The sequence below is a fragment of the Brachionichthys hirsutus genome, chromosome 7 (genome assembly GCF_040956055.1).
Source record: "Brachionichthys hirsutus isolate HB-005 chromosome 7, CSIRO-AGI_Bhir_v1, whole genome shotgun sequence".
NCBI classification, from domain to species: Eukaryota; Metazoa; Chordata; class Actinopteri; order Lophiiformes; family Brachionichthyidae; genus Brachionichthys; species Brachionichthys hirsutus.
The window spans coordinates 8,980,630-9,049,770 of NC_090903.1; the positions used below are offsets into that span (position 1 = coordinate 8,980,630).

General features: G+C 44.2%; 6 protein-coding genes and 1 non-coding gene across 7 annotated transcripts in view; 3 read left to right on the forward strand and 4 right to left on the reverse strand.

The window, feature by feature from the left end:
- The window catches only part of trnad-guc (transfer RNA aspartic acid (anticodon GUC)), a 72-nt gene extending 15 nt beyond the window's left edge, over positions 1-57 (reverse strand). Inside the window, exon 1 of the tRNA in view lies at positions 1-57. This exon is cut by the window's left edge and continues 15 nt beyond it. This is a non-coding gene — a tRNA (tRNA-Asp).
- Positions 58-518: 461 nt separating this feature from the next.
- Positions 519-6,367, forward strand: dnajb12a (DnaJ heat shock protein family (Hsp40) member B12a). Its single transcript, XM_068741101.1, has 9 exons — positions 519-651; positions 1,021-1,198; positions 2,511-2,656; positions 2,728-2,898; positions 4,057-4,136; positions 4,223-4,332; positions 4,427-4,599; positions 4,950-5,092; positions 5,590-6,367. Exons 1-8 carry the CDS (start codon positions 519-521, stop codon positions 5,069-5,071), a joined length of 1,113 nt encoding a protein of 370 aa, XP_068597202.1. The 3' UTR covers positions 5,072-5,092; positions 5,590-6,367.
- Positions 6,368-10,686: 4,319 nt separating this feature from the next.
- Positions 10,687-29,903, forward strand: spock2 (SPARC (osteonectin), cwcv and kazal like domains proteoglycan 2). The gene is made up of 11 exons (XM_068741352.1): positions 10,687-10,878; positions 18,939-18,947; positions 19,409-19,454; positions 23,349-23,463; positions 23,763-23,868; positions 25,037-25,145; positions 25,360-25,491; positions 26,161-26,379; positions 26,735-26,797; positions 27,184-27,315; positions 29,758-29,903. The coding sequence occupies exons 1-11, from the start codon at positions 10,687-10,689 to the stop codon at positions 29,901-29,903; spliced, it is 1,269 nt and encodes a 422-aa protein (XP_068597453.1).
- A 1,899-nt stretch (positions 29,904-31,802) lies between these two features.
- On the reverse strand, positions 31,803-34,063 carry tysnd1 (trypsin like peroxisomal matrix peptidase 1). The gene is made up of 4 exons (XM_068741492.1): positions 32,987-34,063; positions 32,752-32,882; positions 32,437-32,622; positions 31,803-32,245 (listed from the first exon to the last, which is right to left on the reverse strand). The coding sequence occupies exons 1-4, from the start codon at positions 34,003-34,005 to the stop codon at positions 32,043-32,045; spliced, it is 1,539 nt and encodes a 512-aa protein (XP_068597593.1). The 5' UTR covers positions 34,006-34,063; the 3' UTR covers positions 31,803-32,042.
- An 890-nt stretch (positions 34,064-34,953) lies between these two features.
- Positions 34,954-39,603, reverse strand: sar1ab (secretion associated, Ras related GTPase 1Ab). Its single transcript, XM_068741087.1, has 7 exons — positions 39,505-39,603; positions 37,814-37,885; positions 37,084-37,203; positions 36,935-37,000; positions 36,742-36,845; positions 36,530-36,661; positions 34,954-36,031 (listed from the first exon to the last, which is right to left on the reverse strand). Exons 2-7 carry the CDS (start codon positions 37,869-37,871, stop codon positions 35,915-35,917), a joined length of 597 nt encoding a protein of 198 aa, XP_068597188.1. The 5' UTR covers positions 37,872-37,885; positions 39,505-39,603; the 3' UTR covers positions 34,954-35,914.
- A 987-nt stretch (positions 39,604-40,590) lies between these two features.
- On the reverse strand, positions 40,591-44,480 carry ppa1b (inorganic pyrophosphatase 1b). The gene is made up of 11 exons (XM_068741019.1): positions 44,339-44,480; positions 43,455-43,519; positions 43,058-43,111; positions 42,593-42,712; positions 42,390-42,476; positions 42,144-42,270; positions 41,919-42,046; positions 41,646-41,731; positions 41,298-41,373; positions 41,177-41,216; positions 40,591-41,091 (listed from the first exon to the last, which is right to left on the reverse strand). The coding sequence occupies exons 1-11, from the start codon at positions 44,397-44,399 to the stop codon at positions 41,069-41,071; spliced, it is 867 nt and encodes a 288-aa protein (XP_068597120.1). The 5' UTR covers positions 44,400-44,480; the 3' UTR covers positions 40,591-41,068.
- Positions 44,481-44,976: 496 nt separating this feature from the next.
- rps24 (ribosomal protein S24) lies at positions 44,977-51,364 on the forward strand. The gene is made up of 6 exons (XM_068740904.1): positions 44,977-45,183; positions 47,971-48,039; positions 48,701-48,766; positions 48,855-49,064; positions 49,889-50,002; positions 51,287-51,364. Exons 1-6 carry the CDS (start codon positions 45,133-45,135, stop codon positions 51,287-51,289), a joined length of 513 nt encoding a protein of 170 aa, XP_068597005.1. The 5' UTR covers positions 44,977-45,132; the 3' UTR covers positions 51,290-51,364.
- Positions 51,365-69,141: the final 17,777 nt, after the last annotated feature.

The window sequence follows — 69,141 nt, forward strand, 5'->3', positions numbered from 1 at the left end:
TCGAACCCCGGTCTTCCGCGTGACAGGCGGAGATACTGTCCACTATACTAACGAGGAAGACACGAACCCGGACGGGAGACATAAACACGTGAGGTGACGTCGGGTGTCGTCATCCTCCGTTTCCTCCTGTGTTCGTCCTTTTATTCCTCCGCGTTGCCGGACTCGGTCCCGCAGTGCACGGTGATTGGCAGCAGGCGCGTTCTGCCTCCATGTGATTGTGCCTATATGTTTAACAAATCCTGGACTGCTGTATTCAGCTGCGAAATTCAATGTAACTTTTAAATACATCATTTCGCCCTCTCGGGTTCTGTAGATGTCGCCAATCGTCAATAAGAATGTACATTTATAGAATATAAACAAGCGACGTGCGTTGCTCGAAGGCCTTTTCTTTGCCAGGCAGCAGAACGCGCCTGCTCAACATCAGCGTCGAACTGTTTGACGTATGATGTACGGGCCGCGTAGGTTTAAACGTCATCTCTGTGCGTCCCGGGGTAAATAAACATTTCCGCTTTGCCGTCATGGACTCAAACAAGGACGAAGCTGAGCGGTGTATTAAGATAGCTCATAATGCGCTCAGGAACAACCAGGAGGACAAAGCCAGAAAGTTTCTCCAGAAGGCTCAGCGACTTTTCCCGACCGAGCAGGCCAGAAGTAGGTGGAGAATGATCCGTTCGGTCGGTGATCGTTTGTCAGCTGGTGGGCCGTGAAGTCGATTCAGCTAACGTTAGCATTGCCGTTTTATCGTTATACTAACTGCTACTAATCATTAGCCAAGTGTCACTGGTATTTGTAGTTTTTAACCCCCCCCCCCCCCCCCCACACACACACACACACACACACACGGTGACTTAAAGTATTTTTTATTTATTATTATTGTAAATTGATGCTTCCTCGTTCGTATTTCACATTCAGCATTGTCTTTAGCGTCCTTGCTAACAACACTGCTACATGTTAGCTCCTGTGCTAGTGAGGCAATCTACGGACACATTCAAGTAACATCGCTACCCTTTCTTGAAACAGACTTATTGGAGTCTTTAGCACAGAATGGAAAAGCACCAGATGAGAATGGCAGTCCCGTGAATGGAGACGGACCGTCGACGAGGCACCGGAGACACGGGGACGGGGCTGATGCCTCCGCACCGAGGGCCGCAGACTCATCTAAGCCGTTCACCGCTGAGCAGAGCGAGGCGGTCACAAAGTTAGTGCACATGTGGAGCCTTATGTTCCACCTCGTATAAATCAATGTGTTATTTTGACTTGTTTCGGCGTCATATGGAAACGGATATTAATTTTCAGTTAAATTCGATTTATTAGCAATAATTGTTTGTGTGTTAAAAAAAATAACAAGTGTTTATGTCATACTGTTTGAAAATGGAGACTATATTTCCCATAAGAAACAAATGGAAACTTGATTAATCCGTTCCTACACACCAGATAAATATCAATTTACATGCCTACAGTTATATTAATATGTAGAGAGTAAACAACAGTACAGAGAGATGAGATGCAAGGCAAAGGTAGAGGTGGCAAAGGCCAAACGGAGAGCATACAATGACCTGCGTGTCAGGTTACATATTACAGAGGGAGAGAAGGATCTGTACAGGCTGGCCAGACAGAGAGACAGAGACGGAGACGGAGATGGAAGGATGCTCAGCATGTTGTGTGTGAGTGATTAAGGATAGACATGGCAAAGTGTTGACAGAGGCCAGTAGTGTGCTGGGAAGATGGAAGAATTATTTTGACAAAATAATAATGACAAACCTGTGGAAGTGTCTAGGAGAGGTAGCGGTCAAGTTTTCAACGGGGTTGTTGAATACAATCCTAGATGGGAAGAAGATGCCAGAGGAATGGAGGAAAAGTGTGCTGGTGCACATTTTCAAGAAGGACAATATACAGAGTTGCGGAAACTATAGGGGGCTAAAGCTAATAAGTCGTACGATGAAGTTATGGGAAAAGGTGGTTGAGGCTAGACTAAGGACAGAAGTATTTGTGCGTACCAGTATGACTTTATGCCATGGAAGAGTACCACAGATGCAATGTTTGCGTTGAGTTTAGCAATGGAGAAGTACAGGGAAGGACAGAGGGGGCTGCATTGTGTCTTTGTAGATCTAGAGAAAGCCTATGACAGGGTGCCCAGAGAGGAGCCGTGGTACCGCATGGGGAAGTCTGGGGTGGCAGAGAAGTATGTCAGAGTAGTTCAGGACATGTATGATCATGACGGCGCCTTCACCCTCTGCCCTCTCCACATGCTCTGGGGCCCCTATACATGTATACGCATGATGTGTGTGGTTCGAATTCTGAAAATCTGTTCAATATCCGAGGCATTTTTAACTCGTGAACTGGGGTTCTGCTGTAATCGATTGATTATCGTATGGTTTGTTCATACAGCCGTTGGCACTTGCATCATTTCGTCTAGCCATGTTCAATATAACTTTATAGACACAGCTATGTCTTATCTATGTGTTTTTTTTATGTTCTCATAACTTTTTTTTTTTTTTTTTTTTACCTAGGATTAAGAGTTGTAAAGATTATTACCAAATTCTAGGAGTTGAAAAGACGGCCTCTGAAGAAGATCTTAAAAAGGCTTACAGAAAGCTGGCTTTGAAATTCCATCCGGATAAAAATCATGCACCTGGAGCCACAGAAGCATTTAAAGGTAAAAGTGATTTATAGTGCTGTTCTATGGAAGGCATGGAAATGTCATCTTAAGTGTTGTCTGTTTTTCAGCTATTGGTAATTCCTATGCTGTGCTGAGTAATGCTGACAAACGAAGGCAGTATGACCAGTATGGGGAAGAGAGGTCGCACCCAAGCAGACACAGGCAGCATCGGGATTTTGAAGCCGACATCTCACCCGAGGATCTCTTCAATATGTTCTTTGGTGCAGGCTTCCCATCGAGTAAGTGTAGGACGGATGTGCATTGCATGAGTGTGTGGGAAACATTTCGTTATAGCAGCCCAGAAAGAAAATTCGTGGGAAATTTCCTTGTGCATTTTATGTTTTTAGCAGCCAGTCGAGATGCGTAAAAAGGGGCTGTGTGGTGCAGGTTACTTAGCTCAGTGCGGTCTGCAACCCTACTGAGTTTTCAGATGCAGTTGCTGCATTTCAAACAGTCATCAGTTGCATGTCCTAATGATAAGAATGTCAATAAAATCAGCTTACTTGTAATTTGTTTTAGGTACTATGTAATGCATTTTTTTTAAAGGACTGTTTTGCATTCACAGTCTAGTAGACCAAGTCAGCGCCTGATCATTAATGCTTTGTCCTGTGTCACTTTGGCCTGTCTTTTGCTTTATTAGTCTCTCGCAGAGTTGGCGCTTCTCGCCTCTTATCAGTCGTTATCTGCTCTGAGGGTTGTCACAGCCTGGTGCTTTACCAATTACAGATTTAATCAGTCGTAGTTTGAGTTTATTTAAACAGGGACCATACATATTTATGAACGTTTGCACGTAAATATGTAAGATTATAGCCAATGGCTAATTTCCATCTTTAGCCCCTTTTACATCAACAACATAAAACAACAAAATCAATAAAACAGTCATAACAAATAGTTTGCATCAGTCTTAATGGATTGGATTGCAAATTCCGAATGTGTATTTAGGTTTTTCTTCCTTTCCTACAAGTTTTAAACCTTTGACCAACATGTTAATACATAGTGTGTATACTATGTTATGAATATTTCAAATAATATTAAGAATGAGGTGACCTCTGTGTCTGCAATGTAAGCCTACGGGGCAACTCTGATCGTCACCATAATGGGAAAGACTTCTGCAGCAACAGCCTTTTTAACCATTAACACAAGGATTATTGCTCTGAAATTTCACTGCAATGGCGTTTCTGCCTGTGGCGCTCCATCTGGTCTGTCAAAATCATTTTGATAATTAGCAATGACTTGGAAGGCTCCAATCTCCTCGGGGAGACTGGCTCACATTTCCATCACACTGTTAATGTTGAAACTCTTTAGATTTCAGAGTGGGAGAACGGTGCTTTTGATAGGCCTTATTATTATTTTATACTTTGTTCCCTCTGGTTGAATTTTCTTTTTTATCATTTCAGGTAATGTACATGTTTACAGAAATGGACGAATGCATTTTGCTCATCATAATAGACAAGAAAGACGAGAGCAGCAGAGAGATGTAAGTACCGCTAGTCTTTAATACGTACTTAATGTCGTACTGTAACATTCATGTTTTGCTTGATTTTTTTTTTCCCCTCTGGCCAGGGAGGTCTGGCTCTCTTCGTCCAGCTATTGCCCATCTTAATCCTCATCGTTGTTTCTGCTCTGAGCCAGATGATGGTCGTCCAGCCTCCCTACAGCCTTAGCTACCGCCCGTAAGTCACGCACCACTCGGAGAACCTTCTCAATGAGACAAAATGTCTCGACATCTGTTTCACTTTCATTTATTGTGTCTTCTCGATCTATCAGGTCAGCTGGACATGTTCACAAAAGGCACACGGAAAACCTGAAGGTGCTCTTCTACGTGGCAGACCGTTTTGCTGAAGAATATTCTGGGACTAACCTGAAGAACGTCGAGAGAAGTGTAGAAGAAGACTATATATCCAACCTCAGAAATAACTGCTGGAAAGAGAAGCAGCACAGTACGTTTCCAACAACGCTATTCACAATTGTATTTATTTTGCACTTGATTTTATCGAATAAATCAGTTCGGCAGTTATTTTATCAACGCGTCATTTAACAAATGCTTTTTTTCTTAACATCCTAAAATTGACAAATTGTCGTTTATTGATGAATTTTCTAGTGAATAATTAACTTGATGTTGATCCTCGGCTCTACAGCCACATGGGTTTCAGCAGATTTCCTTTTATGTACGGTATATGTCCTTCATTCTTCATATATGTCCACAGCTCCCAGACAATCAATAGCAGGTTCTGTAATTGTACGCTTGGGCCTCGCATCCTGACGACGTTCATTCCTTTTGTGCGTTCAGAGGAAGGCTTGCTGTTTCGTGCTCGTTCCTTTGGGGATTCTCAATTGTACCAGAAGGCCCAGAGAATGGGGACCCCCAGCTGCTCCAGGCTATCCGAGATTCAAATTATGCTGGATAGCTAGAAACCGCTTGCACATGTGCAGGTAAGTCCTTACAAACATCGCAGTCACATGGCACTACAGTAGTACAGTACAAGTACACATAGTGTTGTGCATGTTGTGTCCCACTATCTTCTTTTGCTGTGTTGGCAGCTTTATTTTTGTCTCTCAGCTTGCTGTTGCTGGTTAATGCAGTTGCAAGCAAGGACTGACATCTGATATTATAGTGTCAGCTGTCTTGTCTGCTGCAAGCACGACACCCCAACAAGAACAGTCCTCAAAACAGGGCTCGCTTAAACCGCAGTAGCATATGGTGACAAAACTTTCTCCAGTTAATAATCCTATGTCAGGGATTACATATCATAAGTGCGATTCTCAGTGGAAAATAAAACAAAAAAATCACATAAGATTGTGAAAGAGTAGAATAATCAAGAGTTCCTGTGTGAAAATATTTTTTCTATTTGACCTTGCTGACTGGGACGTTTGAAATGTGCCAGTCTTTCATAATTGTCATTCAATTGGTGGTTCTTTGTTTCTCATAGGTCCGTTGGTACTTGAAGAAGTCGGTCAGAGCCCACTCCAATTGGACCATATTTCTGCAGCAAGCCAAGAGAATCAAAAATGCCTTTTGAGCAGTGGGCAGCAGACCTCACCAGGGAAAGCTCTCTGCAATATGGTGCCGATTGACTTCCTGTAGAACTGTGAGAAGCTTTGAGATATGACTGCTGACATTTTCTTAGTCTAGTGTCTTCAGCATGGATGTACGGTAGAGGAAGTACGTTGCATCCCTAAAGTATTCACAGTACTTCACTTTGAACACATTTTATGTTGCAGCACCATTCCAAAATGAACAAAATTCATTTTACAAATAATTTAGCAAAAACCACACACACACACTTTTTAATTGTATAGAAAAAAAACAAATTTATTACATTTTGGAATGAGGACGTAACATGGAAAAATGAAGCACTGTGGATCCTGTCCAGATACACCGTATGGTTGGAATGATAAAGCAAAGCTGCTAGGTTTTTGTTTCTGTTTATAACATTTGGAGAACCTCCTGGCCTTGTCATAGACAAATGTCTGAGCCACTCGTGAAAGTGTTTAATTTTTATAGTTCTTACTAATGTAAATACTCCTTTTAGTTTGAACTGTTCAGGGTTTATTAGAGATAAAGTCATTAACTATATTGTGTGAATTTGTTCTTAGCCTGTTGGATCAAAATAATAATCGATTGCACAAAGAGAACTAAATACTATTTATTAAATTAACATGTTTAAATTGTGTGAATGACTCATTGAAATAAATTTGTCCAATAGCTGACTGCTGCGTTCATTCAGTCATCTTCTTCGCTTATCCGAAGTTCAGGGTCACAGGTCTGCCGGTACTTCTCCCAACATGGCTATGGCGAGAGTTGGGGTACACCCTGGAAAAGTCGCCAGCACATCACAGGGACAACCATTCACACTTACAACTCTGGACAATTTGGAGCGACCGTTTCACTTAAGTTGCGTGTTTCCAGCGGTGAGGGAAAGCTGCAGAGAACCCATGGAGAACATTCAAACTCCTTCCCAGGTGGAATCGAGCCCGGAACCTTCTTACTTGTGAGGCAACAGCCCTGAATGCCAATTTTTATAATAAAGAGACTTCCTAACTGTGTTATATGCCTAAAATCAATGCTCACCTGGTCAGTCATGCTAGAAGTATTGTTGGAAACTCATGATTAAAGAAGGTGCTTGTTCAGAAACCGAAGTATTGGGCATATTTTAGCTCGATAATGTCCAGAAACGAGGTGTTATAACTCATCCAGAAGCATAGCGGTAAACTTGTGGGTGGCCCTAGAACCTGAGGTTGGCTTAGGCATCTCTGTGTCCAGCATTGTACTCTTAGTGTGGATACAAATACCCATTCTCTTATGTACTCATTAATTGGTCATGAGCTAAAAGAAAACTCTCACTACAAATTAATAAAATAATTGGTTTATTTAAAAAAATTAAAACAGAAAAATCCATACCCATTTAAGCCACTCCTTTAAACATGGAACTTGACAGCCGTAGGAAAGTCGTGTTCATACATGTTTCTCCCATACGTTGGTTCCAGTGAAACCATGACAGAACATGCGGGTACAGGCATGTTGTTTCAGAACCGTCTCATCAGTGCTGTTTGAGGTATGTGTTTAATATATATATATATATATTAAATGGCAATGCCTCCTTTCACAGTAGTTATGATTTCAGTTGTGCAAACAAGAGCTTGGTCAGCAACATTCCTCGATCAGCAACTCCCCTGAGCAGTAAAGTTTCTTCTTAATAGCCCTGAAGCTTCCACTCAACCTCTGAGTGTTTTGGTGGCGAGTAGATGTCACAGGTGTCAAATGTGACTTTCCAACCTTGAAGAGCTTCTGAACTTTTGGCCACACCCCAACAGACTCAAGTCTCAGCACGAGAGTTACTTGGAAAGTTGGGACCAAGGTGACATCCACTACGATTTGGTAAATGGTGGATAGGGAGCCCTGGGTCTGGTCCCCGGTGTCTATGCAGGGGTCAATGAGAGCCCCTCTGAGACCACAGGGCTCACTGAAAGCAAGACGCAGCAGCTCCTGGCTGACGTTTTGCTGGAGACAATCTGGTACAATAACTTTGGAACAGCCCAGAATGTCGGCGGCGTCGCATAGACTATGGTTTTGGCAACCTCTCCAGCCAAGGTCGGGGTTGACCCTGATATATAAATATAGATATAAATATAGGTTTATAAACGTTTTTAACAAACTAAACACTAAAAGGTGAAACCAAATGAGGCTGCTGCTGTGATGCTACAAAACAATAAAACACAACTTTTATTGTATGGATCAAAAGTGTAGAAAAAGAAAGCACGCGCCAGCTTCCTCACGAGAGCCCAGGCCACCACGTAGCGCACGTAGACCTCGTCTCCAGTCACAAAGGATCGGAAATGCGAGCGCTGACGATGACGTTTTGGAGTTTTTTTTAACCAATGCATTTTTATTTTGTAAACATTCTATAGGTGTTCAGAAAGCAAATATCTGGTCCTGATTTAGCAGCAAAAATACCAAATCAAGAAATAATTTTGTAATAAATATCAACACTATCGTTCTCTCTGTAGTCAGTGAATATGAAATATTGCAGATTGTTTAAAAATGTAAAAATGAATGTTCTACCGACTGTCACTCAATTGTAATGGTATTAATAAAAAAGGTTATATGCAATATAATTTTACCTTTGGCACATATCATACAATATATATATATATATATATTTCCAATTATAGCCCATGCATGTCATCTAAATTACTTTTGACGCTGTCCTTGAACTTTGAAAATGTACACTAAATTAAACTGTAATAATTAAACAATGAAATCTTAGTAATCTGTCTATAGTTCAGATTACGTAGTTACCTAGCATTATCTTTATCATTATATAATTATATAGCATTATCTCTATATATATATACATATATATTGTGTAATACATTCTATATGCAGATGATGGCAGTACACTCTCAGTTGTTCGGCACCAGTCCATTAGCTTGTTTGCCTGTTGTTGTTGTTGTTTTCATTCTCATCATGTCTGTGCACCATGCACATGGATGGGAGATCAGATAAATAAACGTATGCTTTTACACTATTATAGAAACCATGTCAAGAAAAATGAATAAGAGGAACTAAAAGCACTGTACAAACAGAAGAACTGATAAATGGCCAGGTGAGCTGAGCCACACTGAATTACAAAGCAAAGGGATTTTAGTAATTTATTTTTGTGTCAAATTAACCAAAAAAAGGTCATGTGGTTCTAATGGAGAGCACAATGTTTCCTCTGAATTTGTTCTATCAATGTTCTTTGGATGTGTTTGTGTTGTTAATTAATTCAAGAGGGGCAAAATGGGTCCCCAGATTCTGTTTGCCAGGCTGTATCTATAGCAACAGCATGCTGTTATGAGCAGAATCTCTCCCACTAAGATAGTTGAAATGATTTATCAAAGTTCAGAAGTAAAAATCTTACTTTCCTCCTGTTTTTAATCATGGCTCATGTAATCATTCCAATTTAAATATCAGCATGTAGCATCTCATTCCTCTATCACTTGAACCCGGTTTTGTTCTGAAACCCTCTGGCTCTGAGTGTAGGGCTGTTTGCTCCTGCGTAACACCAAGAGCACCCATTTTTACTCCTGATTTGTGATAATGACCTTATGTTAAGTACATACTGAACAGACAATTCCGCATTACTCTGTGACACAGTAGCTGATTTTATTTTAATGCAAACTTGCATTAAAAAAAATAAGCATAACAGTGTTTGCTTTTTTTAAAAACTTTCATTCCTTTTAGTTTTTATTTTACTCCAATTGTCAGGCTGAAATGTAATTGTTTCTGAATGTTTTTGGTCATAATCTAAATATAAATGTTTTGACCTGGGGCTTCATGAAAGGTCAGGGCTCACTAAATCTATTTTGAACTAATCTGAGGGAAGGTTAATTCACAAACATCTGCCTGGTTGTTGAAACATGTCAGTACAGACATCGTCCTCCGTAAAGGCTGCATTTGTTTTAAAAAAAATGCATTCAGAAAGACACATTGATTTCCAATTATAGCCCATTTCATCTGAATGATTTTTGATGCTGCATGTCCTTGAACTTTGCAAATGTACAATAAATTAAACTGTAATAATTAAACTATGAACTTTTAGTAATCTGTCTATAGTTCAGATTACGTATTCCCAGCATTATCTTTCTTGTGTTGTTGATGAACATCACCTGATCTCTGCATGCCCCTGCATGCCCTGCAGCCATTGCAGGCATCGTGGTTAGATTACCACTCCTTGCTTCACAATGCATCAGATCTGGGATCTGGGACCTCGCTAGCATGACTGACATGGGACCCCCCCCTCTGGCTGTCTGACTATAGGGTTACTCATTGTCTTTAGCTGACTCTAGTAAATGAGATGAATATTGTTTTATGTTCTAATCTCCTATAACTCTGGACATATGACTGACGCATTATATATCAGTCTGTGGGTCCATGATCCAGCCTGAACTCCATCTGACGTATGCTTGAGAGCACCCACCTTACGCGTCACTGGCACTTTTGTAGGTGGTGCCACTTTTTAATTCCCATCTGTGGACCTGAATTATTTTGTGCAAAATTTTGTGCGTTTTCTAGTATGTTCAGGGGGTCGAATTCATGTTTTAAAGAGCAGAAGAAAGAAAGAAAGAAAGAAAGAAAGGAAGGAAGAAAGAAAGAAAGAAAGAAAGAAAGAAAGGAAGGAAGGAAGGAAGAAAGAAAAGAAAAGAAAAAAGTTATCCGGCTTCCTCCCACAACCCAAAAATGCAAATCAGTGTGTGTGTGTGTGTGTGTGTGGGGGGGGGGGGGGGGGGTCACACGTGATAACTGAAGGCTCAGCATTTAAACACCAACGTTCAACTAAAATGCAAATAAGTCTGTGACGTGTGTCCACACACGCACGCAGCAGCAGGACTTTGCATCCTCCGCATCCTCCGCGCGCATCAGTTGGCGGTTCCAGTCCAGCCTCCTCAGCATCCCCCCCCCCCTCCCTCCCCCGCCCCCCGCCCCCCTCCCTGAAGAGGACAGCCGACTGCTGGTGCGATCGAGCTGCTTTCTGTCCGCGACCATGGTGGAAATGACGGCTATCGTGCGCATCCTCGTCCCGCTGGTGATGCTCTCGGGCTCCACGCTCCAGTCCGACGTGAAGAGCGTGAAGGAGGAGGTTGGGAAAACTGGGAATTTCATGGAAGACGAGCAGTGGCTGTCCACCATTTCACAGTACAGCCGCAAGATCAAGCACTGGAACCGCTTCAGAGACGTAAGTGCGCCGCGTTGATTCAGAGGTGCGCCGCCATGCGCTATAGCGCACGGCCAATCAAACAGAATAAAAAAAAAAAGCTTGCAAAATGTTTTCCATATTTAATGGAGTTTTTTTTTTTTTTACTTCTTCATCAAATCCCTAAATAAGTATTTCATTTTAAACCTTCCAAGCCTTGTAAACACGAACCACACGAACTCCTCTCCTCTTCCCTGTTTCATCTGGTTCATTAGAAGCAACGAATGATCTCATTTGCACAGCAGGAGCGGTACACAGACCCTCTTCATCACAACGCCTTTAATATGGGGTCTCCACACATGTCCCAGGAGATTCCACAAACTAGAGAATCAGGCAATTAGAGCAGAGGGGATTGGTTGATGTGTCTGCAGGGGAAGCACTTTGATATATTGTTGTGTCTCTAAATCCAAGATTGTTTGTTTCCCCTCCAGCTCTTTGAGACGATCCCAACAGGATATGGATAATCGTGCATCAGGATAATGTTGCTTATAACTCCTCTTAAATGGGCTTTAATTGATCCAGGGTGGTCGCTATACATGGTATAGCGACCGTTATTGGATTTGAAAATGAGAGCATTTGGCTTTAGCTTGAGCATCGGCGTAAGATCGATGCTTATGTCTTCTTAGCAATAACCATCCGACATCGGATGCGGTGTCATTATTGATGCACGGCTCCTTAAGTCATGAGTCACGATGAGCATCCTCAAAGAAAATGTTAAAATTGTGCAGCCACCTCTCCCGGGACAGAGAATGTCCTCTGGGACTGTACGAGGCAAGCGATGAAACTGTGGGCATGAAAGATTAAGTGAGAATTATTGTATAGGATTCTAAATCAGTGGACGCTGCTCGATATTTACACATCAGTGATGATGATGATGAATATATTTATTAGAATGTTAAGAGTACAAGTACAGTCACACAGTAGCATGTATTACAGTACAAGTACAGTCAAACATCCTGTCTAAGAGGAGCATTTCAAAAAAAGCCCTTGCGGTCTTGGTTCATTCCAAATGTGCATGAAATCAGCAACTTCATTTCGTTCGGTCCTTTTCAGACGTGCGATAAAAGACAAAAGCGCTGAATATCCGGAGTATCTTCAAACGGGTAGAGGAAAGTGGAATGGTCTTCCTCAGATTGCTAAAGGGGTTACCAGCGAGTACCCAATCTGAAAATGTGACTGGCTTGTTTCCCTTCGTTTCATCATCAAAGCTGCTGTGCAACAGAAACAGCCCCCCCCCCTCTCTCTCTCTGAAGATCATTCCCAGAGGTATTGGTCTTCATGTGCCGGTGTAGGATCCCGGTATGTGTGCACTTGTGCACGATTGTCAGGCTTGTTCTGTTCCGGCTGTTACGTTTGCCCCGAGGGCCAGGAATGGTGTCGGTGTGCCTCATGCTGATGATGACAGGAGGAACATCACGGGAGCGACCCACGAACCTCTCTGGGGATTCGCCCATGGAAACCAGTTTGGGTCACGCTCGCTGCCGTAGCAACGGCAGGCTCCATGTTACTGAGCTGAAAAGAGGGTTTCATGTCTTTATCCCAATCAGCAGTCCTGTTTCGGGGTTCGGGTTTAGAACTGACACTGACACAGTTCACAGTTGTTGTTTTTTCCATTCTCCCAGAGATGCACATAAACTCTGACGCATGTTAACACATACAATATATAATCTACTGATTATATATATAAAACCCTAACCCTAACTCTGGAAATATGGCATATTTGTTATTCTCTCTTGACTTTTAAAAGCAACATCGGAATAAGAAGTTCTTCCACCGCCAATAAAAGTTGCTCCACACAACAATTTAATTTGACTGACAGGAAGACAAGAGGATTAGATTTATCAGTTACAGTCAACACATAATAGAATAGGATCCGTCAATGCACTCAACATTTCATTCCATGAATGCACCAAATCCTGGGAGAAAGGAAGACATTGAAACAGGGAAGGCAGATGACTGAATTCAGGGATGATATTTTAATACAAAGGCCGACAGGCTGTGGCTAATTCTTGTAGGCTGTGGTTACTTTTATTTAAAATCAAAATGCTACAACAGGGAATTGTTCAATCAGAGCGCATGTTGATGTTTCTGACTGAAGAGTGACCAACAAAAGAGTTCTCAATTCCAAGATGGAATTGAACGGTATTTATATTGCATCAATAAATGGATTACATGCACTAGCGACAGTCTGTTTTCATTCCAATATGAAATTAAATGCCTTTTGTGCTTAGTCGATCCAGTTGTGGTTGTCTACAAAAGGTAAACATAGTAAATTAATACTTTTGTTGTTGTTGTTGCTGCTCAAATCAATTTGTAAACATAACAATGTCCATAGAGTTTGGTATAAACATGATTTCTGCTGAAACCCTTTTTGTCTCCATAGCTTAAAATGTCCTTCCCTAAACATAAAACGGCACTGAAATACCCGTTGCAATCCTGCTCGCACCTGGTTTTCATTCATTACATTTTTAGGGAACAGAACACACTCTGTACTGGCACACACGCACCAGAGCCCTTGTCAACGCGAGGCAATTCTACATGCACTATTATCCCTTGTTCTTGCACCCTGGCGAGCTGCAAGGACATTTGACAGAAGGTCTGTTCATGGGCTGCCTGGCTTCTCCTAAACTGGTTACGGTTCAGCAAATCGGTAGCTCCCGTGTTCACGGACGTGCACCCATCAGGGATCCTCTTTATCCTTCCACTGTACAAAACATGGCTGTGGACTGTATCATCTGTAACTCTGGGGCCAAAGACTCCATTAAAAACCATCTCGATGAGCAGCTATCAGCGCCTGCCCTGCGTTCAGTCTGTCTTTCCCATCATTCAGCCGCTCAGACACCCCAAGCTGTCCAAATAGACTGCTACCGGTGCATTAATACGGGGAATGATGATAACAGCTTATCAGAAATCCATTAGTCTACGTGGTCACGCGTCGCGCGCTCCAACATGAGTCATTCCTCGTCATACTCCAGATTCTGCATGACGCTTGCAAACGTCTCGAGGTCTGCTGGCACTGCAGATTAGAAAGTGTCTTGATTGCTTCCAACACTTTGCAGAAGAGATGGCAGAGAAGGTTTCAGGGTCTGGACGAACGTCTGGTGCCCTTTGCTCTCTGGGGAGAAAAAAAAAAGAGCCTTCATGCCCTGCTTGCACGACTACAGCCGCTTACCACGGTAGGACAGCAGCAGCAGATGAAAGGCACAGGTGCCGCAGAGACAGAGAGGAATGTATCATTAGTGGGGGGGGAATACATATAAAGGTTTGAAGCATATGCAGATAAGTGCTTTCAATGCATCTCAGCTCAACAGACAGCTGACAGTAATAGCTGCAGGAACATACACGGGTATTTTAAAGAATCCTTTTGTACAACTTTCTAACAGGAACTCGAAGTCCCTGCACGCCAGTCGTTGCATTTCACATGCATGACCTGCTTCAGTGTCGGCTGCACTTGAGAGTCGGTATGTATGTCAGGTCCCTGCAGAGAACACCGTCCTGTAATGAGGTCTTTCTGGGATACGTCCAATGTCCTCCTGTAGTTTAGAAAACCTGTCAAAAGTCCCACTACAGTCGTGCGGGTGCTGCATCGTAGCGATAATTGAGTTTGCATGAATCCCGATGCAAAACAGGGCCTGATGTTATATTTGTGGTTTGATGAGATTGTAAATAAATATGAAATTGTGTGTGGCCTCTTATGATCAATAAATCACACCTCTAAAAACAACAACTAATGATAACTCTATCTATTTATCTATCTATCTATCTATCTATCTGCACCGCAGAGACTCCCATGTTTTGAATCCCTGTCTGATTGCAGCTGCTCTTTCTATTGCAATATTATTGATTTCCTATTGGTCTATTTTTCCGTTGCTTGTGGTGGTTTCTGTGAGCCGATCGTACCAGATTCTCCTGAGAGCTGCAGACCGTTTCTTATTCCCTGCAGGGCTCTGAAAGGCACAAGGTCTGATGGTTTATTTATAGATGGTGACTACATCAGTACACAGAGACCTTGTGGTCTAAGTGTGATTTGTGTAGCGGTGTCTGTGTGGCTGCATGTTTGTGCATGTTGTGTGTATTTTTTGCAGAAAAGGTGAAGGAAGTTTTAAAGCTCACGACTGATACAAATCCAAATGCAGTGGAACCAGTCGGTGTTTATTCCTCTATCTTTCAGCCAGTATCGAGTGAAATCATCAGACTGCGGAAAGAGCCTTTCTTGGCCGAGGCAGGGATGGTTAGGTATCTATCTGCAAAGTGAAGCTGAAGAAATATATAAATGATTCATTCTGACAGACTTTCGGGAGGGCCAGCACACTTGGCTGTACTTGCTGTTTCGTGTAGCCGGGTGCATGGATTGAAGAAGCACACAATCCAAACTGGATGTGCTCACATTTTAAATCTGATTTTAATAATGCGCTGACACACACCTGACCGCAATCTGATTTTGAATTGTTTTCCACACCCAGCACTGAAGCGGTGCTGCGCTCGTGGAAGATTTAATTATAATAATACCAGAGCACAAGAAGAAAGGCCAAACTTTTTATTCTTGCTTTGAAATTACGCTTTTACAACATAAAAAACAGACAGACATGGGCGATTCCATTTTTAATGAAGTCTGCACTCTGCAGTCAGTCGATGTTCACCAGAACGAATGTGTGACATCTTTGACTGATCTCTTAATTCTTGCCTCTATTAGCATACCGATAACTTCATTGTGAGGTTAAGCAGCCCTTATAGCACCTCAGAGAACGTCCTTAAGAACTTGACATGGATGAGAAAAAGAGTGACCTTAAACAACAGAAATTAATTTTTACAACCCCCGATTTATTCTGCAACCGCTGGCGGGACCATCACTGCTTTATCTTCACCCTTATTTTGTGCATTGATCTATTTCCCAAGAGTACTAAACCCTGCTTCACCTTTTAACCTTACCCGTCTTGTACCCAGGCCTCACAGCTCTGTTGCATAAGCCTGCTCCTGATTTGTGTGAGGGAGGCAGGCCAGGATCTCAACGTTTGATGCTCTACCTCTGTTCTGAAAGGATGTGGTATATCTTATTTGTGGTAGATATTTGTTGAATTTAAGACTGATCCGACGTCGGCTCTTTTTTTCATTACCGGTAAGTTGAAACTAAAGAAGCGCTCGGCAGCAGCATCCTTCCACCCAGGCTGAACCATCGAGAGCTCAAAATCACTGCCCTCAGGGCTCCTGCAATGCTAAAGGAAATGAAAATAAAGTCGTGTATCGATCCCATCATGCAAAGAGAGACTCTAATATTCAACTTGCTATACCAAACAAAGGAAACAAAACTATGCTCACGGAGGTATTAAGATGTTTCCTCCATTTGCTGAGCAGTAATTCATATTTTCCGTATCTGAGAGAAATCCTTCTTGTATGTCGTCGGCTTCTCTGCATCGTTGTCTTTCCGTAACTCGTTTTTGCACCATTTCTTGCATTTTTATGAAGGACGTTTCACTGTCAACAGATGAAAGACAAGAAAGTGGGGCTTGAGCATTAGAAGTGGTCGGCAGAGAGCCTCTTAGCCTCGTTCTGCAAAGCAGGTCACAGTCCCATCAAACCCTGTCCTCTTCATCTCATTCATTGGATGAACACGAGTGTTACCATCAGCTTTCCGTTTAACCCCGACTGCAATCGTTCCACAATGTCTCAATTAAAGCCAAACTGAAATGTTTTCCTCTCCGAGTATTTATATGAAGCCAAATCATGATCTTTCCCTAACCCTTATCAATCGACTACATATTCGACTTCCTCCTTCAATCAAACCTGCATCATGCAGACAAACCGGAGCCGTCTGTAACTGCTGTATTTAATTAGATGCAGCTTAGAGACCTTTTTAACGCGCTCATTTGAAAGGCTCTAACAATTGGAAACACCATCATACATGAAAACTGCCTATGTGGATTGGTGTGGGTGGAAATGATTGCATGAGTTTATTGCCTGCAAGTGTTTTACAGAGTGCCGCGCTGCCTGAACTCTACGGATCCAGTGAAGGCAGATCATTAATTGATAGAAGAGGTCAAGTAGAGCCGTTACTGAGCCCTTTGTTCCTGAAGCGGGATGGCCAACGTGATCAGAGGGGCAGCAGTTACCTAGAAACACGAGTCACAATCACTTATTGTTGGATAAAAGCGCATTTATTTTTCTAATTCAATTCGCCTAAGGTGCCACAATCTCTGTCGTTCACGCTCTGCATCCACGATGCTGAACAGCTCCTCATTGCCTCAGTCAAATCTTACCATGGATTTCCGGCTCATCATGTTGCGAGCCCCCCCCCCTACCACACACAGAGAATCAGCACAGTGGCCCTCAGCATCAAGGTAAATGTCACCATGTTTGATGCAAGGGGCGATCTTCCTGCTCTGTTTTACAAGAGGATTTCATAAACTTGCGTTAGTCATATTTCTCAAATGATACAGCTCCTCTTCAGCGTGCCAAACTTCTTTACTACGCTTGTTTCTGATTGGTTGCTCTCATACAATTTACCCCCCCCCCCCCCAACACATTTTTCGACAGCCTTTTTTGTGTGAAATCATTGATTTCGAGTCCAGTCGGTGCAGCAAGACATTTGCCTCATCTGCCCTGGCAGAAACACAAATACAGAAAGGCTGCTAAATAATGCACGAGCTGAAGCATCAGCGAAGGAGACATGAGAAGCGTCAGATTTAATGGCCAGGTCGTAGCCTACTAATGGATTACTCTATCACGAGCAACGCGTTTAAACAACGTAACCGACGATCAATCATGACTCTCGGGTTGGAGTGTGGATGCAGAATCCGCACTCCAGTCTATTTACTGGAAGCGAGTGGCAGGAGCCCAGCGTTGTGGATTACTACATTCTAGTATAGGCCTTGGCAGCCGACTACACTAAATTATTTACCTCTGTGACTGAATGCTTATTTTATGTGTTGCATCAGGGTTTATCACCTTGCAGAGAGCTGCTTGGCACACACTCCAAGCGCTGTAAATACCGTCATAAGTCATTGCTAAGGAGGGAGACGATTGTAAATCTCTTCAAAGATTTAAGTCTCCTGGAAGATTCTTCTTACTCATGTTTAGGATTTCAGACGCAGCAAAACGGACAGGAAAGCTTTACACCTGCACTGTCTTCTGTGGCAGCTAGGGGTGTAACGGTCCACGTAATGTCTTGAACCGTTTCGGTTCTGCATGTTCGGTTCGGTCCACTTGCATTCCGTTTGGGTTTTTCGGTTTTATGCATTTTTTTCTCATTACATTTATTTCTCGCTCGAGCTAACCGCTCCGTGCGGAACTAAAGTCCTGGGCGAGTTTCCGCACGGACGCCTTTGAGTGTCGGACACTATTGACTGACGGGGAGGCGCGCTGGTAGCTCGCAGGCCTGCACACGGAGCAAAACTAGCAAAGCATCAGCTCTGTTATTCCAGCTAGCGCTGTTGCTAGCGAGCGGGCTTTCTCCTCTGCTGGAGATGTTGTCATGGCAACCAGGTCTGTGCTTTGTGCAGAAAATGTGGATAAGTTAAATATTTCTAGCCAAAACCTTTAAGCTTGAATAGTTAGTAGTAGTAGTAGTAGTAGTAGTAGTAGTAGTTACATTTGTCATATTCAGGCTGTTGCTACTAAGTGTTCAAAGTTTAAATTGTTACAATACAATAGTTTTAAAAACTTCAGTCTAATTAATTTGAAATATTACCCAAATGGGTCGCTTTTATTTATTTATACAAATTCTATTCTTTGCATTTTTTTTTATAAAAGAATTTAAAGTAATTTTTTTCTGAAATTATACTTAGCGTACCGTTACACGCCCCCTAGTGGCAGCCCCTTAAATCTCATGAACATAGTCATCTGTGATGCAGAGGCATCGCTATGGCTTCAGGTATAATGACATGTAAGGTCAGTACTGTCAGTGTACGTTTCAAAAAGAAAGGTCTTTCAAGTGAACATGGAGCCGTGTGACGTCATTGAATAGAGCTAACACTATCTAAAGTGACTCTTTTCTTCACTAATATGTAATATTGTCCTTTTCTCTCCTCTTGCTCTCATTGCACCAGGAGGTGGAGGTCAGTTCTCTCCAGTTCTTTTTAAAACACTCTTCACGCTGCCTTCAGTCTTTTTCATCCTCGACTCATTCCCTTGTATTATTTTTTGTGCATCCTTTTTTTTTTACGTGTTCTTTTTAATTAAAACATTATGTTCAAATTAATTGTGGGGGGGGGAAGGTAGAGCATTTAAAAACCCGCTCACGCCTGATGCCATATGGCTGACATATTACCATTACATTTGTTGGACTCATTTCCATACAGACATAAAAGCGCAATGCATACCCATCTGTCACCCCTATAGCTAATTATCATGCTGCAAGCCTAACGCACACGTTATAATCAATGTGTGATGACAATGTACACAACTTATCTTCTCCGTGAGGACGGCAGTGTTAATATTTGATGCTATGAGAAACGCTGTGCACTCTTTATTCTATGCTGCTATAAAATAAACGGTTTCCTTCTTTGTGTTTCGACAGGATGATTATGTTCGTACCTGGGATGAAAATCAAGGTTCTAATGACAGTAAGTGTCAGACACCGGCTAATCTCTTTCTCACGGTTTGGTCGAGTGATGCGAGTGATTTACATGTAATAATCAATGTGCTGATGTGTGAACAGATAAAGTAATTTTGCTTCAGCCTGTGGACTGATTAATATGTAAATGTAACCCACGTCAGAGTGTGTACACGTCGATACCTCGGCTCGTAGGAGCTGAGGGGTAAAAGCATGACACGAGAGTGAGGCAGTACGCCGTGGATTAGAGCACAGTATCTGTCACCGACATTATTCCTGCCAACTCTGAGGGGATGAGCATATTCCCGAAAGCAGGAGAGGAAGAAAGCTGCCTTGTTTCTGAGAAATGAGATTAGATGAAAAGGGAAAGGTGAGATGATGTCTTTGTGCTGCCTTTTATCTGATGGATGTATTTTCTCATGAGTCAGCGATATGAGACAATTATCTGTTCATGGTTTTCATCTTCTTCTGCTGTTCCAGGCAATGCAGGAAGTGGCTTGCACTGTGCAGTATGTATGCTGTAGTGAGGTGAAGATTGAGCTGTCAATTAGGGCTCTTCAAAGCCAAATCAAGTGTTTCAGATGCACAATGTATTTGCTGTAATAACAATATTTTCCTAAGTACCCAGAAGTTAAAAAAATATTGGAATTTGACTAAAACAAATCATATTTACCTAAATTAGATTTTCTTGTGTGGCAATAGCGGTGAACTAACGCACCAGACACGTGTCTGGGTTCAGGGTCAGTATATCCGGCATGAATCACTTCAGTGGCATCTCTGTAATGTAGGTGTTCGCCTGTGTGTGCCTCGGCTTTTATAAAACTCGAGCAAAGCCTTATACGTTTGCCTCAGGCTGTCAGATGAATGGCGTCTCACTGCCTTCATTTCGCACGGCATAAAGCACTTCATCTCTCCTTTCCACTTTCTCTCCCTTTGACGTGTGAGCGCTCCCCTCCTTTCATTGATCCGCCTTCCTTTATGAGCTGCCTAATGAAGCGAAGGTGCAAAAAGAGGAGATTTGTCCCTCTCGGAGACGTCACTAAATCAGCGGCGATGTCTTCACTCCAGATGAGCCTGCGGGCCTAATTTATCAGTCGGGGCAGCTCCTCCATCGGTATGCAGGGAGGGCAAAGCTTCTGAACTGCCGCAGCTACACGCAGCAAGTCGACGCCAACGGCAGGCTGAGACGGACATTTGCGTTCAGGCACTAGGCTCTGCTTTAGCCAGCGCCACACACCGAATGAGGGAGAGGTCAGCGTGGGTTTCTGCGCTCGATTCATCAGTTACACCACCGATTGAATCGTCTTGCCGTTAAGACAGTGAGTACTGAAGGATAACGGTGGTAATTCGGACTTGTCAGAGCATTAACGCACATAAAGAAAAATGCACAGACACAAACACGCCTGCGTTGGTTAGGGCAGTGCTCGCGGAAGGCTTGTGTTCTTGTTTTCTCGGATGTCATTCAGATGATGAGCGGACACTTTTGGACAAATCAAATGAAGGACAATAAGAAGATAGCCAAAAGCCCGTATACACGGCTCTGAGAGGATCCGCATGTTCCTGCAGCTTCGGGCGGAGTTTATTCAAAAGTCATCTTTAGAAAACATGCACCAGTAAGCATTCCCTTGAAACTTGTGTACTTCTTATATACTGGGTGTGTGAAAAAGCAACTTTCCCAATTACAGGTGACAATGTATTTTATACTGCCTACAAACAAGCAAGAGAGTCACTAGTTGACGCTCCTTAAGTTCAGACTTTTCATTTCATTGTGTTCGTTTTGGTGGCTACTTTTTGTTAGAGTGGGAATTCAGGCTTGCTTTTCATCAACTGGTCAAAGGATTACAGACATGTCGGCGATATGGCTTCGTTGTCTTTCCCAGTAAACAGAATAGGACTGATGGTTTTACGGCACTCAGTCTGGAATAGCACATAAGAGGGTTGATGACGAGGATCCGACCGGGGCTGTGCCTCGTTTATCCTCTATCTGTTGGGATAAACCTCATGAAATATGGGACTGGATTAGACTGAAGCACCGGGAGCCTAATTTGGAGAGGTTTACTGCCTCAGGCATTAGTTTAATACCGACGGAGAGAGACTCCTGAAAAGTAAAAATGGAAATAAGTAGGTACCCTTGGGATTGACCAGGGAAAGGATGGATGTGATGAGGAAAATACGAAGCATAGGGAGAACAAGAATATGCAGTCAAGACAGAAACAGAGAGGGAACGGCCTCTCAGAAAACACCAGACTGAGCTGCAAATCACAGCCAACCCAGAAATGATTCCGGGGCCGTGGAGAGCCTGTTGCTATGGAAACGTCATCATCGTCGTGAGCGCTGCTTTAATCCTCGGAAGCCTGTTAAGTTAACATGAGGCTCAAGCAGCCACCTTATGCTTTTGTACTCACAACACGAAGCCCTGCCAGCATTGTAGCGGCTCGCTAGCGACAAGATTGATTTACAAAATGCTTTTCCGTGAGAAGGCAGGATGATCTGCCCTCTGTTGGAATGTTTGCATTCTTAGCGCCCTCTGATTTCCTGTGCTGTAGTCCCATCCCATTTTGCTGAAGAACACGTGTGAAATAGATGAGCAAGGGGCAAAAAAAAAGCCAGGCAGGGGCAAAAAGGGGAGAGTTGAGAAAGAAAAAGAGCAAGAAAGCCCTGGAAGAGAGGCAGGGGAATGTGAGTGATGCTGTTCACTCCGCACAATCGGTGCCTCCTGGGATATGAGGCGACCAGCAAATAAGGCTTGACTGTTGATAGTCTGTGTTTGGCCATTGACGCCTCACTGTTTCTCTGCACACAGCCACCACAGGGGGTGCATTGTTTCAGATATCTGTCACTTCATTTCATGAATCCACTGATAAAGGCAGTACGAATATATTCAGCCTCCGCAGAGGACACAACGCAGGGGCCCTTTAGCCTCTCATTATTGTGAACAGTAAGACCAGTCTCTGCATTAATTTAACAAATCAGAAGCACTAAATCTTCTGTCTAAATCTGTTAAGGGTCATTTCCACCAATTTGTCAGAGAGAATTGTCACTGCATCGTGGCGTTATCAGTGCGTAGCAGGAACAGGATATTCTGCACAAATCCATGCGCATCGATTTTAAACAGTCAAGCTGCTAAGAGCTGCCAACATTTTTTATTCAGCGGACACAAAGAGGAAGAAACAACACCAGCCCACCTATACCCTCCATGCGTGTTGCGTTGAAGATGACATTGCAGCTGTTTTTCGTTGCATCGCTATGACAACCAGCTACAGTGAGGTGGTCCTCCTCTAATGGAAAGCATCCTCCAGGAATGTACCTGATGCCAAAAAGCCATGTTGAGTCAATGCCATAGTGGGAACACAAATTTAGAATCATTTCATTTTACTGTAACGTCACACTTTCACTGCAGATATTAGGCGTCCTATTTATTTCTTAATGTTAACACAAAGATATAGTTTTCCCAGTTGCCTTTGTATAGTGAAGTCGAATCGTTGAATACAGGACCAACAAAATATTCCTGCCATTTCGTTTGACCCAAGCAGCCCACCAGGAAGCACGGAAGTCGAGCAACCCTTGCTACTCCTAGTTCATTGGCCTAGGAAAAAGAAAAGTGTGTGACGGATGTGAACAAGTGAGGTAGCCATGCAGGCCTTAGTAGGTCGCCTAGTGTAATGTTGAATTTACAATATGTTAAAGATGATGTTTATTTAAATATATTGTAACAGACACAAACACAGCACAATGTTTGTGACACAGCATATTTGCAAAAGACGCACATTAATCTGTCATCCTGCTACAAGACATTTTCTTTTCTGTGTGTAGAGAATATAAAAAATGCATCTGGATTTGTTTCAGGGTGCTCTGTTCCACTCTAAAAATGCAGCAAACACAACTATTTATGTTTTCCCCTCAGATGTAGACACCACCAAGGACCCCTGTCAAAAGGTTAAGTGCAGTCGACACAAGGTGTGTATCGCCCAGGGCTACCAGAGAGCTGTGTGCATCAACCGCAAAAAACTTGAACACAGGTGAGTGTTTGCAGCCCCTTGCTAACACAAAGAGGACACGCTAACTCCCCAAACACATAGCGAGCCACACGTCTCTCCTGCAAGTGCACACTTCCAAGAGGTCAATGAAAAACTAGCTCGGAGTTGGTCTGGGGTGTGTTTCCTTGTTGGTCACAATGACAGCGATGAAGCCTGTTTGTGCACCGGCTGCCTAACGCATTCAGACGACATGGAAGAGGGGCTGTTTGCCTCATGGCGTCTGAATTGAGAACAGCAGTAGCCATCCCACGTTGACTTTGCGTGTCCTCTCCCCCCTGCAGGCTGAAGCAGCCGGCTCTCAGGTCTCCTGATGGGACCTGCCAGCCCTGTCCCATCTCCTCCACGGGGCCTGTGTGTGGATCGGACGGACACAACTATGCCTCAAAGGTACGCGGAAGCGAATGCATACCCACCTGAAGTAGCTGACGCTTTTTGGTTTGTGCATTTGAAAGGACATTTCTGGTTTAAGCAGAGTATAGTTTTTGCGGCATTGAACATCAGGTGTCTAATTTTCTTTTGCATATATTTCATATATTAGGATGTACGGGCAATTGCCCACTAGTGCTCCCTAAAACCAGTCACGTGAAGATTGTAACCTTTCTATTTAAATGTTTATGAGAGATGTTATTTAATGATCAGAGTAGAATCACGCAAGGAGGTGTTATATTATAGCCCGCTCATTTATATTTGTGAAGGTAACACCTGCATCCTGCAATATTACCGTAAAGCTGAATCAACAACACTCTAAAATAGTCTCAAACTAACTATAACATTCATTAAGGTACCAGCCTTGCAAATGTATTTCTTTAAATTATATTGACATCATTTATCATTTGTGGGATGAAAAGATGACCATAAATAATGAAAGGAGAGTGGAGATTTGACCTTTTCTGTTGTGCTGCTAATAAATCACCGATGCAGTGTTAATTTAAAAACATAAACACATTTTTATTGGATTAATGGAGAAATATCACGATGTGCAGGTGAGGATGGGAACCATTCGTCCTCCACTGATCACGGGCGTACACGCAGATTCAGCGTCATTTGCTCTGAATATGTTTCACGTGTCAAATGAATAGCAATTGTTAAAAATGCATATATATGCACAAATATTTTACGACACACACACACATGTGCAGATACAGTATATTTAACTCTGTTTTACGCGCAGTATATGCCAACAGAAGGCGCTGTGCTCTAACAGAGTGAATAGTGACATGCATTGTGTGCATTTAGGGCAAATAGTGTGAAGAGACTCTCAGGGAGAAAGAGTGAGACAAAGAGCCATGATGTACGGCCTGAGAGGGACCTGCTGGTGGTTTATGGGGACTGAATCCCGTGTGTTTATTGATGAATGCGTTCTTCAGCTCGCTATCCCTGACCTTGTGCGAGCAGAGGTTGTAAAGCACATTTAGGAGCAGGTATTAGATTTGCATTAAGTAATACAGCCAGTCTCCTCCTGAATATTTAATCTGTGTTGCGGCGGCAACTCATTTCAGATGACCTTGTCAATGTCGCTGAAGGGTGTTGACGCATGTGTGCACTTGTGTTGCAGTGCAAGTTGGAGCAGCAGGCGTGTCTCACTGGAAAGGAGCTCACCCTGAAGTGTTCGGGACTGTGTCCTTGTCCAACCGCTGCCCCCGCATCCAAGGAGAGTAAACGCGGTAAGATCCGAGACACACAACGGGAATGTAGCCTCTGCTGCTGGATGGGGGGGGGGTCTCTCCACAAAACAGCAATCAGGTCGATCATGGGAGTTGCGGTCACCTTTTGCTTTTGATGCAAAATGTTCAAGGGCAACGTAATTTAAGTTTCTCTCAAATAAAATGTGCTTTGAATAACAAAGCAAAACTGATCATTCTCCCTCTGCCTCCACAGAGCGCTGCACCAGACAGGATGTGGCCGATCTCGGAGAGCGTCTCAGGGACTGGTTCCAGCTACTGCAGACCAACGCCAAGCAGAATAACAATAGCAAGCCCGGGGCCAGAACCACGGGCAGCACCACATCAGGTTCGAGCTATTGCATTGACAGGCGTTGTAATACTTTAGTTACAGGCTATGTACTATCAAGGTTCTTGGACATTTTACATAGCACATCTCTGAACATATAAAGCCCCCCCAAACCCACCAAGGCCTCCGAAACAATTTGATGAGCTTTCATGTGCAATTTCTTCCATAGCAGTTTGAAAAACAGCAACTGCACAAAGTGCAAAAAAATACATCCCAACGGGGAAAAATAAGATCCTCACAAGTTTCGCTTTAAGACTCTGCCGGCGCTGCTTCCACCCTGTTTTCTGCAGCGCTTGCTGCATGGATCATGTGACCACAAAGCTGGACATCACACTCAATAAAAAGTCTGGGTGGATGGATCGAGATAACTTTGCACGACGTTCTGAAGCACGCTACACTTCAAAGTGAGGAGGAGAGCCTCGGGGATGCGGTCGGCGGCGAGTTTGGTGCCTGATAAGAACCAGCCCTTAGCCAGACTCTAAAGCGTGAAATTCCTGTAATAGGTTGATAATGATAAGGTCAAGTGCTGATTCCATAGCAGAGTCCTTTTTTCTTTTTTTTTTTGGTAAAGGTTGGGTGGATTTGCTTTGGAAACAGGAAATGTCATGATCTCATTTTGCATTTGTTCAGCCGTCCTCTGAAAAACCCGAATGTTTGTCTTGTCTTCAGTCCTGGACAGGAGCCTGGTGTCCAGCTGCAAGGACTCCATAGGCTGGATGTTTTCCAAACTTGACACTAATAGTGACCTGTACCTGGACCAGGCTGAGCTGGCTGCCATCAACCTAGACAAGTATGAGACCTGCATCCGGCCTTTCTTCAACTCCTGCGACTCCTACAGGGACGGCAAGGTCTCCACTGCCGAGTGGTGCCTCTGCTTCTGGAGAGAGAGTGAGTGTAGTACAGGAATACTGCCCTCACGTGTACGTGTTGTCATGTATCGCTTTGGTGTGCATGCATTTCACGCATCGTCCCATCTCCCTACGGGAAGAAACAGTCGCAGCAAGGAGATAAAAACATGGCTGCCGCTCTTCGTCAGCCAACAAGCCGAGCAGAAAGTAGGTCCAGGTCCCAAAGTCCCTTACGGTTCTTTGAGAAAGGATTGATTGAAACATTTTCAGGGAAAGGGAAATTGAGTTACTCCTGCTCCTATTTTCAGTGACCTTTGTCGCTACCTCTGCTCCTCGTCTATTTGTATCTGGGCGTGTACTTTCTTGCTACATTTTCTCGTCTCTGTTTTTTAAAGAGCCGCCCTGCCTGGCTGAACTTGAGAGGATCCAAACATTGGATGGCGGAAAGAGAAGGTTTGGTAGGTATCTGATTTCTTTTGAAAGCATTTCAACCCACTTGTATCGGTTTTTCTTATTATTATTCTGTTATTATTGTCATTGAGCGGGCGACAATCCTGGCAGACTGCAAATGGAAGACATGAATGTGTGAATGGGTGAATATATGAACGTGTGATTATTTGGATGTGTGTGCGTGCAGGCAGGTAGCGCAGACCTTTGCTCCCCATCCTCTTCCTTGAACGTATTTGTATTCATGGCGTATCGCCGTGCTGCATGCATCACACTCTCACGTGGCCGTGTGGGGCGAGGCCGGATCCGTGAGGTGTGGAGACGTAATGCAAATTGCCCGAGGTTGCCTCAACGCACCTGACCCCTGATCTGTGTTGTTTTTGCCCGCGCATGTCAGGTCGATTCATACCCAGCTGTGATGAAGATGGGTCTTATCGGCGCCAACAGTGCGACAGGGGAGAGTGCTGGTGTGTGGATCGAAATGGAGGCAAAGTGGTCGGCTCTCGAATTCGTGGAAAGCCAAACTGCGGTAAGTCCCATAGGTTGATTTTATATGAATAGAAAGGGGAGGGGGGAGGCATAAAGTTATCCACTGTGGATTGGCCTACTTTTCCACAGCACCCCACATCCATTGTGCACAAGGCTTCCTTTATGTTAAAGGCTTGAGGCCCGCTGAGACACAACTCGCTGCAGGGCCCGGTGCCACATTCTGGTGCCCGGAGTCATTTGCATTCTAAAGCCCTGCGTGTCTCTGTGCGTGTCTGTGCGTGTCTCTGTGCGTGTCTCTGTGCGTCTCTGTGCGTGTCTCTGTGTGTCTCTGTGCGTGTCTCTGCGTGTCTCTGTGCGTGTGTCTGTGCGTGTCTCTGTGCGTGTCTCTGCGTGTCTCTGTGCGTGTCTCTGCGTGTCTCTGTGCGTGTGTCTGTGCGTGTCTCTGTGCGTGTCTCTGTGTGTCTCTGTGCGTGTGTCTGTGCGTGTCTCTGTGCGTGTCTCTGTGCGTGTCTCTGTGCGTGTCTCTGCGTGTCTCTGTGCGTGTCTGTGCGTGTCTCTGTGCGTGTCTCTGCGTGTCTCTGTGCGTGTGTCTGTGCGTGTCTCTGTGCGTGTCTCTGTGTGTCTCTGTGCGTGTGTCTGTGCGTGTCTCTGTGCGTGTCTCTGCGTGTCTCTGTGCGTCTCTGTGCGTGTGTCGGTGCGTGTCTGTGCGTGTCTCTGTGTGTGTCTCTGTGTGTATCTGTGCGTGTCTCTGTACGTGTCTCTGTGCGTGTCTCTGTGTGTGTCTCTGTGTGTGTCTGTGCGTGTGTCTGTGCGTGTCTCTGTGCGTGTCTCTGCGTGTCTCTGTGCGTGTGTCTGTGCGTGTCTCTGTGCGTGTCTCTGCGTGTCTCTGTGCGTGTCTCTGCGTGTCTCTGTGCGTGTGTCTGTGCGTGTCTCTGTGCGTGTCTCTGTGTGTCTCTGTGCGTGTCTCTGTGCGTGTCTCTGTGCGTCTCTGTGCGTGTCTCTGTGTGTCTCTGTGCGTGTGTCTGTGCGTGTGTCTGTGCGTGTCTCTGCGTGTCTCTGTGCGTGTGTCTGTGCGTGTCTCTGCGTGTCTCTGTGCGTGTCTCTGCGTGTCTCTGTGCGTGTGTCTGTGCGTGTCTCTGTGCGTGTCTCTGTGTGTCTCTGTGCGTGTGTCTGTGCGTGTCTCTGTGCGTGTCTCTGTGCGTGTCTCTGTGCGTGTCTCTGCGTGTCTCTGTGCGTGTGTCTGTGCGTGTCTCTGTGCGTGTCTCTGCGTGTCTCTGTGCGTGTGTCTGTGCGTGTCTCTGTGCGTGTCTCTGTGTGTCTCTGTGCGTGTGTCTGTGCGTGTCTCTGTGCGTGTCTCTGCGTGTCTCTGTGCGTCTCTGTGCGTGTGTCGGTGCGTGTCTGTGCGTGTCTCTGTGTGTGTCTCTGTGTGTATCTGTGCGTGTCTCTGTACGTGTCTCTGTGCGTGTCTCTGTGTGTGTCTCTGTGTGTGTCTGTGTGTGTGTCTGTGCGTGTCTGTGCGTGTCTCTGTACGTGTCTCTGTGCGTGTCTGTGCGTGTCTGTACGTGTCTCTGTGTGTGTCTCTGTGTGTGTCTCTGCGTGTCTCTGTGCGTGTCTCTGTGCGTGTCTCTGTGCGTGTCTGTGCGTGTCTGTGCGTGTCTCTGTACGTGTCTCTGTGTGCGTGTCTCTGTGCGTGTCTCTGTGCGTGTCTCTGTGCGTGTCTCTGTGCGTGTCTGTGCGTGTCTCTGTGCGTGTCTCTGTGTGCGTGTCTCTGTGCGTGTCTCTGTGCGTGTCTGTGCGTGTCTCTGTGCGTGTCTCTGTGTGCGTGTCTCTGCGTGTCTCTGCACATGTCTCTGTACGTGTCTCTGTGCGTGTCTGTACGTGTCTCTGTGCGTGTCTCTGTGCGTGTCTCTGTGCGTGTCTCTGTGCGTGTCTCTGTGCGTGTCTCTGCGTGTCTGTGCGTGTCTCTGTACGTGTCTCTGTGCGTGTCTCTGTGCGTGTCTGTGCGTGTCTCTGTGCGTGTCTCTGTACGTGTCTCTGTGCGTGTCTCTGTGCGTGTCTGTGCGTGTCTCTGTGCGTGTCTCTGTGCGTGTCTCTGTGCGTGTCTCTGCGTGTCTGTGCGTGTCTCTGTACGTGTCTCTGTGCGTGTCTCTGTGCGTGTCTGTGCGTGTCTCTGTGCGTGTCTCTGTGCGTGTCTGTGCGTGTCTCTGTGCGTGTCTCTGCGTGTCTCTGCGTGTCTCTGTGCGTGTCTCTGTGCCAAAGACCTCTGTAGATAAATGTGGCCCGTTTATGCTGAACCTGTGTCTGATGTGAACGACTCCCCTCTAAACATTAAGTAATAGCTACTAAGATCCAGATACATTCAAAGTCCAGACTCGTGGCCCCCCTTTTTCTTTTTTTCTTTTTTTTTTGTTCGTTCATTACAAGATGGCCACAGTGTATAACTCAGTCTGTCCTGCCTGTCTTTCTGCCCATTGCTCTTCAGATGAGGAAACGGTATATTCGGGTGATTTTAGCAGTGGAGTCGGATGGGAGGACGAAGAAGAGAAAGAAGCTGAGGAGACTGCAGAGGAGGCTGAAGAAGAAGAGGGAGAGGTGGGAGAGGGCGATGATGGGGGTTATATCTGGTAAAGGGTCCACGTGTGGTCCAACCTACTGATAGGAGCATCGTTACAGTTCCAAACACACACACACACACACACACACACACACACACAGATCCTACAAAAAAAGCCTGATGTAAGGAAGCTCTGACATTCGAAACAACCCTGGCTTGTGAAACAGTGAAGGGCGGGGCTGCACAGGTCGGGAGAGGGACTGTATGAAACGGAAAGGTGAAGGGGAAATGTCGCTATTAAAAAGTGATGGGTGTAGAGATGAGCGTTTTGTGCCCCATACTCGTGAATCTTTGTTCTCTTATGTTGTATGTCCTTGAGCGGTTTTCAGCTGAGAGCGTAAACTTCTGCAGGTGCATTTACCTGCATTAAAAAAAATGCAAGATATGGGTGCATTTTATTGTCCAAATGGACCACATTCATCTTTTCTCTCTGCAGATTAACAAAAGGTAAATAAACAATTTTAGGAATCAGGCAAAAAAGACGTTGGAATATTGAAAAGCACCCTTTGACTGTACATTTTACATTTCATGCGCTTTGGCTCGATTGTGACAGTAGTGCTGTTTCATTCAGAAAAACAAAAAGGCTTCCTCACGTATCACTCTTTAGCCTGTATATATTGTGTGTATCAAAAGACAGACGATCGCCTGTTTTATCCTGATATCAATGCCTTGAAAGACTAGCAGGAGATTTGGAAGAGTACACCGACCATATTACAATGTGACTCAATTATTGTGTTTAATAAAAAAAATGTCCTGATCCATGTGGCCCAGCAGGCCACCGTATATCTAGTCTCTTGTTATGCCTCCTGACCCTTTACCAAGAAAATTCAGGTTCATATAGATGTAACGTTTACCCGCCATTTTGAGGTTGCTTTTTCTATGTTTAAGCTTAAATGGCTTAATCCAAATGCTTTAATCCAAAAAGTAACATGAGGGTTTAGCCTCCAGCATGGAAATCATGTTAAAATTGTGTCATGAAAAGGTTTTGTTTAGAATCATAACAAAAGAAAATATTTTTTTATTTTAATAGTCAACTGTATTCTTCAAACTTATAGAAAAAATAAGGAAATGTTTTTACAGGCAGAATTTCGCTTTCAAATAAATACACAGGTACGGGTACCCTGTATCCTGTGAGGGGCAGGTCTCGGTCAGCGCCTGTGTACTCTCGCCCCTGTAGGAAACCAGCAGAAACGAGATACAGGTCTGCATTTCAGCACTTCTAAACACAATACCTATAGAAACTCTCCCCTCAGCTCCCCGGGACATTCCTCCTGCCTCTTGCTGGTTTCTGTTCAGTCAGACCTTCCAGCTTTTTTTTTTTTTTTTTTTACAGTGTATGCACATCCCAGAGAACCTGGGCCAAGAACTGACAGTAACCAATCCTCTGAAATGTCATTTCTAAGTTTCGCATTTCAGCGATAATGGGAATCGGTATCAGTAACGTCCCGGCGGGTGAAACCTTAAATGCGTTGGTTGGGCGTGGGCGTGCTTTACATGCTTTACCAACCTATCGTCTGAATACCCGATACCGACGGCGTGTATTCTAGCTTCCCAAAGGGAATCGACCATTTCCAGCAAAGCGTCAGGCCATTATGTTGAATGTTCCTCCTGCACGGTGAGAACAAATGAAACACAACCAAACACACGCCCTAACACATCCTCCCAGGCAAAGCTTCTGTCTTTCCTTGATCCTGTAAGCGTAACGGAACGAGGGCTCGACTGTTACACGTGATAACTGATGCACTTCTTCATTCAAAGAGAAATACAGCGAGTGAATCCTGCCGCATTTAGTCTAGACGTGCTCTTCTCACACTTTTATCACTTATGATGAATGCATTCAGAAATAATCACCAAAATAAACTCTTTTATTTATTTAGTGACATTACATATTATTACATATTTAATTTCCTGTGTAATTCTTGGTATCAATCAGTATATTCTACTTTTTTGTCTTTGCTTGTAACAGTTTATAGTAAAAAAAAGTTGTACTGTATATGTAGTACAGTATACTTCAAAATACCAGTTGTGAGTTTTTAGAGATTATCCATGATATCAATTTGATTGGTTGTGCCTATGCTTCATAGTAAATCAAATCAAAGTTCCTCACTAGCTCATATTTCAAGCTACACGAGTCGTCGTCCCCCACCCCTCCGTTACATTTTGCTTTGAACTCCTTGGAGCCTCCACACCCTCCTGACTTCTTGCTCCGTTGTGTCCAACGCCGTGAACACGCCGATGTCGTTGGTCTGGTGGAAGCGCTGCAACAATCCCTGGAAGACGGTCACTGGGATGATAAAGTTGAGGTGTGGATAGGTCACTTCGGTGGCAAAGTCCCTCGTGTTGCTGGACACGATACCTGCAAAACAGCAAATATTCCTCATGACCTCTGCAATAGTCCTGATGACCTCTGGAGTATTCTACGCAAATAGAGTCCAGAAGGAACAACCGGGTGAGCAGAGCTTTGAGGAGCGCACGGTTTCCGTGATCAGCGTCTGCCCCCCACTGGCCGTAAAGAGAACTTGATGTTGGAGCTGCAGGTTTCCTCACCCAGAAGCTCTCCCGAGCGTCGTCGCACAACAGCGCCCCCACTGGACCCCGCGTGTACTGCGCAAGTGGTCTGAAGCATGACAGGTTGGCCATTCAAACAAATGGCCTTGGAGAGGATGCCACAAGTCAACGACGGCCCGGAGCCACGGCCAGAGCCGCCGTATCCCACCGCAAGCACGGAATCACCTGCAAGACGTAGACGCCGAGCAGAAGATCAGCCGCCATTAAAGTAGAGAAAGGAAGATCTCCCCCGAGTATCGACCGTGAAGCAAAACATTTCTGTTAAAAACAAAACTTCTCACTCTGATGTCAAACCTGGGTTGAAACTCCGAGCCAGTCGAGGGGCCGCGGCGTCGGCGACGGAGCCTCTCGGCCGCACCAAAGCCAAATCAAAGGGAGAGGAGGCTCGAGTGGAGAACAGCACGTCGCCGACAAGAACGTGGACTCTGTGGAACGGAGGCAGACGTGAGAACACGCTGGACACGCGTTAGAACACATGCTAGAACCCTTCAACCCCTTCCATCTGGGTCAGGGGACCCCGTTAGTCAACCTGTCCCCGATGTGGAACGTCAAGGTGACCGTCGGCTTCCCGTCGACGACGTGCCGACAGGTCACGACCGTCTGAGACGTGACGAGGACCCCCGTGCCCCAGAACGGCCCGCTGTCCACGAGGCACACCGTGGGGTACTCGGCCTCCGAGCCGGGGGCCGTGGCGGCAGACCCGCGGAGCCGTGGCGGATCCGGAGCGCCCGCTGCGCGGGAGACGCTCCTGAAGATGGCGTGGACGGAGCAGACCAGGGCGAGGCCGATCCACTCCCTCGCCTTCCAGCCGAAAGGGGACACGATCAGCCCGGCGAGGTGCGCCGTGCTCCCGCCCGTCACGGCGAACAGCCCCCCGCCCTCGGTGCCCGGCAGACACCGGGCGTCCGTGAGGATGACGGCGTTGTCCTGTCCGGCGAGGTTGCTGACGATGCCTCCGCTGAGGGTGCCGATGAAGAGGTCCGAGCAGAGGGCGCCGAACGGCGACCCGCACGCGACCACCGGGAGGCCCTTCTGGAGGTCCGAGCTGCTCCGCCAGGGCGTGACCCCTGACCTCTTTCTCATTTCTGCCTGGGCGTCGACCTTGAGCACAGCGAACCAGCTGAGGAACTGCAGGTCTCGGAGCCTGAGCAGCTCCTCGTCCTCTTGGTCGCCATAAAACCGCCATTGGTCCGGTTCTTGGGAAAGTCCCCGCAGGGCCTGCTTGAACTCCGGACAGTCGACCAGCAGCAGCAGCTCCGCGGCGCAGCCGGACGAGGGCGGGGACGCGGACGCGTCGTCGGACCGGCTGCAGCTAAAACCGACGCCGACTCGAAGCTTCTCGCTGAAGCTGCAGGGAGACAGGAAGCCGCGTCCCGCCGGAAGCGGCGACGCGTCGGTGATGAAACGGGAGAACGGGACGCCGGCGCAGATCACGGTTCCGCGTTCAGGGTCGATGATGACGCCGCTGCAGCTCACTCGAGTCTCCGGTGAGAACGCCTCGGAGACTTCAACGACACAGCAGCGCCGCTCCAGCTCCTTCACCTCCATGCCGGCGGACGTTAACCCGCGAACCGACGACGGTAGGAAGCCTGTTCGTTAGGCGGAACATTAGAACCGGCTTAGAAAGAGCCAAAGTACAAGCTAGGACGACGTAGACACTCCGGCTTCCGTAGTTTCTGCGCTACGGCTTCCTAGTTGAATATCATTGGTCTACGGAAAGAAACGATACTTTCCGATTACTATGATTGGCTACAATACAAATACGAACTATTTTTAGCCAATGGAGAGCAAGCCGGAAATCTTGTTGTTGTTTTTTTGTCTATAATAAATAGGGACATTGTAAAAGTACAAATTTCGTCTAAAATAGTGGAATACGATGTATAAACCAGAATAAATATACAATTCATTTCAAAACATTGAACAAAACATTGAATCAGTTACAAGCAAGGGATTTGAACTGATGATAAACGCGATAAAATATGATTTCTTACTTATAAATATACTTTTATGAAGATTAATAATTAAATACTTGTGAGCATTTGTTTCAGTGTTGAATTGTCTTAGGTCAAACAATATTTCCCCCAAGTACAGCTTCCACGAATATTGTGAGAAATAAGGATTTAGGAAAACACACAAACTAAGTTCGTATTTTTAATATCTTTTTGACTATTAAAGACTTTGGACAGACTGACAGAGCGTTATCACCTACATGGCCTCCATTCCTACCTTCTAACATTTACATTAAAATCATTTGACTAAATTCCTGAGCTCCCCTGTATTCATTAAGTACAGTAAAATAAATTTATTTTTAATGTGCCCAATCAGACTTTAAACTTCTATTTCATTGCTTTCATCTGTTACAGCTATTTTTGCAATAATTATTCCCTGTGCAGCTGGATGCTAAATCTGTGGCACTAACAGCATGATTTTGTCATGCTTGCTGTGCATTTTGGTCATCTTAAACAACCTAATCTAGATTTATACGAGTCAAACAAGGATTGTCAAAAATATTTATTGAGCTACAGCCTCACACGCCGGATGCATTATTTCATTGATGTAGCATAGCACAAGCAAATTCTTTACTGAAAAACATAAATAAGCGCTTAAAAAAATAGGATTGCAAATAAGAGGAAATTCCAAGCATGAATTTTGATGGTGTCATTTTAGGCACCAACCCAAGTACTCTCATAATATCGCTGCATGTTGTGAGCAGCCACTAATCACAAAGTACTCAAGTAATGTCACAGCAAGTAACCATCAAAGACTCAGGTATTGGCTTCCATTCTCGCAACATCATGGCTGTTGATGCACTTAACATATACTGCAATTCTTTAATACAGTTGTGTGCAAATCCCTTTAAGATGTAAACCTCACTCCATGCTCTTGCGGTGGCATTTACTGTATATGTTTGGCGGGTAGTGGCAAACCTTTCATTGACTTAAAAAAAAAAGAACTGTTAGTGTTTGCATTACATCTCTCTCGATCTCTCTCTGGCACATTGCATTCCCATTAGTTAATAAGAAATTGGATTCTTACAAAGTTATAATCCGAACGTTCATCCTCTCTCAAGGACGAGTCACCCCAAGTACAAAGCGTTGGCCAAGCTGATGGTCACTGTAAGCCTACACCAGCACCTAAAAATAAAGCCAGCTCAGACGCTGGTTCAAAGTGATGACGTCGTCTATGTAGCAAACGGTTCTCTGCTGGCGAGTAAAGGTAGGAATCTACATGCCTGAAGTTTAACCTCATCTTTGACTCCTCGCGGTATCTTTGATACGACAAAGGGTACAGTGATGAAGAAAACACAATTTGAAACACATCTCCGACCAGCACAGTCAGTCCTAAATATGGTATATTTAATAAAATATCTCTGTGGCAGGTAGTTTTGTGTGGAACATGTCTCTGTGTGCTCAGACAACACAGTGTATCTGGGTTAAGGATCCCTGAAGGATTTCCATCAGTCAATATATTGGGCGAGCCAGCGGAAACCATCTCCGTAGCCTTGTCTCTTCATCACGCTGCACATGAAAACCTCCATTGGCCTTAGACTTAGCTCCTTTAGTGACACTTTGCCCTGAAATGAAGCAAAAACACACCTGGAAGGACAAGTTTTCATTCATAACCCAAACATTTCAACATTTTCCACGGATTCTGAACAAATGTATTCAGTCCATTTAAATTTCCAGCTGGTTGCACACTTGGTGGTGAAGCATTGGCTTGTCGGGCCGCGGCCTGTCTTCATGACATGGTTCGTGCCTTTTCCAAATGAACGACCATTTCATCTTCCCTTCCTTTTGCTCTCGTTTCTCATCTCGTCTGTTTCCGAAAACAGGTGGTGAGACTCAAACAATTACATTTGGGGTACGAGCCAGGGAAAATGCCAAATTTGCCTCCCACTCAACATGCATTCACCAAGAGTGAGTGTGTGTGTGTGTGTGTGTACTCATGCTTAGAACACAGCTAAGCATGAGTACACATAGAAGTCAGGTAAATATGTCTTTCCTGTGTTTTAAGTGTGAAAATGAAAGATAATGAGTTAGACTTCGTCTTTCAGTCGGCTTGTGTTCGTTACCTTTCCAGTGGTATGACCATGAAGGCCGAACATTCCTCTCAGGGCGTCTTCGCTGACGGCCTCTGGACGGTCTATTTTATTCCCCAGGATGAGAACCGGCACATTGGAGATGGTTTCATCTGTCAGCAGGGCCTGCGGACAGAAGCGTCCTATCAGCGTAAATTGTAAACCACCGTTTCCCGTGCACAGTCAAATCAATACTACAAACTTACATCCAGTTCAACTTTAGCCTCTGCTAGTCTCTCATGATCAGCGCAATCCACCAGGTAGACGACGCCGTTTATAGCTGGGAGGTAGTTCTTCCAGATTCTCCGCGCTGCGAGAGCAACACAATTCCAATATTTTGTGTAACATGCAGGCTACGAGCGTGCCGGTGCATCAAGCAGCATTTTTTCTTATTCCTACCTTGCGTGTGACCTCCGAGGTCAAATGTGGTAAAGGTCATTCCAGCTATGGTTAACTCTTCAGATGCTGGGGACAGAAGGGAGGCACTTGACTTTAGATGAGCAAGACAACAGGGCGGATTGCTGAACGCATGAAATGGCTGGCTGTACTTGGATGTAGCGTTGGCACATGCTGTCCAAGCCGGTCGTCTCTGAGCATGTGCAGGAGAGTGGTTTTTCCAGCGTTGTCTAGTCCGAGGAATACTAGCTTGCCGGTCTTTTTGTACAACCCTGATGAGAAAAAGCAAACAAACGAATGTGAGCTGAACGTAATCTCATAATAAACTCTTGTTACAGACACAAACAGATTTTCCTTCAGCTGTCTTTCTCAGGAATGCCACTGAAGTTGTACGGATTGTGATATTACAATGTTTAAAAAAAAACTGATATGGGCTGGAAATGGGAACTTATTCCAAAATGTTAAATTACAGAAGCAATTAGCAAGTTTAGATTCCTAAAAAGACTTTTCTAAGCTCTGGTTTCATCTATTCTTAAAAATAAAATGAATGACTGGTGTGATTCTGTCCTTGATTTTTTTTGTTTATCACCTCATACTGCTATACAAAGGGACAGACAGACCTAACAGACCTGTTGTATTCAAGGACTCTTTCTGGGACACTGATAATGGGGGGGCTGTGGCATTCATGCATAATGTGAAAAGCCATTTTCATTTGGGTCTTTTTTCCATATTATTGCTCCCAAATTGGATTTGAACGAAGGAGAGAAACCCCAAATGACGTTCGATTGTTAGGATTGTTTCATGTCACATGGCAATTGATTGACGAAACGTTCTGGTGGTTGAAGTGCAAAAACATTTTTGATATTTGTGTATTATATTTACCTAATAGTTGCAGAACACTGCTGAAGCTCCTGTAAATCCAATCAAATAAAAAAGACATTTCCTCTTCACGTCCTGTAAGACAGACATCAAAATACGCAGCAGATATTAGTTCAACCTGAAGCAAGGCCATTCTCACGTCAAGCGCGTACCCCCCCCCCCCCCCCCCCCCCCCACAAAAAAAAAGAATGACACTGAAACAACAAGAGAATACCATAGTACAGACATACTGCATAGTAAACTCAATGTATTTAAAAAGACATAACGCATAACAATGATTCCAAAAACAAAGAGGAGGAGCCAAACAACATTGAAGCATTTCTCAGGTGAGCCGACTGGAGTTTACAACATCAGCATTGATCACATCGACCCTCCTCCTCGCCCCGTGTGACGGCGGCCCACTCGTCTGTCAGATGCCTTCCTGTTGTGTCTATGGAGGAGACGCACGCTGCCACGCAAGTGTCTGTCTGTCACCCTGTCTGTCTGTCACCCTGTCTGTCTGTCACCCTGTCTGTCTGTCAAGCTGGCGAATATGAAATAGTGAGCAGCCACCTGCCATAGCTTTATTGCAGATTTCATTTTCTCCCTATTCTCAGTGCATTTTTTAATAGAAATGCTTTACGTTTTACAAAGAGGTGGACATTTGGGGTTAGTAGAGTATGAAGACATTGTGGATATTTCTTTTTAAATTGTGTTTTCAGGCTGAGACTATCAACAAAAAAATGGCTCAGAAGGATCACATGAACTGCCCAACATATAGGATGTACAACCAATTTTAAACAAGAGAACTGAATGGGGGGGGGGGGGGGGGGGGGTGCAAATTTAAATCCCCCGTAGTGTATTCCAGCGCTTATGCAAATCACTGTTGAAACAAGATATTGCCTGGATTACGCTGCTGGTTCGTGTGAACTCTGTGTAATGGAATAGAATAGAATAGAATAGAAAGCCTTTATTCCCTTGCATAGTGGCTACACGATGAGATTAGGAGCGCTGCTCCGTCTGGTGTTTAGTAACAACAGAAAACTCGAGTAACAGAAGACTAAAACGACACAAATTTAAGGTGATAAACAAGAGTGATAATCACGCAGGCTTTCACGCATGAAGCACACATTCTGCAACAAACAGGATTTTTACACTCTACTTTCTTCTGAGCGTCGTCTCCTTGAGTCACACGGTTACCCCCCCCCCTGACTATTTTTATAAGTTGTTGCAAAGACACTTGATCTAGACAGCCCCCCCCCCCCCACTCACACCTGTCACTCTCTGTGTGAAAGACGCCTTGGAATTAAATCCCTGCGTTTGGGTCAGATGATCTCGATTTCACACAGTCGCTGCGTACTTAATGCTAACCCTCTAAAATGTCATAAATAGCCGCAGGTTTTAAATTCATATCCAAATGTAATGACGTTATTACAAATCTGTAAAACAGAGCACCTTAAAAAACACGACCGGCCGATGAACTAAGCAGAAAGAATAGCTCCAGTGGGTTTCAGGGTAGCAGCCACAGTATAGACAGTGTTGTGTTAGCTAACGCTATCAATTTTCACAAAGTAAACATTGATCAAATGAAGTGTAAACAACAGAGCGGGTCCAGAATGACAGAACGAGTTAAACCAGTAATATATTAATGTCAAGAAAGAAAGAGCGTCGAGCGTCGATGTCTGACCGAGTTAACTCAACATCTTATTTATTACCTTGTCCTGTCGAATTTACCACCAGCCTGGTTTTTGTTTGTTTGTTTTTTTGCTCCAGCCTGTCCCGTCAACTACATGAAGCCGACAACTTTGACAGTTAGCCGGAAATACGTCATCAAGATGGCGGCGGCGGAGAAATGGTGTTACGTCAACAATGCTCGCTTCCCTCAGAATATTCTATTAGGAGTAATCCTCAAAGACAAAAATATTTTTTTTTTTTTTTTGGTGAATAATCTCATTATTATTATTACAAAATACTATCTCTACAAATGTCGATATGCCAAATCACCCCCATCATGGCCCGCGCTTAAGAATGAGCTGTCCGTTACAGAAGACACTGAAACAAATAAATAATCCCCAGGCAAAAAGACTTTTGAACATATTGGTGATTTCATATTACTCACTGTTAGATTTCCCTCTATTTTGACCTCGGAAAATGTCAATGTTTTATATAATGTGTGAGTGTGAGATCTATTCAGTGAGTTTGTACTGGTGAATTTTGTTAATAATAATAATAATAAAAAGTCAAGAATGCTAGCAATCAAATACATTAGATGCAGCAAAAGAGAGGTAAGAAAAAAGTTTGGATGACACAGTAATTAAACTCAACAGGCAGTATAGATTTTTAGAAACCAAACATTTCATGCGTATTATTTATATTCTCATATTTGTTACATTTCTATGAAATAATAAGTATCCGTCCTCTTTATCATCTGATCTTGTTTCGTGTTTGACTTTTTTTCCCCCTCAAGCACTTTGAGGGTTAAATAAGATGTAGCGGAATAACAAGCGCAAAAAGATGCATTAAAATGCAATGGATTAGACGTACGACACTAAAGAGAAAATGTATTTAAAATGTTGATGTGTAGGCAATAGTATTGCATTATAAAGTCATAGTAAAAGGATAGGTACTCCCAGCAAGTCTAATCTATTCAGACATTTATTTTAATAAAGCACAAAGCCAATGTTTGTTAGAGATAGAGACCCTTTAAAAAAAAAAAGCTTACCTATAAAGATTTAGGAGCCTCCACATCAGAACTGTCCCCAAAAAAAGGTTTTAAGTGGCAGGATTCCATATTTAATGACGTCCAAACAACCCTGACCTTCATAAAGTAAAACAGCGAACTGTTTTGGGACAACTCATGCCAATACCGCTACATATTGAACTTGCGAGTCATAACAGCTAAAGCAAACTTTATTTTATTTTTATTCCATATTTATTTATTCCAAAAAATGAATACATCAATATAATTAAACCAAAAAGCTTTATTAAAACAGCCCGAGGGCTCATACCGTATAAGTATTCACTGGAAATAGCGCAAGTATTTTCTTAATGAAACCACATCTCAAACATGATCTTTGTTGAATAAGTAAGTGTAATGGTCTTTGTTTTTTTGTGTCTGTCTTTCACAGCAACATCCAACCAGAGGCTCCAGCTACAGGAATACACTGCAGACCCAACTATTTGTGTCCCATCCAGCGATCTCATTGGTTCCGAATGCAAGTCATTCTTCAAGTATTCCTGAGAGATGCTCCGATCCAACCATCACCTGGTTTACGTCTTCTAAACGTAAAACCATTCATCTACTGCAAAAGAAAGCAGGTCAGTCTCAGATTAGAACAGGTCAGCAAACATTCAACTACTGCATCAGGACATTAAATCATGGATTACCTGATGAGGGGATTGGTTCTTCCTTTCCACAAGGGCACGTCTAAACGTAGAATAAATCAAGGTTGGATAAGGCTTGTTGTAATTTCACTTGCTGCTTTAAAAAGGACGAAGAAACTCTTACTTGACTAACAGCAGCTTCAGCATCCTCTGCTGTGCAGCGGTTGGGACTATCAGCACTGGACACACACGTGTTCTTGCTGCATTGCACGACAAGAAAAGTCAATTAACATGCTTAATCATCACTGCACAACACAAAGTCATTTAAGCAGGTGATCTACCGTAACTTGCTTTGCTGCAAATTCAATATTCACTCAAGTGTTTACCTTCATTCTTTTTGTGTAATAAATGAGTAGTAATAAATAAACTGCTTAAAACCAAAAACTCTTTTCTTTTTCTATTAAGTGTTCCATTCATGTTTTTGAGTAGTGTATTGAAGCATTTGTTCATCTACAGTCTGAACAGTATTTACCAATTCAGTCCACCGGCTCCGGCCTGCTGGGAAATGAGGTCTTTCCAGGAGTTATGAGTGTTGTTGATAACTTCAATGGCAAAGTCCTGAAACATAAAACCCAACAAGGATTTAAACGTTAGATGTCACACTTCTGCAAGAAAAATCTATATATAATTATATTTGAATTATCGCGTCATTGACGTTTTTAAAATTCTTAACAGAGTTTGACATGGGCATCAATTTATTTGTCTCAAATGACGACGGAGCAAGGCGTGTCAGGTAAAGAAAGACCTTGTCTTTGAACTCGTCGTTGAAAGCAAACCGATTCTCCGGTTTCCCATCCGGAAGTTTGTATTTCCTGAACCAGCTGACTGTGGCGTCCAGTAAACCGGGTTTCAGGCGCCGGACATCAGCGATAGCTGAGCAAAGACAACAGCAAGAGTTCAGTATGTCTGATCCAGGACGGCTCACAAAAACGGTCCGAGGAAAAACAGAAGAAGAAGAAGATATTGTTACTGTTCAAGTGTTTGGCTTCGGGGTCCTCTACATTGATTGCAATCACTTTCCAGTCAGTCTCATCCTCATCAATCATGGCCAGGATACCGAGAACCTTCACTTTGATCACATCGCCACTGGAACAGACCTAGACAGGACAGGACATTCGCCTTTTACTGACAGAATATTTTTTTTTTCCATGAATTGTATACACATAGTAATAATAATGAAATTAGCGACTCAATGAAAGCTAAAAAAATTATTTACCTTACAGCCAATCTCACAGACATCAATGGGGTCATTGTCGCCACAGCAACCGGTGTCTGTGTCCTTGTGAGCGGGATCTTCCCATGTCTGAAAGGACAACAAAACGTATACCAGCTGGGACAAATAGAAATACTAAATGTAAATTTGTACATTTTAAAATACTGCAGAACAAAAAATATTTTAACAAAAAAAAAAAAAGGAACCTGAGGAATGGCGCCGTAGTTCCAGATGTAGCCTTTGTGGGGGAAAACGTTGGCCACGTATCGCACCTTGTCCTTCTTCACATCTTGCTTTATTGGGTTCAAGAGATCTTTTGTAGCGATCTGGAAATAAATTATTTCACTGTTACTTTTAAGATATGAGCAGAAAAATTTATAAAGTACACAAAACCTCTGCAGTACACCTTACATGTACATTATTCTGTGACCAAATACTGAAAAGTATTTAAGTTATGTCCCAGAGGCAGATTTATCATCCCCATTTGTGAAGGGTAAGTCCCTCAATAGCAAGGTAGAAAACTGTAAATCTCAAAGCTGAATATTTTATAGTTTTTGCAAATGTGTTACTATTATGGGTAAAAAAAAAAACACTTTAAAGTTTATTGATGGAATTTTAAAAGCCGTTGGATGAACTGTCTGGAAGCAGAAGATTATAAATGAGACTCTTACCTCCATCTTTGCATTTGTCCATCTTGGAACCTCAACCACCATGTGGAAGATGTTCTGCAAGAGACGGTGTCGCTCATTATTTAAATGATCCGAGTACACAGTAGACGCTACAGAGCATTACACAGTATGAAAATACTTAATGCTTAATAACACACTTCGGCTCTTGGTTTTTCCAGGAATATAATTGTCCAAAGATAAGATAGGATGCAATCCACCGCGATTACAAAGGGTTACATCACAGCACGGGCATAATAGAGGAGTAAAGGCCATTCCCTTTGCGAATGGAAATGGCCTTGCTATTTCAAAGGTGTCATTTTAACCAGTGGATAGCTGGTTAAAATACATAAAAAGAGTGCACACATGCAGCGATATTTAATGGAGTAAAGGCGACCCTTACCTGACTCTCGTCAGCAAATATTGGGATATCGTGGAACGGTGAGATGTACTTTCCCTCGGCATTTTCTGAAAGGGACAGGAATTGTGATTGAGATGAAACAATGCGTGAGTGCGTGAATATTAAGAGAACATTTAAGCATACAACTTTTTTTACTTGACCAACAGAGTAACTCCTATAAAATGTCATAACGGTTATGAAGAATATCGTTGCAAGAAGGAAAAACTACTGGTTTGTATCACTGGAGACCTGATGGGTGGGCAGGTCACCAGTCAACAATGGCGCGTCTGTGTGTGTGTGTGTGTGTGTGCGTGTGTGTGCGAGCCCAGCTTCAGGAGGAAAATGGAATGTCTCCTGGCTGACCTGAACTACAGGACAGACCTGTCTAAAAACTAATAAGTATAACTGATAACTATGATGGAACAAATAATAAACAATAACCACAACAACAATAATAATTATTATAATAATAATATACGTTTACAATTCAGTTTCTGCCCATTAATTTACTTTGGATTAGTAAAAAAAAAAGAGCGTTGTCACCACCTGCAATGTCAACAATATAAATTATGTGTTCACTGACCCCGCAATATTATCGGAAATAAAATCTGTTAATCGATAGTTGAAAAATAATTTGCGCAAATTATGTGCGTGTGTGTGGGGGGGGGGGGGGGGGGGGGAGAGTAAATTCCGTTCTAATTGGTGGTCAGTGTGTTAAAGTGGTGTGACCGCGTCAATCAATGCTACCTACATAACTGGAAGATCAGAGACTCAATGAAGCAAACCAGCGAATGAAAGAAGTAACAACACGCGGCAGGTCAAAGCCGGCTGCTGCTATTAGAATCAACATGGTCGAAACAGACGGGTTTTGTTGGATTCGTACTTACTGAAGAACAAACGGTAGTTGAGGGAGTTCTGGTTCCCCCTCTCCTCCACGGCGAAGCTCATGGTTTTACTGCAGATTTGCGTTGCGACTTGAAACCTGGCAGGGTGGCGGCGAGGAGAAGCGTCCGCGCCGATGACGTTGCAGTCGGGAAGGCGCCTGCGCGATTCTCTAATGATGCGTTCAATGTTGTTGGAAACTAGCGATTCAGAAGCTTTTTGTGGAGTGACGTGGGCCGGGGACGTTTCCACGACGAAGCCAGTGTCGAGGTTTGTCTGTGGAGGTTCTCAGTCATCCAGGTCGTGGTAAATCACGAAGAGTCAACTGGACTTTGTTCAAGTTTGACCGAAGACGTAAAGTATAAATTCCGCTTCAACCGTAAATTGAGTCCACCCCCCTCCTCCCTTTTTTTCGGCCTCTACAATCAATAAACAAAGACAGAGTGGAATTACCCCCCCCTTTTTTTTTAATCTCAAAGTAAAAGAAGCCTTTTATTTTGTGACCCTTTTCTCCCGCTGACGTCACATCCGCCTCCAGCCGCTCGTCGCTTCCTGTTTTGAGGGAGTGAACGGTGCTGACGGCTGGGGAGGACGACGGGAAAGACAAGAAAGCCTCTGGGGAGAATAAAGCGAGTGTGAAACGGCTTCCACCGTCCGGCGGGGAGTTTAGCACCACCGTTTTATTTTACAGCCGCTGTCACCAATTCGGCGCTCAAAATGTCGTCCAGTCGTCAGCTGAGCGAGAGCAGGGCCATCCCGACCCGGACGGTGTTGATCAACAACACCACGCAGCTACCTCATGATTATTGCACCACCCCCGGAGGCACTTTATTCTCGACCACTCCCGGAGGTAAGCACTGGGCCGTCCATCTTATTGTTATTTGTTTGTACGCTGGTTGTGCTCTCGGCGAACCGTTAGTTCAAGCCGCTGTGGTCGAGGCCCGCCTCGTCGTCATCCCGTTCAAAAACAAAAACAAAGTTTAGCCCCGCCCCCCCTCCTCGCGGTCTGCTGTCTGGTTTTGCAGGGCAGAGATTGCGACGTTTTGTGTTTAAATATATAATACAGCATAAGACAAATCATGTACATCACCTGCGTATCATATATATATATATATATATATGAAGTACTGTATTGGAGTTCTCTATGTTGAATTAAATCAATGGGATGGATGGATAAATGTATTACTCCATATATATATCAAAATGAGTATCAGTATGTGAATATGAAATAAATGATATGTTAGAGTTAAATTTTCCTCAGTGCGTTTTGACCTGTATTTGTTACATATTTGAGGGAAAGCTTTATTGGAGCTGTTTTCATCGCCAAGGCACCCGGTACCTGCAAAAGAACAGACAAATGAAAACAGTTCTTGTTAGAAGGAAACCAGATTCTTGCAGGCGGAACACTTTAAATGGAGTCTAAACCTGACCACCGGCCCTTCGGGTTGCATCATAAATGTGTAAATGTTTGTGTTTCAGGAACCCGGATCATCTATGACCGTAAGTTCCTCCTGGACAGGCGCAATTCTCCCTTCGCTCAGACTCCCCCAGCTCATCTGCCGGTAATCCCTGGAGTGACCAGCCAAAACGTGCAGAGAGAGAACAAGAAGAACGAAGCCAACAACCTCATCAACCACGATGGCAAGTCCATAAATGGTAAAAGCCACAATGTTGGCGAATCAATTTATCTCATCATTTTTGTTCGTGGTTTAGTTCTTGAACGTTTGACTCGTTCTGCTGTTGCGCCGGAATCATTTGCTAACGTGTCTCAATATGGTCGTCGTTTGTTTTCAAGGTGACGACGCTCAGTTTGAAATGGACATCTGACCGACGAGAACCACACCAGCACACGCAAATGACCTGGCATCACGCATGCCAGTGGCTTGGCTTGTAGAAACCAATGTTGTGAGCCCTCGTGGCAGCCATCTTGTTCAGCTCTCTGTCCCACTGCTGGATGTAATGTGTGTAAACCATACAGGTACACCAAGACCAACTCTGAAAGCTAGGTTTATTTAAAGCTTTCGGTTTTTACAGTCGTGAGGGTGCAAGCCTGAATGTTTTACGTACCGTTCATGTTGTTCCATCGGTAGATTGCAATGATTATCTAAACGCCTCTTGTAAACCAGGACGTCTAACAGAGCACACTGTAAAACTTCTCATATTTTGAGGGGGAGGAAGCTGTAATCTCCAGAATCAGTTAAAAGCTTTGATACTCATCACAGACTTTGGATTGTGAAGACCCTTGTAAAGCTAAGCTAAGTTAAGCTAAGCTAAGCTAAGCTAAGCTTGTGAAGTGATCTGAACTTCTTTTTGGAACTACTTGAAAATCCCCAGAATTTGCTCTTGGTTTTTGGTCTGTTTATATTTTGGAATCTTTAGGTGAAGATTTTATGCATTCCAAGATTTTTATTTTCATTACCAACACAATTTACTCATTTATCTAACACAAGGAAGAATTAAAACACAGTTTGCCCACATTTAATTTGGCTTTGCCACGCTTCCTTTGCTGTTTTGTTGTGAGCTTAACATTCAGATCTTGGTTAGAAAGGAGCTCATCGAAAAACACCGGATTCACATTTAGATTCACATGGAAATAGCTCATATCCCATTTCTAATTATTGGTTAGGGCACAAGAAGATCGTTGAAAAACGATGTTTGGTGATGGACACATCAGTGGGTTGCTAGAAAGCAGTTTGCATTGCACATCTCTGGCGGTAAAGCTCTTTATATTACGGCATCATAATTCATTTTGTGGATTTTTCTCAAATCGCTTTGGTTTGACAACGAGGGCTTAACATGGTGTGTTAAAAGATATTTTAAATGAACTTGTAATATTTCTGTTCTGATTGAAACAAATTTATTTGAAATGAAACTCCAATGCCAGTGGACACTGTTGCTGCAAGATCAATAAAGTTGCGTAACAAAACAAAATGAGAGTTTTTTTTTTTACTTTGACATCATGACTTATTGCTATAATTAGCGTGGTGACGCTGTTGCCTCACAGCAGGAAGGTTGCTGGTTCACATCCCACTTTGGGCCTTTCTGTGAGGAGTTCGCATGTTCTCCCTGTTTCTGCGTGGGTTCTGTCCGGGTTCTCCGGCTTCCTCCCACCACTAAAAGCAGAATAGATCCCGTCTCAGTGAAAAATAATATAGCGTGAGGCGTGGGGGGTCAGGATGGACCACTAGCTTATTTTTGTTTTGTTTTAGTACATTTTTTTATTATATTGACACATCGCTGCCTCATCGTGATTAAATATTGCACGACTGCCGCCTATCGGACACACGAGGAACCACTGTGTTGTTTTCCTAAACGTATCTACAATTTATAGATCGAAATAGTGTTGTAATTAAAAATGTGGCGATTTCATTGATGAATACCGTAGGAAAAAAATATTTGTGGCAAAAAACAACAACAACAACACCCGGCTTTATAGAAATACCCAAATTGCGGGTCTAATTTCTTTGTAACGCATTTAAAAGGCTATTTCTTGTACTATATGTATTAGATTGCCTTTCCTGAGAAAAAACATGGAACATTTAAAAATCTTCAGTGTTGGTTTTTTTGTTTTGTTTTGTTTCGTTTTAACAGTTTTACATCAGGCAAAACACGGAGGTACGTATTCATTTCTCTGCAGGCATTAATCCGGGCACCTACTGGTCCTTCCTCCTTTTCTACGTCCCTGAGCGAGGCCGGCGTCAAGATGGTGAGTGTTGTGGTAGAAATTACTGTCAAAATCCGAGCAGTATCGAGGTCATCCGTCCGTCGACACGCGTTTAATTCCCGTTTTGTGTTATTTCAGAGCTTAACTGTAATAAATCGTCTATATCGGTGTGTATGAAGCTAAATAGAAGGAGCTCCAGCGCCGCTATCTTTATGCTCCCCTTCTGTCCGTCTGGACGTTAAACACCGGATCTACTCGTCTTAAATGGCCCGCGTAACGTCAATGATCACTTCAGTGACATCACTTGATTAATTTGATTCATCTTTTGTTGACCTACAGTCATCCTCTGACACGCTGCTAAATGTAAACTTGATTTGACGTCGTCAGCTAAGTGGCTAACGCTAGCATACACGATATAATGAGCGACTGTGAGCAGCATCGACATGCTGATTCTCAGTGTCCTTGTTTTTACATCCTCCTTCACTAAATGAGCGTGATTGATTTCGTGGAAGCGTTGACGTTTCAAGTTGTAATCCAGACTCCAGCGCTGCTCAGAAGTTGACATACAATCTAGTGATGTGTGATGAGGAAATGTTGGGATGCCAGAAATCTCTGGGGGTTATGTTCGGAGTAATTAGATCAGTAGTTTTCATGCAAATGTGTTGCATTTGGCGTCATATCTTTCTAAACTTTTTGTTTTCAGAATGACACAGTGACAGTCAGGACCCGCAAGTTCATGACGAACCGGCTGCTTCAGAGGAAGCAGATGGTGAGGGTTGAACCTCCGGGCAGTGTTCCCGCGTCGTACGCCCAATCCTGTCACACGGCGGTGAAATGTATCTCTGTCGTCCGCGCAGGTTGTCGACGTTCTGCATCCCGGCAAGGCGACGGTCCCGAAGACGGAAATCAGGGAGAAACTCGCCAAGATGTACAAGACCACCCCGGATGTCGTGTTTGTTTTTGGCTTCAGGACTCAATTCGGTGGAGGCAAGACGACAGGCTTCGCCATGGTGTACGACTCCCTGGACTACGCCAAGAAGAACGAGCCCAAACACAGACTGGCCAGAGTGAGTGTCGTCTTTAGCGGTGTAGCCACACAGTGATCAGGAATAATGTGGACTTGACTGGCTAAAGCAGACATGGGCAAACTAAGGCCCGGGGGCCATATACGGCCCGTTAGGCTTTATAATACGGCCTGCCGAACTTGTCCAAATAATATCATTAAATAAAATGTTATTAGAAACCTCATTCATTTGACCTTTTTCCCTGTAATGCTGCCTGTAAACGGTCCTTTCATGTAATGGCTTTTACATGCCATTTATATTAGCTCACACAAACACTCCATCCAGCTGTTCCTGGCCCGGCCCCTCTGTCAAATTTTAGAACCCATTGTGGCCCGCGAGTCAAATTGTTTGCCCACCCCTGGGCTGAAGTCATTGAGTTGTCATCCATCTTAGCATGTCCAGCAGCAAGCATCATCAGCATCTAAATGCATTGAAATGCAAACCAGCTAGCCACTTGAAGGTCATTGCAAATAGTCTTTAGCTTCCATTGGTGTCTTACAGATTTTGTCAGTATGTCATGACGTGTAGCTGCACGCCGTGATCGGGAATGTTGAATGACTGCAACCATTTTTAAAGTGTCTGAAAATCGAGAACCCGACCTGCAGAATAGTCCATCGATGATTATTAGTGTTGTGGGAAACGGTGGAAAGGATTCATTTGGAGTTGATTAATGCCTCGTCTGTTGTGGGCTTTAGTTCAAGCCGTGACTCACGCCGCCGATCTGCTTGTTTTCCAGCACCACAGAGTCATACGGTTTGCCTTTTCGCTGGCATTGATCGATGTCGCGAGTGTCTTTTTAGATTAAATACTCGCTCGTGTTTTTCCAGCATGGCCTTTATGAGAAAAAGAAGACATCGAGGAAACAGCGCAAGGAACGCAAGAACAGAATGAAGAAAGTACGAGGCATCAAGAAGGCCAGTGTGGGTGCTGCTGGCAAAAAGGTACGTGACCTTCATAGCGTTATTTAAAAAGCTATTCTTGCGTTGGTCTGCGCCAGTGATCGAATAAATCGGTCTTAAATGAAGCCAAGTCATTCAATCCGGCGCATTTGATTCTTTCATGAATTTCATTGCTCATCTGTTCTTCTACCTTGTTAATCCGTTTGGAACCACTCTTACGGTCTTCTGGAACCGTAGAAGGTAATGGTTGATAACGAATAGCGATTACATCGTGTAAATGATCCAGTGCCGAGATGGATATGATCTTAGTCCGGCCGATCTGAGAGTCTTGAAGGTTTTCCCTTTAAAATGCAAGTACTGTACCCACTGCTTATAAATCGCTCTGAGGACTGCTAGTTAGAACTGAAAAGCAAGAGTAATTGTTGCTTCTGGAGAGCCTTTATCCAGTAAATAGAAATGCTTTGTCTAGCCCTAATCCTGACTCACTTCTTCGTATGCTATATGACCCACGGAGCCGCTGCAGGGCAGCTCAGATATCTCTGTCCCATGTTAAAGTTTTCAACATGTCAACATTGTTTTGTTCCATCTTCTTTTCTTGATTTTGCTTCCCGTGGATTTCTTATGCAGAAATGAGGTGTCAGTTCGCAGGTATAGAAGCAGAAAAAGCATGGTGTGCCGATGTGTTGCACATCAGTAGCGCCGCGCCGTGCATGTCACACCCTCTGTCTCCTTTAGCCCCTCCCCCCCCTGTCCTTTGCCACTACCACTGACGATGCTTCAGAGCAGTAGTGAATTAAAGCTGAACTTGAGGGTTGCATGTGCAGGTTTTCTTTTCCTAAATGGAGTGTGGGCCTGAAGAGCAAAACCCTGGAGTGTGTGAATGTCATACTTAATACGGGTCGTCGTCGACTTACGACCACAATTGGTTCGGAGGGTTTTGCCGCAAGTCGGCCCGTGATAAATTACCGTCAGTATATTATCCTGCGTCGTGATTGTGTAAATGAGGAGTAGAAAGAGACGGTTTCCTCTCGGTAGACAATCGTGGGTGAGACCGCAGAAACTGTCGTACACTCTATTCGCTCGTTTGCTTTCCGGCACGTCGTAAAAACGCGTAAACGATCAACAGACCAGTGCGGTCGAACTGTCGCAAGTCGCATAGGTCGTAAGTTGACGACTGCCTCTAGTTTTTCCGTCTTTAAAATTACTTGCAAAAGTCAAAACGATGTTTTTGTCTTCTTTGGAACTCTTATTGTTTGATATAATCAAAGCTTTTGTTGTCTCTGCTTTAGTTTGCTCCTGTATTAATTGTGTTTTATCTCCCTACAGTGAGCCAGGGATGGTCTCCGTGCTCAAGATGTTCTTGTATATTGTCATTAAATAAAGTTTTGAAAAAACTGGAAGAAACCTCGTTATTTTTTTCTTTTCTGATGTCGAATTTTGAATTCAGTTCATATCCTGGACTGTTGACTGAACTGAGTAAAAGGTCTCAGTGCCCGTCTGGATTCTAGTTTAGAGCAGTTTGAAGTCGTGGTTTACTCAAAGTGACATAAATACTGGCTGTGCAAAAGCAGTTTACATTTGTAAAGGAAATCATTTCTGCGTAATCCAGGATATCTAATGAAAAGTAATCGGCTTCATATGGACTAGCGAGTCCAAACTCGCTAGTCGCTGAATGGAGTTGCAGTTGGATTATTATCTAAGCAAACAAACTGTCGCTTTTGCATGAGATGCAGGTTTTAAATAGGGGTGGAATGCAGTCTTCAAACCAGCACACGTTTGATTTGTTTTCAGTCATGTAAGGTGTGTGTGTGTGTGTGTGTAAGAGAGAGAGATAACCCAAGTGCCCACACGGTGTCACCCTTTGCCAAACGAAAGCAGATTGAATGCGCCAAAAGAAGCTTTGTCATTTACATATAGAACAATATTGTGACATTTGCTCCATCCCTCAGGAGTGGATAGCAGCCCTTGAAGTAAGTATTAAATGTCTTCTGGATAAATCAGTATGTGTAGGGGGGGGGGGCTGAAACACCGATCCTATAAGGGGGGATGTGCTTTTATGACTTATGCCACAGCGTTTAAGTTTATGGAGGTTAGTACACTCGAATCAACCATTTGCCTATCAGCCTGTTACAAAGTATGAACTGGTCTGTGTTCATGGCCTTCATGAATGTCCAAAACAAGAAATCACCATTGAGATAATTTGCACAGAAATATACCCCCTGTGTGGATGAAGGGATTAAAACCCACAGAATGGTCTGTCTTTATGGTACCAGCTTAAACCAGGTTGGCCTGTTTCGGAGTGAGAAAACAATTTCCTCGGAAGAAACGGCAACAGAAGGCAAAAATACAAATGGCTGTAATGCTCAAAACTCCAAAGACGATCTTTTCCTTGAAGTTGATAGTCTCCCTGTGAGTGTGATCTAAATGCTGTGATTGTGTCTTGTGTGTAGAGCAGACTTCACCAGGAAAAAGTAAAGTAAAAAAAAAAAAAAAGCAACCTCGGAGGTATGTGCATCGACACATTTTGACTTGTGGGCTCTTAATTCTCAGCGGGATGCCAGTCGAGAATAAAGAGTGACAATTTATCAAGACCCCCGTTGAGGAATTGGACAGGGAAGAGGCATAGAAGTGTTTTTCCATTTACTTGCAGAGCACAGGAAACTTCACATGTTGATGCCCGAATAATTCAACTTTATTTTGTCCCTGGATGGAATATTAAACCTACTACGACCCAGAAAATAGGGGACGGCTACGTCTATCTCGGGAGAGCGTGCGGGGAGGACAGACAAGGAAAAGGCCGAGGAGTCTCCTGGTGCTCCACTGGCGCTCCGTGGTGCTCCACTGGTTGTGGGAGGTTTGACACGAGTGGAGCTTTCAATCCGGGGAATGGTAACAGATGGCATTGGGAAATTAAGCTCCTCTCTCCACATCCCCGTCGGTCCGTCCCAGGAGTCCCTCTGCCGGCGTCTTTCTTCTCCTCCTCCTCTCCCTGCAGCGTCCTCCCCTCACTCCTGCTTCAGTCGCTGCTCCTCTATTGTTAATACGGGAAAGGAGGATGACATCGGTGGCACGGCTAGCAATTTAATGCAATAAGTGGGATATTAAATGAGAGAGGAACAGGGAGAAACGCACAAAGGATGACAAACGCAGTGATGATTGTTCTGATTGGTTATGTTATAATGTGGAGCGGACGCACGCACGCACCAGCTAAAACCAGATAAAGGACTATGTCCGGCTCTGACTTCCTTCAGGGTGGGAGAAAGTTCTGTCATGAGAATGTTCCTTTGCTGGCTTTTGCAACAAAGGTGCTTTTTGCTTTCGCAGTCAGATTTCCGGCGGATGGTTATGAGGGCCGTGTTTACGCCCTCACGGCAGGTGCGGCTTTAATGGGCCCGTCTCTCCACACACGGGAGCGAGTTTTGCCCTTGGAAGGAGAAAATGAACGGTGTTCCTGAAAACTCCGTGTCTAGCCTAACTGTGACACTACGATCGTGTTGCTTTTCCTCTCGTAGTCATTTATAAAACGAGGCTCTATACCTGATATACGGCGAGTTGATTATTTCACACCCTCGTGTTTTTACCGAATACACATTTATGAATAAGTTGCCCCATGTTTGTTTTGCTTCTATTAAGCGCCAACGTTTTATTTTATTTCCAGCGGCTCTGTGATAATTCTTTGCACAGGGTGACTTGGAGCTGTGAAGTGTGGCCCGGCATTTGAGGACGCTATGCATCTTAATGAGGTGCGTCTCTTGTTGGCCTCGGCAGGGGAATCGTCACGGCTCGTTTTGTAGTCCAGCAGTGTCCTGTCGGCGTTGGCAGCCTGCACTAAGTTCACTCCATCTGCCCGTTTCAAGGTTCTGATATATATAAAATGATCTGTGCCTTGTTAGCCCCCGAGCTCCGGGGAAGTGATTTGCTTTTGAGGACAAACTGTGTTTTGTGAATCCTAACGATCCCCTTTATATCACCAGCCTGACATGGCTTTGTCATCTATTCCTCTCTGGATGCAACAGTGAGGGGGGGGGGACAACAACTAGTTACTGAAACGTGGCAATAGCTTTTCCCATCAATCCATTTTTACATGTTGAGGGAGAGGTGAAAAAGAAAATCACCCCTGCATGCTACCTACTTCCTGAACTCTCACGGTGTGCTCGAGTGAAAGATCATTTTCCAGCTTCCCTGATGGCAGATGCGTTGAAACGTCACTGTGGCCTTTTTTCAGTCAACACGTTGTTTGGGGCTCGAAGGCACGGCCGGCGTACAATTCTTCCTGCCAACCACCCACGTCCACGGGAATCTGGTTCAGTTTTGTTTGCATGGAAAAGACGGTAAGAAAGGGGCGGGGGGGGGGGGGGGGGGGGGGGTTCGGCTGAAGGGGAGGGAAAGGAGAGCAGGAGGGAGCGGTAATGAGAAAGGGCAGCAGATGTGAGTGACAGTATGATGGAATGCTCCATGTGATGGCCATGCTGTACTCTAGGATGAGGATGTGTGTGTGTGTGTGTGTGTATGCAGTCACTGAGGAATGGAGTGTGCGTGTGTGTGTGTGTGTGCGTGCATGTGTATGCGGTCACTGAGGAATGGAGTGTGTGTCCTTGGGTTTTACAGAAAGGATGCTTGAAAAGGTCCCATCGGGTTTGTTCAAAAACATCTAGTTAATAAGCATTGCCATCCTCGTGTATTCATTCTGTCTGTCTGTCTGTCTGTCCGTCCATCTAGACCAGTCCTTCTTTCCAGGCTTTATGCTAAGCTACTCTGGCAGATGTATGACAATGACTGTGGCTTCTCATTGAATCAACCGTTACAGCTCAGAAGTAAAGTGAATGAGGTTATATTTACAAATATTAAACTGCTCTTTTAACTATCTTAATTCCCCTCTTCAAATGTCACATTTGGATTCTCGTAAAGGCTTTAGAATGACATTTATGTGAAGCCATAATATGGAAAGCAAAGAAAAACACTCAGAGCACAGACCTCCGCCAAGCACCTCAGTCCCCCTATATTATCATTTACACCAAACATTATTGTACTACATTCATTTTATCTATATTTTTAGTTTCCTTAACCCTGAAAACAAAACTTTAGCAACTGAATTCACGTTGATATCATTATTAGTTTAGAAGTTATTCACAAAAAGCACACCTTCAGTAATGGCAGTTTCTTCTGGATCTATAGATCCAGAGCTTTTGAAGATGCAACAACTACTACTAATTCCAAAATGTAACCTCCTTTGTGGAAGTAATTATATCCCATAAACTCCTATGCTTTCTAAGTCATCCCTACTCAACTAACTGCTTATGAGCAAATTTATAGCCGAGATTCAATTTATGAAGAAGAAAATGCTCCCTGGAGCCGAGGCCCGGTCCGGTTCTCTCCAATCAATGAGGCAATATTTGTGTTTGGGGACTTCACGTTGCATCATGCAGCCTCCAGAACACCAATATGACTGCGTTACATGGCTTTGCAATGCCAATCGAAAGCCAAATTGCCTCGGTCTCTTGTGAGTGTGCAGCCATTTGATGCAGTCCCTCTACATCATCAGAGGAGGCGGTCACATTGTAATGGACTTTATTCCGTGTAAGGATGGGACAAGGTTGCGTTTGGACTGCACACAGCACTTAGCTGTCCGTATGGCTGAGTTATTCTGCCATTTCTCAGCCCGTGCACATTCCTGCACTCATTGGTATTCCTCTTCATATTACCCTCTTCAATCAGCAAGCAGAGAAGCCCTGATTAATGGCAACAGTGAGCGCAATCTCCCAGCGATTCATTAAAGAGGACCGGCATGAATAAAAAGGGAGATTTGCTCGTATTACCTCTCAGATTCCATAATGTGTTCTGTCGCCGGAGGAATGCATAATTCATACCGTTAGCGGCTCTGAAACGATCCACATACACAGCGCATGGACGAAATGCCCGAAGAAGCCAAATTACCCATCATCGTTAGATTGGGTCATTGTAGGAATTTGCTCACCAGTTCTTTAACACTTGCCCAAGTAATTAAAATGTAGTACATGGCTGCTTGACTGATCTCCCCCCCCTCATCACTGCAGCATGCCGTGGCAATCCAAAATGCCTAAATCAGCCTGGAGCAGGAACAGGAAGCTCGCCCAACGCATCTGAATACTCATTTGCAGAGAGAGGAAAAAACAGCTAATATCAGTTTTGCCGATTAGAAGAAATCGTTCACTAAAATCACTAAGCTCTATATATATAATAATATATAAACCCTCAAATAGTAATAAACCCTTAAAACATTGCAGAATTTACAGTATTTGCAGGACATTTTGAAGAGACATCCCAGTACTTGAACCACCACAACAAAACCTATCTCCAGAAAATCACCTTAGTGTTTCCATCCATATTATCACAAATTGATTTCTATCAAACATTACCCCTACAAACGTGCACGAGCAAACGTGCACGAGCATGGGCCATCAGGCTGGCGTCATCACCGCTGCTCGTTTACAAGGTTAGAGACGATTGGATGTGACAAGAGCGGAATTAGCTTTGTGCTGGCTCTCCGTCACTCTCGTCCTAAACCGCTGCTGGGGGGGGGGGGGGGGTTTGAAATGATTAAAAGGATATATTCCACAATGTGCATTAAAGACCCAGTGCCCTGCCCCCCCCCCCCACCGTTACTGTAGAGCACACAAAAGCTCTGCGGCCCCCGGCGGCCCCGCCAGAGAGCACGAGGCTCCTGCTGGAAACCTCCCCTGCTTCTGCAGCCGTTCTTCTTCAAGGTGAATGTTGATCTGGGAGATACAATTGATGAAGGCGCCCAGGCGGAAAGCCAATCATATCGGAAACCTCTGTAATGCTTTTTCATTACAAAGACGCCTGCCTACATGAAATGGTTGTAGGGAGGCTGTGTTTCCTCACGCTGGCTCCACAGAGCGGTCTCATTGAGCAGCGTTAGAAATCAATGGGCTCTGACCTTTCCTCTGTAGGAGAGCCCATCAGGACACACCGCATGTCCTCCGCTGGTTCCTCACAAGCACTCGATGACAACTAAAGCCACCAGTCAGAGCTGGGGCAGCATTCCAGTGCTTTGTGGACTAAATGCTTTTAGCCTGCATCAGCAACAGTTAATTTGGAAAACAGTAGAGTCTCCTACTGCCCTTGACCCAGGATGGTGGCAAAATGCTGTGTCCAGGAAACAGTCAATCAAACAAGTGATCAATAATCCAAAAACATATGATCTACATAAGCAGGTAAAGGCAGAATCCAAATAAGCTATCATAAAACACGAGGGATAAAGCTGTGCGCGGGGACCTGAGGGTTCGACAGACTGGTGCAGAATCTTAATATGTAGAAAAGCTTGTATTGCTTCAATACGTTCTCAGACTTAGCACAGACATTTTAATGCGACGGCAGCTCAATTAAACGCTGACGGAAACCCTTTGACTGTTTGTTTTGTAGGTTTAGCTTGGCTCAGTGCCTGAACTCGCAAAAATGCTGTTCCTGGATGAATGGTCAAAAGTTCCCAAAGGCCATGAAGCAACATCTTGTAGATGTAGAACATTTTTCCCCAGAAGAAGGAAGCTCTTACAGCTGTAAGGCGGACACAAACTCCATTGCAGTGCCGATGCATTTAGAATAGGATGTTGTAAAGTTTCCAGTAGGCGTAAAGGCCAGGTGTCCCTCGTACCGCGCGACGGAGACGGCATTCACGGGCGCAGATTCATCGTTAAAGTTGTCCAGCATTTGCAGCGTCCTCTGTGATTGGTGATTACTTGAGGTCAACGCCTGACAATGCAGCCCATTGGCCCACGAGGCAATCGGCAAATAAGCAAAGATGCTTTCCTCTGCTTTCTGAGTAGCAGCATTCGAGTGGTGAATGTACTAGTGGGGTGTGAGTCAATGCGGAAACGTTGATACTTACAATACTGGACATTACAGAGGATTGATTCTCATATCAAAAATCAATACGCAAGCTCAGTCATTTAGGATCAATGTGTAGATCAGTAAGAAAGGGCAGACCACAAGCATGATAACATAAAGTAAAGGTAGGTTACGCAATCTTTAGATGCATGCAATCAATGCAATGCATAACGCTGGCTTTATTTCTTTATGATGCGATGAGAGCGCAGATTTGTTTTGCTGAGAGGATCCTACTTGTCACAGCTTTGTTTGATGGGATTATAATTCCGTCCACAATTCCAAAGGAGGATCTACTCCCTTTAAAACAAGATGGAATTGGGTCAGCCTCTCGTCTAATGAGGAAGGTTACACCTCAGGAAGAGTGATGTCTCCTTATGTCACTATTCCAAGTTCTGGAGATGGATTAAGCCAAGTGTGGAGAAGCACATTAATAATTAAGAGGAGCCCAGAATATAAGCCGCTCCCTGTTGTGCAGTCAACTGTACGGGCATGAGGAAAAGAGCCAGGATCGAGGAGATGGGGCTGACCGGTGAGAAGTGCTCATGAAATATGGATATCAGAGCGAGAGCGGTGGTGGAAAGTTAACGGGGAAACGCTCATTCGCGGCTCTAAAGATGCAACACACGACTCCAAAGCTGACTTCAGTCGTTGCCTGGTTCTTCATCAGGAACTGCACATGTTAATAAATCAAAAGAATGTTGACTTTAGAGAAACAAATTCCTTGCTTTGATCCCCTCCTTTGTTGCATCATCTGACAGCCAAATACAAAATATAGCTGGTAAATGCAAAACAGGATGTGATCAGCGATCACCGTACAATTATACCTAGAGTATGCATCTCATATATATATATATATATATATATATTCACAGTATGCTTAAAGGTGATCCTATTTTCATCCTCGGTCCGGGATGTCTTGACCCAGCATTTATTTATTGATCTGTTGTTGTTGTTTTTTATAGGGCTCACTAGGATCCATTACAGGAGGAACCCGTTAGCAGTTCCCTCTCTGTGCATGGTGAAGTCGTATAAAATAGAACACCTAGGTAATCCCTAATGACTATACTGTAACTTATGCATGAAATCGTGCCCGCCGGCACAGCTATTCCAAGAGTGCCTGCAATGATTAGCATCACAGCGGTGAAGCTTCGTCCCAGTAAAGTTGAACCCAGAGCCTCAGACATCAGATCAGTCAAACGTAATATAAAACCTGATCAAACACAAATTGAGCCCGTTAGGAGGAGGACGTTGCCACCGAGGAGTTTGTTTACTTCCTGGGTAACGCTCTTGACTGAACAGTAGTATTGCTTTAGGCTGCTTTGAATAGGCTTAGCCAATAATTTCATTGCTTTGAATTGTGTCTAAAGAGCGAGCGTGATCTTTGGATGTGAACCTGCCCTATGGCGAATCTTTATTTCATTCTTCAGAAGACTAAATCGCAAAGGTTACTCCCTGGCTTTGGTTATGTTACATTGACATGGGTGCATTGTGAGCTTACTTGAGTTGCGTTACGTCTGACATCGCGTGCACTGTGGAGCAAACGACTGCGAGATACTCGCCGCTCGCCTGCAGAAGCGTAGGACACGGCAAGAAGACTTAATATCCCAGCTGACATCGGCTGGAAGGAAGGGCTGAAGACCAGCGTCATCCAAACTAGGAGGGAGAGCAGCACGCAATCAATGTGCGGACTGACCGGCCGGCTCTGGTGTTCAGCTTCAAAGAACAGCCCGCGGGCATCATTTCTAATATCGTCTCAGAGTGTGTGTGTGTGTGCAACGGATGCATGAGCGGGCCTACAAAAAAAATAAAAAAGTCCTTTTGAAGTGCAGCCATTTTTATCAAACGAGAACTAAACATTTCCACCTGAATCCTGATTGGTATCGAGCTGTCATTTGTAGCAGATGAACAACCTTTATTGGCATCATGCTGCTGCTCAGGTAACACCTGCTTGATCGAATGGACAGATCCACGCAGGGAATGTGCTTCTCATCGCTCAGTGGGGATTAAACACGCTCCGTAGGCACGCGAAGGCGCAGGGCTTCATGTCTGGCATCATAAGCTGCGACCCAAAAAAGCACCATCAATCCTTTTGTCATTCAGCCATGGGCACAAAGTTTGAGCGGCGTGCTGATTTCTCCCCCCGATCCTCACCCACCTCTCTCTGTGTGACCAGGGGGTTGCATGTTGTAAAGAACGTGGCCTACGGTAGGGAATGCTGCAGACACACTTCATCATCACAACGTAACACATGGACCCCAGGCAAAGGCACAGATGTGTTGTTAGTTATTAACACCTCATCCGGTGGAATTCCCATCGCTGCATGTTTTTTATTTTTTATATGTTCCTCAAATTATCGCAGCTCTGCCAATTTAGATAGTTTTATAATCTGGGGCCTTGTGATGAAAGGAACTAACCATGGATGTAAGGTTTTTAGCCTCAGCCTCAGTGAGAGACACGGACATGAGTGTGAACACTGCGCTGAGAGGACTGGGCCGTCCCATTTAGAGCGCCATCTTTCATCCTCTCAAGCCCCGCCATATTGTTTCCTGTCCGTCGCTTCGGATTCGTCTTTCCAGTGCAGGAGACCCATCTCGAGCCCTGTGCTGTGTCCAAACGCAGCCACTTAAACACTTAGGTAAGATCACAAATGAATATTTATAATATAAAAATGCATCAAGTGACCTGATGTGAGTCATATGTGTCAAAACTGCTGAGACCAGGCGTCGAAACCAAACTGTGATCGAGCCAGGAGTTGATATCTCACTCGGGAGCAGATTTTGTGGCCAAAAGAATGTGGATGGTCCCATTGCAGATACCTTTTTTGAGCTTTCTGCTCTCTTTGGAAATGCCTCTTTGTCTTTCGGTGTCACGATGCTCCGGTGCACAAAGCCAGCTGTGTGGAGCGGATAGGAAGATAATTGTGACAAAACATCTTCCAGGTGTGAATGCGTAACCATACAAAAGTGATCAAAGCCTTCCTTGCCATTGTTTGCCAACCTCGAGAATGAACTTGAATGGGAACGCCGTGCCTTGTTGCATGTAGTGTGGTGTTTCAGGAGGTTTTAAGGGTGGAGCCGTTGGATTTTTCATGGTTCATGGGTGGAGAGAGGAAAAATATAATTAAGTAAATAGAAATAGAAATCAATACATACATAAGTACACAAGAGGTATAAAGACAGATAGACAGAGACAGATGGGGGGGAGTGACCGAGGCACAAAGCAGCAGGGAGAGGGACAGAAAGACAAGACAGAGAGAACAGGAGCAGACAGAACATGATGCAGCTACTAATCTATGCAGCGGTTCATGATGAGCAGAGGAGCCTGCTGATGAAGCTGCTGATTAGAGAGCTGCTGTACAGGAAGCACTAACACTACAGATGCTACAGATGCTAACGCTAGCAGGGATGTAACAGCTGGGTTGACGCAGGGCAACGGTTCTGCAGCTTCATGGACAGAAGGCCCATCGGACTGAGGCAGATGGAGGGAGAGAGAGAGAGCAAACAACTACAGGGAACAAAGGAAGTGAGTGACTCATGTTAATAGAATGTGAATATACAGATAGGGAGGAGGATGGAGAGGGAGGAGCTCAGTGTGTCAGGGGCGGTTCCCCCGGCATCCTAGGCCTAAAACAGCAAAGACAATGGATGGATTAACTCTGGACTTTATTCAAAAGGAAAGTCTTCAGTCTACTCTTGAACATGGGGGGGGGGGGGGGGGGTCCAATAGACCAAGATCCCCCTCTCCAGACTTGTTTGAGTTCACCAAACCCCTGTGTGCACCCTGAAGGCCTGCATTGGACAAATATATTTCCTTGCAGCGTCAACATTTTGTGCAATATTTATATCGTGCAAAGTATTCAATTATCCTTGTAGGCTTGTTTATTTGTGTGTAAATGCTCTGTGGCTTCCCTCACCAAAGACTTCCAGGATGAAATCCAGAGCGAGGACGTGATGAATTTTCTTTTCATCTTTTAATGCAAGCAAACAGTCTATCTTAACAGCTAGCACGGTTTAATTAATGGGAATACATTAGGTCTGTGCGAGATCTTGCTACTTGGCAAGGGTTAGACATGGGTAGAGGCCACAGAGGGGCAGGCTGCCCTGCAGTAATGACCCTGCCATGCTGACACAACGCTCTCACCTGGGGGGGGCAGCTTTCCAAAGACAGATGGAGGGATGCATGGACATATGAGTGGGGCTGGATAACTGCAAGCGAAGCGAGCGACCATTAGACCAGCTAACCTGCCAGCAAGGCCGCGTGCTTTTGTGTTGGCTCAACCTTTGGGGGGGCAATAGCGTGACCACCAAAACACTAATTACACCTCCACTCATGAGCAGTTTGCATCAGTAGTTATGCTTGGAATTAATTATATCCTGGGAAATGTATGCTCAGGGTCAGTTATTTCTGTGCATTGCTAAATAGCTTTGTAGAAAACACATTCAGATAATGTGTTTTCCAAGAGAGAGTCACTGTGGTCGTATATAAAACCTTTATTTGGATGACATGAGAGGTTATTCTAATGGTGGATTTATTAAATTGCCTGATGTGAAACTTGGAATGAATGTCACACTCCTCACAAAAAACAGAGAGGAATGGAGAGACTGGAAGGAGAGATTAAAGAGAGGAGGAGAATGGGAATAGGCCCCACCCTCAGTGTCCATGTCCAGAAACGCTTGAATCTAATGGAGCGCAATAACGCATAACCTCCTGAAGGTTGTACAAGCAATTATATCACTTAGGAGTCTTTGACAGTCAAGGTCACATCGTCAAACAGACAAGGGGAGCATGATAATTTAATGTTCTGTATTCTGTTAACACAGACCTGTTTAGCTAAGACAATATCAATCATCTGAGTGTATCCTGTGTCCTCTGTGACCAGAAATCCCCTGTAATCCTACACCTGATGGAATAGGTGTGGTGCCCCCCCCCCCCCCCCAAAAAAAACAACAGATGTTCAAATCGAGTCTACTGCTCTTCAAAGTGTTTATCACGTGTTGCTGAAATCATGCTCATCTTTATCATTGCTCTTTCTGTGTGTTTCATATTTTGCCCGAGGATGGGGGGGGGGCGCAGAAGCAGTGAGAGCCAGATTTCAGCCGAACCCAAACTCAGCAGAGAGGAGCTCCTATGAGGCAATAACAGAAGCAGATGTGATGGGAGGACTTTGCCCGAAAGGGTTGATGTAACAGTTTGCTGGGTGTTTCTGGTGTTCTTTTCATTCACTCCACGCAGGCTGTGCTCGGTTGTCAGGGGATACGTTAGTGCACATGTGTGTGTGTGTGTGGGAAAGAGGAAGACCATGCACCTGAGCTCCTTCACACCAGAAGAAATATGGTTGCCATGGACACAGAAGACTATTACAGGATGCAAACAGTTTCATCTGCACACATTTTAAATGATTTTATGAAATATAAAGATTTACAATTTAGCCAATAAACTGCATATATGGCCATGGAGTCATTCGGGATTTGCAAATATGGCATTTCCCCAAACATACGTTGCTCTTCCTTTATAAGATCATTTATATGTACTGATTGTGACATTACGTTCCTAAAAGATTATGAAAATGGGGTGCCTCCTTTTCCATCCGAGTTCTATAATTCATTGTTAAAAAACCATGCATGTTTTCCTTTAATCTTAAAGATCACATATTATACTCCTTCTCAACAAGGTATCCCAGTTCCCAGACACTTATATGAAATATCTGTGACAGTCTTTGGTCAAAATAGCAAACAGCTGCTGCAGGACAGCGTCCCTCTTTTCTGTCTCGAACCGCTCTGTCAGAAAAGCCTCTGAAAATGAAAACAAAACTAAGTTGAATGTGCATGCATGTGCACGCAGATCTTGTGCACGTTTCCCCTCTATGACATCACAGGGGGAGAGATTTCTGCCAGTCGCGTTTCAGTAGGTGATTACAGAACTACGCAGGATTGACTTGATTGTTTATTTTGCTGTTTTTGGGTTGGTAGTGACCCAAAAACATCATAATAGTGCAGAAACATGGGAAAAGTGAGTTTTTCAAAATATGTCTCCTTTAACATGTGCCCCTATTTGAGGCTTATGTTTGCACTGAAGAGCTTTTACCCAGTGTGTGATGTTCTCATTCTTCCTGTGTGACAGTTTTGATGCTATTTTGTTACACTTGTCTTCCTCCTCTGGCTTGCAGGTCGGCTATCCCCCCTCCCCCGGCCGCCCTTTATAGGACAAGCATTTATAGAAAACGGATGGATGCGTGCTATAAGATGTGAAAATCTCCACACTCCATACTGTCATACACACCTGACTCTTCTGGCCGAGAGAGGGTGCTGTGTTATGCGTTTGGAGAGGACAGCATTATAGACCATTGAGGACTTGACGTTGAACACACAAAGAGGGGGACATTTCTATTTAGTTGAAGATTTGGTCTTCCGTCAATTCCTCCTACACATGTCGAGGACTATGAACACACATTGTTCAGTTGGGATGAACAATAAAACATAAAGAATTTCTACGTTGTCTGGTAGTGAATTAAAACTTGCTTGTACAGCAAGTATTAATGTTACTTATTGCTGCTTTTGTGCTGTTTGTGTTAAACTCATTGAGAATGAAAGCATTAATATGTCATTGCAGCTTTCTGCATCTCCTCAGTGCAATTATTCCATCCATCACCTAACTCACCCCTCCACTGCCTTCTAGTATTAGTATATTACTCCCCTCTTGAATGTTAACTCTTGCCCTTCCTTTTAATTCAATTCCATATTTTCTACAGTTTGTTTATTTTAACAGCAATTGTGATCAAACAGCTAAGTGCAACTCTTACCTTTAGCTTCTCCTAATCTTTTTTTTTTACTTTTTACATGCAGAAATCCTCTCCTCTGAGGAAATAAACACACACACACACACACACACACAAAGGGGTAAATTAATAGTTAACCTCGTGAGAGCCATACTGTTATTTGAACAGATTATTCTTTACCTGCTATGATTGTTGCATCAAGCACCATTTCCAACTCCTATTCAGAAGAACTTCCTGCCAGCCCGACACACATACGGTATCTGCAGCATGGTTTTCTGTTTATCGTGGCGCTGTCTCATCCCCATAAAATCTCTCTAACGCCTTTAAGCTCAGTATCTAACCGCGTGCAGCTAAAAGCTCAGCTACAACAACGGAACAGCCGAGTCTAGCTGAAGAGGAAGGACACCACGCTCTTGCGTGTGCCTTCGGGGAGCTGAGAATCAAGCCGTGTGCGCATTAATCACATCTCTGTGATTCTCCTCATCTCATATTTTGTAGACACGGCCTGTGCGCTCTTCCTCTGTTCTCCCTGCCCTCGAGACGTCCTTGGCTGAAAGTGTCTGCTATGTGTGGATGCTATCCCGGTGATACATGGTAAACTCCTGACCCGTCTCTCTGCTAGACGCTATTACGCCGGCCCTCTAATTGCTGCTGACATTCATTTAGCCACTAAAGCTATCACCTTCCCCATTACAGGGCTGACGTCTGTCTCCGCTTTTTAGCCTGTACTGCAGACACTTCTGCATTTTGTGCACACAGCATATGCTCATTCAATACAGTCTAGGGTAAATTCAATATGCAGCTATCCCATAGCTGTGACCACTGAGAGTATTCCTGTACAACTATTGTTCATATATACCGTAATAATCAAAGCAGGTTTTCAATCCTCGTCCTCTGGCTGCATTCACAGAGCCCTCATCTGCATCTTATGAGGAGACTCTCAGAATGCCAATATCCACCCTGTGTGCCGCTTCGCTGTGAGCTACAGGAAATAAAGCCACCAAAAGGCGATGGGTTGTTGATTCATCATTATTTCTGATGAACTCCAAACACATTTTATTCCAATGTGTGCCAATTCTTTAATCAAAGATATGAATGAATGAATGAATGAATGAAGTAATTATACCGAGCAGGGGGTGTCGTCATTTCTGCACCTTCCACCGTTCCTATATTCTTGTTGTTTGAGAGAAGAAATGACCTCTTAATGTCAATGGGATGTTAGAAAAATCAAAGCTGCTGTCTGTGCAGGGCCAGTTTTTCCCCCGAGTGTGATTAAGGAAGATCTTACAGTTTATCTGATGCGCTGATAAAGCAGTGTGCAGGATGCCAGAGCCAAATAAAGAAACAAAGAGGGTCACAGGAATGATTTGCCTCAGCCACGCCTCATTCTAATGCGAGTTATATCTATACTTGTAGAACTGGTTCCTCCCCTGATAATGATTAGCTGCATTCCCGATGACTAACACGTGATTTACATGTTATTCATAATCCAACCATAACCATTGTTGAACAGGTTGAGGTCTGTATTTCATCTCCTCCAGCACAATTTTACAAAATGTTGTGCTTTTAGTTTGTTTACAATATCCCATCCTGCGATTGGAGCATTTTAGCATCTTTACAACTTTGACAATTTGTTTCTTGATTGTTCTCATTTTGTATAGTTCAAAACCAAAGCAGGAGGAAAAGCTGTAAAAACAAGTGCAGTGAGCAGTTAGTTTGATGAAGATGATTAATGATTTAGCAGCTAAAACACCATGTGTGTTTAATAATTATAGAAATAACAAAACTAATCAAGTTAAGAATAGTGGACTTAAATTTTTGTGAGGCAAAAAACATTTGACTGGTTCAAAAATCTATATTTTCAATGAAAAACTGCGATTGTAAAATCTCTTTTGTAAGTGACATAGCATTCATACCGTAATAACATCTGTATTTCAATTTCTGCTGTTCGGTCAAGAGAATGCTTGAAACTCATAGCTTTTTATTTATGATAATTAAACCCATTGTTTACCTCTATACCTACAGCTCAACCAATCCATTCTTTATTTTAATAACTGCTTTACTGACTTCATGAGAGAACCTTTTAGTTATGACTAATAAATGAATAAATAAATAAATAGCCATGTGAAACAGTGGTCCCATTCAATTACAGAGTCTAAAGAAAGCTCCCACATCACAGTACCACTCGCAGCGTTAGTATTTGACGCAATGCGAGCATGTGTGTGCGTACTTCTCTGAGAGGGCCATTTGGAGAGCAGCAGGTCAATACAAATTCATAGAGAGTGCATTTCTCTGAATACTTCAACAGGCCGTAGCGCCTCAGTGCCCATTCACAACCATATTCTGCTTACCGCATTAATCCATCCGACAAAAGCGTCACTCTGCGCTTCTTGAAGAGATCACAGAAAACACACACACACACACACGCACAACCAAGTCCCGCGTAGACGCACGTTTTCACAGCTCCACTGGCAGAAAATCCATAGCCCTTTCTGGGAGGAGGAATTCCATTAGATAATAGATATGGAATCCATCTCGATCCTCCACCTTATCTTCTCCCGGGGTGGGAGATCAATAGAGGGGCTTCAGCTCAACTGCCAACAATAACAGGAAATTGATGGAAGAAAGCAAGCAGGTCCGGTAACGGCACTTTCTATGTCACCCCTCTCATGCAGATCAGAGGGGGGGGGGGGGGCAAGTTCATTGGTGAAAGACTTGCTCATAGCGCCGGCGATTAGGAGCTGATTGGGGGGAGTTGATGAACCGAAAGAGATGAGGTCATCGATTGCAACAGTAAATATAGAAAATATATGCAATTATATTTATTTACAGCAGGAAAAAAACAGAATGGAGGTTAACAGAGAAGCAGCTAATATGCAGTTGTCCTTTGATCTGAACAAATGGCCTTGCACGCAATAATGGCAGCTAATTTTCCACAGGGCTCTGCAGGCTTCCTGTTGGAGTTGCCTGGTTTCAGTGTTTACAGAGACCGTTGCCGGGCAGAGCATTCCAAACACAGAGGCTGAAGGAGCAGCATGGCGAGGTGAGCGTGAGGTCGGGTGCTGTAGATGGTGGCGTGCTGATACTGCTCTTCGGGGAAACTGGGTGGTTCCTTTACGACACGGGGATGAGTCACCTGTGTCAGTGTGCAGAAAGTGCTGCGTGGCGTTGCATGCGAGTGGGTGGCCGTTGAGGGGCTTTCTGATTTGCCGGTCATCCAGGTCCAGAGTCCGTCCCTTTGCTGAGATGTTTGCACAACTGAAACGCCACCAGTTGTGCGTCATATGGCAGAGGGGTGCTCAGCCATTGTTTGTCCAGGAGGACGAGCTCTTTCACCTGAAGATGCTTGAACTGGAGCATTTGAGGGTCTTCGGGGGGGGGGGCATATTGCTCAGTTGGCGAGCAGCAATGCACTCTTTGTTATTAACATGGCGACCGTTGCATCACAAGACACAACACCACACATCACACATCCTTGTTGCTCAACAGCTTCTGGTAACTCATTCACTCACAGAAAACTTCAATGAGCTGTGGAGAGAACCGCACTGAGCTCAGTCGTAGAAGTGCGCTTCCTGAGTCTTTTGTTGTTTTTGTAGTCACTGTGCAACTGCCATTACCCCCTAACTTTCTACCCCCACGCCAATGGCCTGACACCACCAGCAGGTGGTGCTGCCTTCTGTGGTATCACAGCGTTCTCTGTGAGGTGTTTTTTCTTTTCTTTTTTTGACAAAGTGGACTTTTCTCTGGCAGTTGAAAACACATGCCTGGCTATATGCGTCCAGCCTGGCATGTGACTTCTTGCTTATCTCTGAGGTTGTCTCCCAGAATATTATCTGAATTCACAGAGTGGGATGATCACAGACAAATCCCTGAGGTTTCATTTCCTTTTTTGAGACCACCCTCGCTGGGACTTTGGAGACAGTTGTAACCCACACAAACACACTTTGCCTTGCGAGATCAGACTATTTCTTTATCTAAATGATTGCATTTGTGTGTTTGTGGGCGTGAGTGAGTAATAAATGAGCAAAAGTACCATCCCAGCACAATTAGTGCTTTCACATGTCTTGGATATACTAATAAAAGAGGAGTGAAGTCTGCGTGGGTTTTCTCCGGGTTCCTCCCACCGCCAACAACATGCATTGTAGGTCAATTGATTAAACCAAATTGCCCTCAGAGTATGATTGTGTGTGTGTGTGTGGGTGTGTGTGTGTGTATGTGTGAGAGAGAGAGTGCTTGTTTGTGCTGGCGACGCATTCGGGGAGTACCCCGCCTCTGGGTTAGTCTCCAGCAACTCCCGAGACAGGCAAAGCGGAAAAGCCTCCTCCTTCATGGACACACAACAGTAGAACCAAGGTGCCGATGAGGAAGAGAGGCAGCTAAACCTAAAAGAGAAAGACATGCAGCAAGCCTTAGTGGAAGTAAAAAAGAAAAAGAGATCAGGATGTGATCTTAGTTTTTGATTGAGCATTGGCTCTTTGTTCCCGGCTCACTCACACGATGATGTCATCTGTGGGAAGTATTT

Bases quoted from the DNA above. Each gene is read 5' to 3' on its own strand.
- dnajb12a (XM_068741101.1), top strand. From the start codon at position 519: ATGGACTCAAACAAGGACGAAGCTGAGCGGTGTATTAAGATAGCTCAT. The intron at 652-1,020 runs GTAGGTGGAGAA...TTCTTGAAACAG, and splicing joins CCCGACCGAGCAGGCCAGAA to ACTTATTGGAGTCTTTAGCA. The intron at 4,600-4,949 runs GTACGTTTCCAA...TTGTGCGTTCAG, and splicing joins CTGGAAAGAGAAGCAGCACA to AGGAAGGCTTGCTGTTTCGT.
- spock2 (XM_068741352.1), top strand. From the start codon at position 10,687: ATGGTGGAAATGACGGCTATCGTGCGCATCCTCGTCCCGCTGGTGATG. The intron at 19,455-23,348 runs GTAAGTGTCAGA...TTTTCCCCTCAG, and splicing joins AAATCAAGGTTCTAATGACA to ATGTAGACACCACCAAGGAC. The intron at 26,380-26,734 runs GTGAGTGTAGTA...TGTTTTTTAAAG, and splicing joins CCTCTGCTTCTGGAGAGAGA to AGCCGCCCTGCCTGGCTGAA.
- tysnd1 (XM_068741492.1), bottom strand. From the start codon at position 34,005: ATGGAGGTGAAGGAGCTGGAGCGGCGCTGCTGTGTCGTTGAAGTCTCC. The intron at 32,883-32,986 runs GTTGACTAACGG...TCCGTTCCACAG, and splicing joins ACGTTCCACATCGGGGACAG to AGTCCACGTTCTTGTCGGCG. The intron at 32,246-32,436 runs GTGAGGAAACCT...GCTGTTTTGCAG, and splicing joins ACGCTCGGGAGAGCTTCTGG to GTATCGTGTCCAGCAACACG.
- sar1ab (XM_068741087.1), bottom strand. From the start codon at position 37,871: ATGTCTTTTTTATTTGATTGGATTTACAGGAGCTTCAGCAGTGTTCTG. The intron at 36,846-36,934 runs GTAGGAATAAGA...TTGCTCTCGCAG, and splicing joins CCTCGGAGGTCACACGCAAG to CGCGGAGAATCTGGAAGAAC. The intron at 36,032-36,529 runs GTAACGAACACA...GCTTCATTTCAG, and splicing joins ATGGTCATACCACTGGAAAG to GGCAAAGTGTCACTAAAGGA.
- ppa1b (XM_068741019.1), bottom strand. From the start codon at position 44,399: ATGAGCTTCGCCGTGGAGGAGAGGGGGAACCAGAACTCCCTCAACTAC. The intron at 43,112-43,454 runs GTAAGGGTCGCC...CGTCTCTTGCAG, and splicing joins TATTTGCTGACGAGAGTCAG to AACATCTTCCACATGGTGGT. The intron at 42,271-42,389 runs GTAAATAATTTT...TGTCCTGTCTAG, and splicing joins TCTGTGAGATTGGCTGTAAG to GTCTGTTCCAGTGGCGATGT.
- rps24 (XM_068740904.1), top strand. From the start codon at position 45,133: ATGATTATTGCACCACCCCCGGAGGCACTTTATTCTCGACCACTCCCG. The intron at 45,184-47,970 runs GTAAGCACTGGG...ATTTCTCTGCAG, and splicing joins ATTCTCGACCACTCCCGGAG to GCATTAATCCGGGCACCTAC. The intron at 48,767-48,854 runs GTGAGGGTTGAA...TCGTCCGCGCAG, and splicing joins TGCTTCAGAGGAAGCAGATG to GTTGTCGACGTTCTGCATCC.